This window comes from Lepisma saccharinum, assembly GCF_977018435.1.
Source record: "Lepisma saccharinum chromosome 12 unlocalized genomic scaffold, izLepSacc3.1 SUPER_12_unloc_1, whole genome shotgun sequence".
In the NCBI taxonomy this organism is placed as follows: Eukaryota; Metazoa; Arthropoda; class Insecta; order Zygentoma; family Lepismatidae; genus Lepisma; species Lepisma saccharinum.
The window spans coordinates 10,672,157-10,744,245 of NW_028142891.1; the positions used below are offsets into that span (position 1 = coordinate 10,672,157).

At 38.6% G+C, this 72,089-nt stretch overlaps 1 non-coding gene across 1 annotated transcript; it reads right to left on the minus strand.

The window, feature by feature from the left end:
- Positions 1-16,723: 16,723 nt before the first annotated feature.
- Positions 16,724-16,912, minus strand: LOC145982216 (U2 spliceosomal RNA). Its single transcript, XR_014441034.1, has one exon. It is a non-coding gene; the product is annotated as a U2 spliceosomal RNA (small nuclear RNA).
- Positions 16,913-72,089: the final 55,177 nt, after the last annotated feature.

The following is a 72,089-nucleotide window of genomic DNA, read 5'->3' on the forward strand; positions in this document are numbered from 1 at the left end:
TGAAGTTTGACATTTGTGTTTACATCATGTGATGTTTGGAGATCTTTCTCTGCCTACAGGCTAGTATTAACAGAAAAACTAAGGAAAGTTAGTTGTCTACTGTTACATAAATTATTGTACACAGCTTTGACCCAACATTTTCAGTGAAAGAGGAATACCTTTACATTTTGTGTAGCTTCTCATTTCGTACGATAAAGAGAGTATTCGTGCTTGCAGGTTTCTAAGAATTTACATATTGTAAAGATTTTTTTTGTCATATTTGCATGCATATTCTGGAAGTTTTTAGTGCATTAATCCTCAGTCTACGTAGAACACAACAGTTCTTTCATTATTGTCTGATTAATAAGCCATACATTTCTTATTTGTTATGTACATGGTTTATTATGGAAAGTAAGATGTAGATAACCTATCACTGAACACAGTTTTTTAATGTCGAGGTATGCAAATGTGAATGATGAATTGCACGTGATTGTCTTACGTATAGATAATACAAGTGCATGGTTTTTCTTAGAAATGTATTTAAGAAGTTAAAACTTTTCTCACAGACCAAAAATAAAGTGCATTGCCTTGCCTAACACTATGTGTTTGCCAGTTGATGGTAGCACTAGTTCATCTTCTTAGCAACAAACAATGAGTGAGACTGCTGCAGTGTAACATCGGACATGAAAATTGTTAATTAAAATTTCAGTAACCGCCAAACGTCTGAAATTCCTTAATTTGTTCTTTTTCACATTGGTACTTACATATTCTGCATTGCTAAGGATTCTTGAAGGTGGCATTTCATTTTATTCACGACAATAATTTCAATTTTCAACATATCGAGTAATTATTGTTCGTTTTTGGGTTGGTTTACACACAATATGGCGGGCAAATCTTGACTAGCGTTGTCTATGATCAATGGCTGTGCAGTGTTTCCAACCCTCTTAACTGAGAAATACCTGATTTTGTATTTTTTTCCGGGTTCGAAAACACCATGAACCATGCACGGATAGCCCCATGAACCATTCATAAATAGCCCCACGAACCATGCATTTCAAGGTTAGGTTAGGTTAGATAAGGCAAACATAGTAAAAATTGTTATTTAACTCTTTCGCTGTGGTCGTCGCATTTATGCACAGCACGCCAGGTGCCTTGCTCTGCGGAAGTCGCATTATTGCGAGTTCATACTTCCACTCGCTGCGGGTGTCACATTTCCGCAGTATGTCGCTTTTAGTAGCCTTCAGACATCTGTAGATACTATTTGGAACTATTTGAACTTGTAGTTTTGTTTATATCCGTATGATGTCGCTAATTACGCCTCCGCTTAGAATATGAGCGTTGAGTACTCTGACATGTCAGTTTCAAATGCATGTTCGAATGTAAACAACATGGCTTCGTCAAGTCGTCAACACTTGTCTGATAATGATGTTACTCAACTGTTGAATCAGAAGGTGAATTAAATTGTGACGATAATAGCGACAGTGTTTATGAGACTTCAATTGGTGACAGTGATTGTGTAGTGTCTGATGAAGAATTTGTACCGTCGTCCGTAACATCATGGAGCAGAGTGCAAAGCAGCATTGATATAGGTGCGGGAAGTTCGACACAGACAAGTGCTAAGTTACTTGGTGACAGTACAGTATATAGCACACCATTTTCTTGTTTTATCAAATATTTCCCCCGCTCATTATTTGAACACACAGCAGAACAAACTGAAGTTTGATACTACTTACGAATTTCCACCCCGCTCCACCACTCTGTGTCATCCCGTGTTTTGAGAAATACCATACCATCAGGGACTACAGAATGGTTTGCCAGTGCAAGGAATGACTTTTGTAATTTCTCTATAACATATTTTGCAATGTAATTTTTTTAAATTATTCTTTCTAAAAAATTTTTTCAAAATTTCAAAATATTTCAAAATTTTTCAAAATATCATACCACCATGGACTACAGAATAGTATTCCAGTGTAAGAATGAATTTTGTAAGTTCTGTCTCATATATAACGCAATGTAATTGTGAAAACTATTTGTTTATAAAAAAAATATTTTTTCAAATTTAATTACGCAGCCAGAGAATTCTGCAGCGAAAGAGTTAACATTAGAAAAATACAAATTCATTTCACAATTGCAAAACCACATGGTTGGAAACACTGACCGGTTGTTACATCATCAAACGCAGGCAACATTTGGTTCACGTAGTAGAAAGACATCAAGGAAACAGCTTTCGTGCATCGGAGAGACACTTATGTTGAAAAGTACATGATTTACCAGCAAAATAAATTAAGCAAAGGGAAAAAAAACACTTTCGAGACCTTTGTAAAGTATACAGAAACTCATTTCGGTAAGTACTTTCTACTGTAAAATTGAAGAAATACGTTTGACGGTTATGAAAATTTTACCAATTGTTCTGCTGGGAAAACATAAGTATATTTTATGTCCACATAGTATATGGATTTAGTCATAAAGCCAATTCATATTGCAAAAGAGCATGCAAAATTACAATATTTTATCCATCAGTGAAAAGTTGGGCCAAGTTCACTTTTTGGATCACAAGAAAAAACAAAAAAAAACAACATTGAAAGCATATTTCTAATAATTACAATGGACCTCGGGCCCCAAGTTCCTTTTGCTTTATTGCGATTTAATCATGCTATGAATGCAATATTAATGGTTCGATTTTGATTTACTCATGTTAACACATACTGTGGAGTTTAAGTGATTGCCTAAGATTCTGTTCAATAAATGCTTTCGTAGTTAGGTTTCACAGGCCAGTTGGTTCTCTTAGCAATAAAATAAAGTCCCTAAATGCATTCTACTAAGGTTCCAATTTACTTCTACATACATTTCCACTAGTCTACGATACTTAAAGTTGCTTGTCAATGGAAAATACATTATCCATAGCAAGTGCACGTGCTTGCGTAAGGTAATTTACAAGTTGTTTTATTCAACATAAATAACTTTTTTACAAAATCCAAACAGTGTTCATTACCTTAAGGAAGGTTCAAATTTTGTGTGACAATGATTGCCAAAATTCTACGATAATTTGTCTTCCTGCTACGAGAATTTGAAAAAAATCATAAAACAATCGGAACCATTACCATTTTACAAAACAAATAAAAATTTCACTTTTGTTAAAACAAATGGGGGCTGGATACATTAACACTTCACTTTTTTCCTCGTTGGCGATAATGGTAAAACATTGGTATAGCATAAAAATTAACTTTCCTTATACATATCGTTTGTAACATCATTTAAAATTAAATAGCTGTTCCTTAATGTCACATGCATTTGGATTGTAATACTTATAGCAGAGTATTTACTAGAATATATTACTCTGTGCTTATATTATCAAGTAACACAGCATCTTCAACGAAATTTCACCAAAAGAACTTCTATTAGGCAGATTAGATATACCATCTTTATTTACACTCAATTGCTTTATTTCAACAACTACCTTCAATTCTAATATTCTAATAATTTTACAAAGGCAATGCAAATCACCTGCATTACGATTTTTATGGGAGAGTTTCTAAAACAATAATGATTAGTTCCAATACGTCCTCTCACAAGTGCGATGTAAACAAACCTCGCAATCTCGAAGTATGACATACATCGATTATGTCAGGAAATATCACAACAATCGATAAAAATATTGATTCTTTCCATAGATATTGCTTAGTTTCACCATGTTTACCACTTTCCTTGTAGCCATGCACTGTAGACAATTAAAGATATAGTCGATTCTTAGTAGACGGTTTCATGAATCGCACTTTACTACATCTTTTACTACTAAAAACTACTACATCATTGTAGTCATTTTCGTGAATCGCCCTGCTGGGTTTGCGATACTACAGCATCGACTAAAGGCAGTTGTTTTCCAATAGAAAAATGGCGGAGAGTGATGTGAAGTATAGTAGAACGTCGATTATCCGAACGTCGGTCAACCGAACGACCGCTTAACCGAACTGTGTACTCGCTCGCACCTGTTACTCTCCCACCCTACCGTCCATCATCCCCCTCACTCCCAAACCAAGTTTCCCACAGTAGTCGCCACACTGAGCCACCGCTGGCGGAACATTGCTTCTAATGGGGCCTTCATAAGGCGCTGCTGACCGGCCAAGCCGCCAGTCGCTGTGTTTCAACAATCAACACACTTCTGTCGGTTTGGCACTGGCTGTAGAAGTAGCGGCAGTATCAAAGCTGTTCACAGCAACAGCTGCGCCAGCTTAGAGTTGAGGCGTGCCGCTCCGCGCAGTTTGAAGGACTGCGCGCCCCCAAGAAGAGCTTCTCACGGTGCAAACAGTAACCTTCTGTTCTCTGTTACGACCACTTGTGTGCTGCTGCGTGAAGAAGTGAACTTGACGATACAAAATGCTTAAACGTAAACGTGTTGTCCTTTCTATGAGGGACAAGTACGAGATTATTAAAAGGTTAGAAGAAGGTGAATCTGCAACCACTTTATCCAATGAGTACAAGGTGGGGAAGTCGACAATTACGGATATAAAAACCAAAAGACGAGCATAGCAAATTTTATAGCTATGCTTGATTCTACTGATGGATCAACAAGCCGTAAAACTATGAAACTGTACCACATACTATATATTCCTACTAAAGTTGCCTTTGTACGTTACTTTGTAATACTTAAAGAGATGCCTGTTTTTATGAATAAATTTACTGTACAGTACTTCTTTTTGGCAAATAAACATGTACAGTTCGATTATCCGAACAAACCAGTTTTCCGAACAAACCAGTTTTCCGAACACCCATGTCCCCCATTACTTCGGATAATCGACGCTCTACTGTACCTTAATTCGGTGTTCAGCTTCGAAGATGATAGGATCAACTTGGAAAGTGTCACCAGGCTGCTTCAACTGTGTGACCATGATAGAAGACAGGGAACAATCGGCTGCAGAAGGACTGGTTGATATAGCTACATCCAACTTAAATTCAGCGGAGGATATACACATGCTCTCAGTGGAAAAAGGTCAAGGTAAAAGGACTTTGGAGGAGAGTCATGAAGACAATCCCTTGGATAAAATATTCCGCTCCTCACAACCTGAACGTACTCTACTTTGTGGTACTCGCCGGATATACCGGGACCGTATGTGGTCTTATTAGAAGGCATACATCAAAATGTTGGCAAACTTTTGGGTGAAAGTCTTGGCAACAAGTTAAGAAAAGCAGACATACCGGTGCAATTAATGGAACAATGCAGGCAAAATAAAGTTAGAGTTACATTGAAAACAGCCGAGCAGGCAAATAACCTTGTTCGAAATCATACTTTTCTTGACTCCATAGCTGTTAAGGCAAAAATACCGCAAAGTCTAGTCCAAAGGGAGGGCTTAGTTTATGGGATAGAATTTGACGTTCTAGAACAAGATGTGTTAGACGGTATAGATCTCCCTTCAAAGTTATCAATGCTAAGAGAATTAAAGAAAAAATTGGAAAGATGATGGTATACCTCACTTAATAGACACTAGATTGATCTGTTTGACATTTCCTGAAAAAGTTATGATTAACAGTGAAATCTTTGAGGTTAAACCCCGAGTGAGAAGTGTTCTTCAATGTAGAAAATGTTTCCGATATGGTCATTCTAGCATTCAATGTCAGTCCCATCCCCTATGTAGTAATTGTGGGAAAGATCGACATGGTGAAGTCTGTCCTCACCCTCCTTCCTGTATTAATTGCAAGGGATGACATGCAGCAATCAATAGAAATTGTGAGATTTGGAACAGAAAGTTGCAAATACAAATTCAAATGGCAACCGAGAATATTGCATATCACGAAGCTAAAGAAAAAATCTTAGGTATCTATATACCCCCTTCCTTGAGGGAATCAATTTTAAATCCAACATATAACAAGAAAGCATTTCCTCCACTGCCCAACGGTAGAATTAACATGGAATCTAAATCTAGTGACAAAATTAATAGTGCATGGGAAAACCCTTTCCACACACTCCAACCATCCAAAACTTTGAATACTTGTGACCCTGTGGAATCACCCTGCATCACTCCAACAACAGGAAAAATAAGTTTGTCACTTCCTTCTTCCTCCAAGGGAAATAATTCTAGAATCAAACATCATCTCCTACCTCAGAAGCATCCAATCAAGTTGAGTACATCGATTGCAGAGCCCACGTCCATGGGTTCTTCGTCGACGGATGACGACATTACGCCTTCCCCTCCAATTGGGAAAAAAAATGCATTTCCCGTACATGCAGATATAGCACATGGAAGATGGTCCGCATATTCCAGAGTCTCTGCCTCAGGGACTGGCCCGGAAAATATGCCTGAGAAATTCCATCATCTTTATCAATCACTTTGAAAACTATTCCTGAACTTTGGACTTTTCTCCTCCATATTGTATTGAGACGATTGAAAAAGCAGATTGATGTCTCGTTGCCAACAATTTCACGACAGAATTGATGTCTGAGATTTGCTGATATTTGCCTTACCTAAAGTGACAAATGAACATTGCAAATTACCTAGAGAAATCGAGGACATGGTTCATGTGTGGGCGAGCCTCTGTGTTGGAGTGGTTAGTGTTAAGCGTTACGAAGAGAGGGAAGGAAGTTAGAAATATAGAAAATGATATGCACGTCCCCTTCCATCCATCGTCGCGATTATCCGAAATGGTAGTAACGCGAAGTAAAGGAAAGTGAAAGAAGTAGAGTAAGCTTTTCAATGGAAATGTCGTATGTTCTGTAGTCAACTAAATATCCGATCTATTTACATTGCACAAATCCAAAATATTAAACACATTTTTGGGTAAATCGGTTTTGTTGCATTCGATAAGGTCTGCCGTTCCCGACTGTACTGCAATGCCGGGCCGACAGGTGGTGAGGGTGTGGCAAGCCACGATGCGAACCCACACCTTCTACATCTCTTGTCCCCATGACCATAACACATAGTACCATTTAGTTTAACAGTACCCAACCTTGTCTGATGGATAAACCTCCAGTCAGCAAATCTTGTGTATTTCCCTTCTCTAACAAAATGGTTCGAGTATACTGAAGCTGATAAGACGTCCATGACCTTACCCTGATCAGGCTTCTTCACAAGTTTGGTAAGGTAAAAGTCTTGGACAGCTTTTCTCAAACATGGTTAGAGAGAACCTCGTGCGGACTCGTCTACAATAACTGGATTACCACTAGCAGAACTAACAATTTTAATTTCAAAGTGGTTCCTGTTTTCATTAAATCTCCATTCCAATAGGAAACGCTTCCTCGGTGTCATGGTGGATGTACGACACTGTGACCAAGTAGAAGCTGTGTTACCACTGTCCCTAGAGAAATACTCGTCCATTCTACCATTCAGATAGTCAGCCATATCTGAATTTGAGGGTTCCCGTCAAATCTTACGCCTAATGACACTCCTCAGTTCACAAAGAGCCACCGTCTGCACCCCAGCGTCGTTGGAGGTCATCAATCTAAAGACACGGACAATTGTAGTGATGTCGACTAAATCACACACAGGAAGTATACCTGCCCCACCCTTATCAGTTGATAAATAGACAATTTCCGGACTAGCTCGGACTGGAAGGTTTAACCATGTTTTTACCAGTCTCTTTAGATTTGCGTCAATTTTCCTAAAATATTTTTTGAAGATGTTAGTTCCCCGCAGCGAATGTTGAAATCTAGGAAGTATAAAGGCTCTGACAGTCTCTAACTTCTGCCAGGGAGCTAATATACTCGCGTCAATTTTATTTAAGTCTTCCATCGCCTGAGTTAAAGCTTCATCCGGGCTAGTGTTAACCTTAAATCCGGCTGGAATTCCAAGATAAGGGTAGATGTCACTCTCTCTTAAGGTCTTAAGCAGTTCACCACCAAGTTCAAAGGTTAAGTCCACAGCTTTGCAGTCGACATGGAGGCATGCACACTTCGCAGGTTTGAACTTCAGGCCAATATTTTCTGCTGAGCAATAGGCATCATTCAGTAATTCTTGAATTAATTTATTAGACCTTGCAACCAGGACCAGGTCATCACTACTACACTTTGATCTTAGCCAAAAGACCAAGAAGCGATGGGGTTTGGCAGGCAGGCAGGCAGGGCAGGCAGGGCAGGCAGGGCAGGCAGGTAATATGTCATAATCGATATGGGGTGTCATACTTATATTTGACTCCAATCTGTTATATTCCGTAGACAACGTCTTTAACAATTAACTTCATACACATAATAACAAGAACAAGCTTCGGCAACTGTCGCTCGAAGTTTAAAATATTGTGTTCCCAAGGTGAACAAAACAATTACAATCACCACATACATAACACAATCAAAAATTTACTCCAATCTCGGGAGTTTAATGCGGATATGACGAGGCCTCTCCGACCCCAGCTTGGTAATTAATGGATTTGTGTGTCCTCTTATTTTATTCCAAAAGGATAGTTTGGCTTGTCGTAGTGCTACATCAAGAAGCTCTAAATTCAGATCTTCATGTATCTGGATTATGCGAGTAAGAGGAGGATGCCTTCCAATTGCTCTGGCAGCTCGATTTTGGACTCTTTGCAGTTTAATTAAATGAGACTTCGCTGCATGCTGCCAGGCGAGACTGGCGTATAGTAATATCGGCCGCACCATCATTTTATATAAATGCAGGCGTGTCTCGAGTGTGAGTGCCATGGACCGGAACATTGGGTGTATATATATATCCTATCCTCTGTTTGGCCTTCTTAGTCTGGGCATTGATGTGTGGTCCGAAGGTAAGGCGTTTATCAATCAACACCCCCAAGTATCTAACTTGTTCAGCGCTGGGTACATCTCGCTGAAATAGTTGAAAGCTGGCCCCTTCTTTGGCATTGGATAGACTAAAAACGACTGAAGTACTCTTTTCTGGATTTATCTTGATTTTCCACCGTTGAGCCCAATGTTCAAAGATCGGCAGGAAAGTTTGCATCTGTTTCTGACACTGAAGCACACGTTTGTCGGTAGTGAATAGTGCAGTGTCGTCTGCGTATGTGGCAATTATCCCTTTATCTGGGGTGGGTACATCTGCAGTATACAAAGAGTAAAGTATCGGAGAAATCACCGATCCTTGAGGTACCCCAGCACGGACCAGTCTTGGTGTTGAAACTTCAGTTAGACAGAAAGCTGGCTATGAACTTTATATAGCTGAGTGGAAACCTCATTCGTCGCAGTTTATACAGGAGTCCAGCATGCCAAACTCGATTGAACGCCTTTTGTACATCGAGAAATAATCCTAATGCTCGGCGCTTCCAATCAAGACGAATCGCTACATAGTCAACGACGTGAACAAGTTGTTCGTTCGTCCCATGGGAACGGCAAAAACCAAACTGGTGATCTGGGAGCAGATGGTTAGCTTCTATGATCTCATGAAGTCGTCGTTGCATAACTCGTTCAAAAAGCTTGCTAAGATGAGAAAGCAAACTGATGGGACGATAATTGTTGGCATTTTGTGGATCCTTGCCAGGCTTTGGTAGTACGATGAGTTTCGCCAATTTCCACTGAAGTGGAAAGTAACCAAGCTTCAAGATGTTTGTAAATAACTTTGCCAAAAAGACGTAGCCCTTACGGGACAGATGCTTCAGTGCAGCTGGTGGTATCCCGTCTAAGCCGGCAGCAGAGTTGTTTTTCAATTTCCGCATTGCATTTGCCACCTCGCGAGGCGAGACAGGTGGAACATCCAACGACGGAGGCTGGCGTTGAAGACGTTGGAAAGCAGCATCGACGATCTGTTCTGTAACAGCGTCATGCAGATCATTGTTTGGTTGGAACTGATCGTAAAAATGATCGGCTAGAAGCTCAGCCTGCCTCTGGGGATCCATAATTGGGCCTGCAGGGCTATTAATGGCCGTCATAGTAGGCTGTTGATGTTGATTTAAGTTACGAGCAATCTTCCAAAATGTAGGATGAAGCTCTGTCAGTTGGCCAAGTTTGCGATCCCATTGGTGGATTCGTTCACGGTGTAAGTATTGATGAAGATGACGCTGAAGGAGCATCCAGTCTCCCCGGTGGATGGGCGATCTGGAGCGATGCCATCGTCGGCGCGCCCAATGCACAAGTCGTGTTAATATGTACAAAACTGGAGTAGCCTGAGTAGAGAGTGGATCTCTGGTGAATGTCGTGGATTGGCGCCAGGAATCTGCGATGACGTTGGTGAAGATAGTAACATCCCTGTCGATGTCTGCAGATGATGACAACGGAATAGTTAGGTCAACGGAATTGTGGACACGAGCGGTAAAGAGAGTCCAATCAGTAATAGCTTCTCGTAAGGTGCGGAACTGATGTTGATATAAACCGTATCCGATGGAAGCAGCGACAGGGAGATGATCGGAATCGAGGTCCCAAGTTACAAATGGCATAGAGCTGAGGCCGACATCTTTGGTCAGGATGACATCTAGCACATCGGGGCGACTTCCATTGCGTGGATAATGCGTCGGTTCGTGAGGAGCAGAGATGGAAAAAGCCAGCTGATCCATTATACCAGCCAAAGCGTTTCCGGCTGTGTTGGAGGTGATAGAATGCCAGTCACCGTGTTTGGCGTTCAAATCGCCCACCAGTACAATTCTATCGCCAAGTGTTTCTAGTACAAGGAAATCGTTGGTGGCCAGAACTTCTTGTGGAGGCTTATATGCTGAAATGACAACTAGGTCGTCATTTGGTGCATGGAGCTTCACCGCCAAGGATTCCAACTAAGCTAAAGGTGGAACTGGTATCTTGATAGCAGTGAGGCCACATTTAACAAGTATTAGCAGACCTCCCTTGCAATGACCAATACGATCTTCTCGGAATATTTTGTAATTGGTTTTTTTTTTTTCCCCGGTCATCCGTTTAGAGGGTTATGTCCCTCTCTTCGGTACGTGCTAAATACTTTTAAATATATAATAATAGTAATAGATAGATAGGCTAAGTGCACTTTTTTCTATTTTTGGGATTATGAAATGAACATTAACCTAGTCTTGAAATGACCTTGGATTTTTATTGCTATATTATATAACACCCTACTTTCATTCTTATGTTAGTAAATAAATACCCTTTTTTGTAGTTTGATTATTAGTTGCAATATGAAGGGTATAAATGTGGTCGTAATTGTGGTGGATGATGAATGTTGTATAGTTCATAATCAGGATGTCTGGGCCCGATGGTCAGAGTATACAGAGTTAAAAGATGGAATGGAGTATACAATCTGTATGGGTAACAGTCGTGTATTGCATCTTCACGGATTGTGTGAACCAACGGTGGGTGTTCTTTGTCCATCCTGTTATTTATATATTCTTTTCGCAATGCCTCTAGGTGAAGTGTTATATGTGGAAAACTTATTCGTGCGTATAAGAGTCGAGTTGGACTTGGTAGTTTGATTCTGTATGCCAGTCGACATGCATGTCTCTCTATGATTTGTAGTCGTTCATAGAACGAGTCCCCTGCTGAGAACCATGCTGTATGTCCATACGTAAGTACGGGCCGAAGAAAGGCCATATAGGTATTTAGGAGGATGTTTGCTCGAAGTCCCCAATTCGTGCCGACAAGTCTCTTCATCAGCTGTAGTCTGTTTTTGGCTTTCTTTTTGATGTTCTGCAAGTGTGGTGTCCATGTTAGTTTTGTGTCAAATATGACACCAAGATATTTGACGCTGTTAGTAGGAATTATGCGTGTGCCACGGATCTTAAGATCTAACATACTTGGATTTCTTTGTACCCTTGAACGACATCCAGTAGGAAGAAATATTATGGCTTGAGTTTTTGCACTATTGATGGTGAGTCTCCAAGTGTCGCACCATCGTTGAAATACATTAATAGCTGGTTGCATAATGCGATTTATTGCTTGAATTGTAGAACCACAAGCCAGTAGAGCTGTATCATCTGCGTATTGGTATGTTGACACCTGAGAGAATGTTGGCATATCTGCGACATAAAGTAAGTAGAGCAATGGAGATAATACCGATCCTTGCGGTACTCCGGCGTTCAGGAAGATAGGGTGAGACAGATTGTTATTTATTGTTACATATGCCAATACATATAAGAAAGTTGAAAATTAATCGAATGTAACAGAAAGGAAGGCGAAACTTATGCAGTTTATATATGAGGCCGGTGTGCCACACTTTATCGAATGCCTTTTCAAGATCGAATAGTATTAAACAAGAGGGTTTAGATGTATTGTACTGGTTGTAGATTCGATTTGAGAGTCTTAGTAGGTTATCCAAGATGCTAAAGTGTGGCCTAAATCCGGCTTGGTGTATCGGGAGATAATTATTTGACAATAAGTGAGAATGTAATCGGCGGACTAAAATTTTTTCAAGGATTTTGCTGAGTGTTGACGTTAGTTGTATAGGTCTATAGCATTTTGGGTCTGTACGATCTTTATCAGGCTTCGGAAACATGAGTACCTTCGACACTTTCCATTCGACAGGGTAATATCCAGTGCGAAGGATTAAGTTGTATATCACTGCATGAAATGACAACATTGCTAGTGGAGCTTTCTTTATCAAGACATATGTGATGGAATCAAACCCTGGGGCAGTGTTTCTTTTGTTGCGGACTGCGTTTGTTATATCATCTGTGGTGATTAAAGTAGTAAGAGGGTGATTTGCGTTGATAGTATGATGAGGACTGGGTTGCAGTTGTCTATTTTCAGGATGTACCTTCCTTGTTATTTGAGATTCTAATCTGCTATTAGGGGCAAGCGGAAGCGGAGGAGTAAATGTGTCTTGGAGAATCTGTGCAAATTCATTTGCCTTTTCGTAATCATTTGTAAGAGCTTGTTGTTGTGAAAGAAGAGGATACGTAGTACTTGTATGTTTTCCTGTAAGCATATGAAATCGTTTCCAGAATTTACTAGGATGGCTTTCAGCATCAAGGTGATTGCAAGTGTCGATCCACTGACGCTGTTTGTGTGCCTTTATCTAGTTATGGACAGTTCTTATCCATTGGCGGTGAACTCTCAGACATTCAGGATTCCTTGTTTGTACGTATTCCCGATAGGCACGACGTGATGCAGTCACTAGATGAAGGTATTTAGGTGGTAATTTAGGTTTAAAACTGTTCACAGTTATCTGTGGTATATGTGTGCTTGCTGCTTGTTTGACTTCTGAGGTGATGTTTTCTACAGCTTTATCTAATTCGTCAGAGTTCGTTGGAGGGGTGAGATTTTGAAAGATAGTGGAGAGATCTTCTCGATAACCTTCCCAATTTGCTCTGTTATAATCGTAGATCCGCTTTGGAGGAACCTGTTTGTGTTGAGTATAGTGGTGCACTGGCAGAGTTATTTTAATTGGTGCATGATCACTTCCTATCGGTGCAAGGACTTCTATGTTAATTTTGTCAGCTAAGGAAGGTGACACAAAAACTACATCGGGGGTTGTGTTACTCTCTGGACGAGTTGCAGATGGTAAATCTTGAAATATACCTGTAGTATCATTATCGATGGTAGTATGGAAAGCTGTTCGTTCTGCATTTGTTCGACTATGTATATTAATATCAGCTAGTATGAAGTAATGACGGTATGTAGAAGCGATATAAAGAAAGAAGTCTGTAGGTAGAGGGCTAGTAGGTCGTATATATACAGTAGCCAATGTCACATTTATGCTTTTGAGATAAAGTGTGGCAATAGAATATTCTTGGTATGGAAATTGAGGTGGTAATATATTTGTTCTATAGGGAAATTTTGGCTTGATCCCTAGGGCTACTCCACCACATAATCGTTGCGCCGTTGTAGGACCAGGTGTATGTAGCAAGGAATACCTGGGTATGTAAAGGGGTGTGGCTTTGGGGATACGGGTTTCATTCAGTGCAAAGAAATGAATGGCTTCTTCCAGGAGAAGTTCCTGGAATATAGCTTTATGTTTCGGTAGAGAACGGATGTTCATAAATAGGAAATTATATTGTATATAGCCCGCCATAATTATATAAATAACAGTTAGGTTTCTAAACTTCAGTTTCCAGTGGTACAATTTGAAAATGTACATGTGGACCAGAATATGTAGCGAACAGGTGGACACGAAAAAGAGTCTTAGCTGTCTGTACTATCTGTTGTAATATATGTTGGCGTAGAAATGGGTGGATATTTTGTAGGGTTAATGTTTGAAATCTAAGTAGATCTTCAACAGTCACTGGTTGTTTCAGAGAGTTCTGTGGTGGAGTTGTAGAGTCCATAGTTCTTAATGGTACAGTTAGGTCAGGGCGTGAGGCTTCGGGGTTTGGGCGTGCAGCACAGCGGTAACTATATGAGGGATGAGCCTGTTTGCACGTGTTACACTTGGGTGGTGCATTTAGATTCGTGCAATCTTTAGTTGCGTGTTGGCCAGAGCAATAGCCACAGATAGGTGTTTCGGGGCAATTTGCCGTAGTGTGGGAGTTGTATTTCTGGCAGCGTTCGCATCGTAATGGAAGGGGTGCTTTTGAATGTGAAGGTTCAACCCTGTGTCTTTGGCGATATATATAAGCCCCTTCATGAAGTAAGCGATCGATCGTGTTGGAACAATCTGTTATGACTCGCATCAGGAAAGTTGGACCATTATTGTTCTGTATTCGAACGCATTTTATGACTTCATGGCCTTCCAAACGCATTTCTTCTAATACTTCTTGATCAGCGAGTTCTGGATCTACGCCTCTGATAACCACTGACATGTGTGGTGGTTTGTTTGGAGGTGGTGGTTGTTTGGTGGTTTTGGGTGTCAGTTGGGAAAGAGCAGCCTGTGGTCCAAAAATTTCAAACGAAACTTTGTTTCTCAGAGTGGAGAGAAATTGTGGATCTTTTGATTTTATAATGATGCCATTTCTGGTGAATATAATTTGTTCTACTTGTGCTCGGGGGAGGTATTTTTGCAGCTGTTGAAGAACTGGCTTAGAAGTTCTATACTTGGGGTCTTAGTGTTGCAGTAGGAAGTTGTAGACAGTGGAATTTACTTCAGTGCGACCATCGGTTTGTGCAGTATCTCTGGAATTGAATTTTGATATGCATGCTTGTTCTTGATATTTTTGTTTCTTTTGTAGTTGAAGAGGAGATCGAGAGCGATCCCTGGATGTTTTTGAATCGGCTGAATTGCTTCTTGAGTTGCCTCGGTCTTGTTTTTGGATTATCCTGTCTCTAGAGTTTGCACCCCCAACTTGTTGGGGGAGCCCTTTATGCATGGTGAGCGAAGGGAGGCAACCTAGTAATCCTTTTCAAAGACGAAACAATTAGGAGACAGAGTTATTTCAGGTGTTGCAAAAATAAGCAAAGTACAAGGTGCTGCAAACGATAATTGTAGCACAGTTTGCTTCAAAATAAAGAGAGTACAAGTGCTGCAAACGTGGATTGTAGCACAGTTTGCTTCTAAATAAGCAGAGTACAAGTGCTGCAAACGAGGATTGTAGCACAGTTCGCTTCTAATTAAGCAGAGCACAAAGTGCTGCAAACGAGAATTGTAGCACAGTTTGCTTCTAAATAAGCAGAGGTGCTGCAAACGTGAATTGTAGCACAGTTTGCTTCTAAATAAGCAGAGTTTGCAAACGTGATTAGCAAACAGTTGCTCCAAAGTAAGCAGTAATGGTTGTATGTCCCTTCACAGCAAGGCGTTCTGCCGAAGGCAAGTCGAACACACCAAACCACTGTATAGGATTCAGTTTCCTACAGCCGTCCATTCCAAACGTGCTAAAACCAAACCCACAGTTAATGTGTCAAGGGGGACCAACCGAGAGAGATGTGGGTTTGGTGCAAAAAGTGTGAAAATGTACCTGAACAACAGCTTACCTGGCTGTGGGAGTCACAGTTCCGTTGACCCTGCAGATTTATCACACGATTTCTGATCACAAGTGAACATGTATTTAAATGCAGTCCAGAAAGACACATGTAATTGATGTCTCAGATTTGCCGATATGCACCACAATTTGTCAGGGTAAGAAACGGAAGTGATCTGGAGTGACACTTTTTGAGGCCCAGGTACTTATACCAATCGCTAGAAAACAGCTGCCGTTTCTGCTGCTCTGAGAAATTCCCTCGCACAGCGTGGATTTTCCCTCACTGGTGCACGATCGTAGAGTCGTCACTGGTTTACCGCCATTGGATGCCCAAGCTGCTAATATTTCTGGATCGTAGTAAATACAATTAAATGCGCCCATCGGTGAATGTTTCGCAGTGTACAACGTTCCCACTAAAAAGCAACGCATGTGGGTGTATGCAATACCTTTGAATATAAGTGTGTGTATTGCAGAAATAGAAAAGAGGCCACATGAGGGGGAAAAAGTGTAAAATTGTAGAAGTGCATACATTTCGCGAAACGATTTTTTTCCAATTTGACACCCAAAATGTGGCAGTTGCACACACCGCGAATGCCTCGGTGCGGGTTTAAACGAACGGGAGACAAGCTGTGATGCTGTATTGAGCCTTGCAAAAGGTTGTGGAGAAAAGTTATATGAACGAAAGATAAGCAGACAGAGGGCTATTTGAGTGGTGTGCATGTGTAAATCGCCTTATCTAAAGTGACAAATGAACATTGCAAATTACCTAGAGAAATCGAGGACATGGTTCATGTGTGGGCGAGCCTCTGTGTTGGAGTGGTTAGTGTTAAGCGTTACGAAGAGAGGGAAGGAAGTTAGAAATATAGAAAATGATATGCACGTCCCCTTCCATCCATCGTCGCGATTATCCGAATTGGTAGTAATGTGACGTAAAGGAAAGTGAAAGAGGTAGAGTAAGCTTTTCAATGGAAATGTCGTATGTTCTGTAGTCAACTAAATATCCGATCTATTTACATTGCACAAATCCAAAATATTAAACACATTTTTGGGTAAATCGGTTTTGTTGCATTCGATAAGGTCTGCCGTTCCCGACTGTACTGCAATGCCGGGCCAACAGGTGGTGAGGGTGTGGCAAGCCACGACCGCCTCACCTGTTTCCAAAAATCAGTTTAATATACTGGACCTGCAATGCAGGTCGTATCAGATATTAAGCTGATAAGAACAGATAAAAAACTTTATTTCAGAGAATGCTGAACGATGTTCAGAGTATACAGCTCACTTGTATTAAAATGAGATTACAATTTGCACAGACTTAGCTGGCAGCAAAGACATAATAATAGAACAGAGTTATAAATTCCAACCCAAATCAGGTCTTGTAGAATACAATTCAATTTAATAATATTAAAAGATCAAATTCAAATTCATTGACTACATAATCAATTCAGAACATTTCCAATATAACCAATATGTGTGTCACCAAATAGTCATAAATCCATTTGAGTTTATGCATCAGACGCATAAATTGTTCAAATTTAACATATGAGCATTAACCCCTCTACAACTAGGGGTTAACTTTGCCAAAATGTAAAGATGATAACGTATCCTATACTAAATAATCTCAAAGGTCACAGCAAATAAAATGAACAAGTGAGAGTTCACAAATGGACGAGATATTCAAAAACACTAAAAAACAGGTTAAAAACAATAAGATTTAGCATTTGCATAAGTCCACTGCATTACGTGTATTGTTGCGGGACCATATACAGAACAAGTTAGCCGTTTAATAACCATAAGAATCATGTGTCATGTGAAAATATTTCTAAAATTAATTGCTCGAGAATATTAAATAGCATATAATAACAATAATAACTCTACTGAGTTTGACATAATATAGTTACAGATCCATCAGTAAATGACTTTCATCCATCCTGTGATCATATATAAATCGTTGACCAATTGTCATATTATAGTGAGCCATCAGAGTTTATAACATGCATTGTAGACAATAGTCCAAAATCAACGGTGGGTATTACAAAATACTTTAAAAGTGCAAGAAGAGCATATTTAAACAATATAAGATCCAATAATTGTATGGTTCCTTGTCTTGCATACAATAATATAACAGGGCCATTTACAGTATAATATTCAGTCATGCCATGTACATATAATGGTATACAAACATTAAAATGTAATTAAATTATTTAGAAAGAATTATATAAGAAGTTGTAGGTCCACTGCATTTAAACTACAATAATAGTACGTCCATTAATCAGAAAGGCAGTTTACAATGTTAAAATATAGTAAATTTGCATTTATTTGCCTATAATTCATTAATAACCTAATAAATGAGCAAGTGAGAATTCACAAATAGACGGAATATTCAAAAACACTGAAATATAATTAAAAAACAATAAGATTTAGCAGTAGCATAAAATTTGAACAATATATAATCCAATAATAGAATGGATATAGCAGGACCATTTACAAAATAATATTCAATCATGCCATGAACGTATAATGATGTACAAATGTTAAATTATGATTAAAATTATATAAGAAAATGTAGGTTCACTGTATTGAAATACAATAATCGTACATCCTTTAATCAGAAAGGCCGTTTACAATGTTAAAATATAACTACTTTGCATTTATTTGCATATAATTCATTAATAACCGATTGGCCAAGACAATACAAAAGATTAACTTGGTATTCTACAGAGCCAGTCTGATATTGCAGCTTCCCGGTAACATGCTCGATAAGAAATAGGTCATATCAGATTTAAAACTGATAAGTCAGACCAATACTACTTGCACAGAAAAAAAAACCACCAGTTAATGAAATCATAAGTAGTTATACTTCTAGTATTCAACAGAAAGGGAGGTAGAATCTTAGGACTGTCTAGCTCCTGTTATGTGCTCAATCCCTGGACCATTTAATAGTGTCACTCACAATAAGTCTCTTCATTAGACCTGAGTATCGATCACTAATTCCCAATGCTCTGATGATACTATCGTTGGCCGGGTCCCATGATCCAAGAGCTCCAACGACTAGAGCATGTGACCCGCCAACCTTTCGCAATAAGTTGGTCAGCAAGCGGTTCGTATTTTACCTGTTTAAGCATTCGAACCGCTTCAAGAGATTCCTTCCTGTTGTCAAATGGCACTGCTACATCTACAATGTGACACGTCTTTTTCACATTAGAATATGCAACTATGTCAGGCCTAAGTGTGCTATTGCACCCCTCAACTCTTTTATTAATATTAATGATCGAGAATTTGGGTGCAATCGCTTTAGCTATACGCTCTTGAATAGCATTGTGACGTAACTGCCAAGCAGCAGAATGCAGTCTGCAATGATTAACCACATGAGGTAAAGTTTCAACAGCATACCCACATCTCCTACACCTTTTATCGCCATGTCCGTATCTAGTAGTACCATTTAATTTTACGGTTCCTAGACGAGCTTGATGAATAAATCTCCAGTCTGCAAAGCGAGTATATTTACCATCCCTAACAAAGTGATTGGAGAAGTAGGAGGCTGAAGAGATATCCATTACTTTTCCTTGGTCGGGTTTCTTCTTGAGTTTAACCAAGTAGAACTCTTGAGCAGCCTCTCTGAGCATTGATTGTAGATAGCCACGTGAAGATTCATCAACAATTATTTTGTTCCGCTAGAGGGACAAATAAATCTAATCTCAAGGGAATTTCTATTGTTGTTGAACGACCATTCAAAGTTGAATTGTTTCTTCAGTAACATAGTTGACTTTCTACAATAGGACCAGGTGGAGGAAGTATCGCCACCATCTCTGGAAAAATCTTCCTCATTCCTGCCGTTCAGGTAATCAGTCAACTCAGACCATGAGGGATCCTTTCTAATTTTCCTTCTTACCACACTCTTCAATTTGCCCAATGCCACTCTTTGGACATTCACATCAGGAGTTGTCAACAATCTATATGCACGGACAATGCCCGAAATATCAACCAGTTCACTCAAGGGCAGAATGCCAGCACCACCCTTATCAGTGGACATAAATACAATTTCAGGACTAGCCCGAACAGGCAAGTTAAGCCACTTCTTGACCAGTCACTTCAAAGCTGAATCAATCTCTCTGAAGTTCTTCTTCATTATATGTGATCCCCTAAGAAAATGCTGGAAGCGAGGCAAAATAAAGGACCTTACTGCATCAAGTTTTTGCCACGGGGCAAGAAGACTAATGTCAATTTTCTGTAAGTCTTCCGTGGCTTTCATTAGGGTTTCATCCGGGCTTGAATTCGATTTGAAACCTACCGGGATTCCTAAGTAGCAGTATATTTCACCCTCATTCAGCACCCTCATAGGGTTACCTACAAGGAGAAAAGTAGAACCCTCTACTCTTCTTTTACCTTTACAGTTGACATGTAATGTTGCGCACTTTGGAGGTTTAAATTTCAGACCGATAGAATCGGCTGCTTTATGAGCTACGGTTAGCAATTCCTGCATCATTGCAGATGATTTGGCAATGATGACTAGGTCGTCGGCATATGCCAGACATGAAGATGAATCACCAAGTAGTTTATAGCCATGAGAGGCACTAACAGAAGTTAACTGACTAATAATAGACTCCATTGCAATATTAAAGAGGACAGGGCTAAGAGGACAGCCCTGCTTAACTCCAGCAGAGATTGGAATGTCCTTAGTATACCCAGTACTACTTCTAATTCGAGTAGTAGAATTAGAATACATATCCTTAATGATAGTTAAGATACGATCAGGAAAACCAAATTTACGAAGGGTATCTAGGATGTGCTTATGTGGGACTGAGTTAAAGGCATTCGCCAAGTCGAGCCAAGCCACTACCACCTCTTTGTCATTTCTCCGTGCGTCATTGATAGCTGCCTGTATAATGAAGTTATGCTCGACACATCCTTCATAAGGCCTAAACCCTTTCTGAACATCTGAGAGGATTTCATTCCTTTCACAAAATTGAGAGAAATTTAGAAATGAAATGACACCTGCAATGTTAGAAATGACACCTGCATAAAGTTTCGAGATGGTGTTGCCAAGTGTGATAGGACGCCAATTATCTAAGATCTGCTTATCATCCTTTTTGTAAACTAATACGGTGTTTGATTTCTTCCAGCTGGCAGGAACACGATTCGCATTCAGACATCTATTAAAGATGTATGTCAATACAATACAACCCGGATCATGTTTCTTCAAAGCAGCATAAGAAACCCCATCAGGCCCAGGGCTGGTATTTGCGGTTTTACAAAGTCTTTTTCTAACTTCATCGCAAGTAATTGGTCTGAGAGATATGTCATTGTTATCGTCACCCACTTCCTCACCCTCGTCAGACGGCTCATTAACCATCTTACTTTTGAATAAATCTTCAAAGTGCTCTTGAATTTTGTCAGTATCCACCTCACAAAATGGTGAGGATTGGTCTAAAATCGATCTCATCGCTTTTTCTTATTAGATCTGTATAATTTTTGGATCTTTGAGGCTTCTTGGGCATCAAAATTGAAGCCTTGGGCATTGACTCTATTCCTTCTAAAATTGGGTCTCCGTCCGGCTAAGCTTCCTCTCTGATCCACATTATTTGTATGAAATGGTCCATTAATCTTGAAAGAGTTATTTTTATTGCTGGCAGCCCAATTAGTTCTGGAGTTTTTGTCCTGCGTGAATGTTTTTAATCATCTCTTCAACCACAAGTTCGAATTCCAAGAAATCTTCAGCTTGTTGAAATAGCTCCAGCCAGTGGTTCTGAAACTCTGTGAGTTTAGCCTCATTCAAAATTCCAATATTTCGCAGGACTTGATTGTTTAAGTTTAGCTCCCTCATAGGGTCAATATCATCTATCACAATAAATCGTTCGTTATTAATGGTGATTATATTCTCGTCATCATGAAGTTGAGAAGTCTGGAAAATGTCACTGTGATCGTTAATATTGTCCGTCGCCAGCACATTATTAGCATGTTGCAAAATGTAACCCTCCGCTACACTATCATCATTCACCTCGGTACGCTCATTGTGGACCGAGTCATTACGTAAGGCCTGCTTTGTCACAGTGAATTGCGTTGTTTCAATCAATTCAGACATCTCGAGACCAGATGTTCGGGCAGCAGGATCTCCAGGAGAAGACACATTAGCTAATTGGCCAGAACAAACACCGCCAATAGGAGAGCCAAATGTTTCACTTAATAGAAGGTAGCCATCCAACTGGTCATCACAATTATACTGGGCTTCTGGAATGGTCATCAATTTACCAAAATCGAAAGGACGACTCTACAATGCAATATCTCTATTATTACCATCAATCCCAATGGATTGTGCTGTGGTAGGGGTAGAGGTAGCAACACTTAAATTAACCTGAGACACCTTGTCTAGCATTTGGATATCAGACGAAATGTCATCATCGTCGTTAACAGTTAAGATCTCATCCTTATCCTCAAACAGCAAGCTACCATTGACCATCCCCACGTAGCTTTTGTTGCCAGTTATGCTTAAAGCGGAATCATCATTAATAGTCAAATTATTCTGGGCTAACAAAATTTCGACTGCATCTAGGGAGCTTGTATAGTGGCTGGGGTATTATTACTGTTACACTCATTGCTCGGGCTCTTACAATCCTTAAAATGTGACTTTCCTTGCTTTAATAATTCAAATAACATGCCACATTTTGAACACTTGAAAGTCAGCGGAGTACCTTTATAGTATTTTTTTTGACATGTTTATACAAGTCATTATGGGTTTTGTATTCACCAAAAGTCCCCATTTTGGCTGAGCCACTTGCAATGTTTGTGAAACATTTGGTACATTTGAATGATGGGGGAGAGGAATTTGAAGAATGACACGATCCTCTTCCATTGTTAACCTGGCACGAACTGGCATATATAATAAGGTGACAAGTGAGAATAATATAGCCCTTAATTATTAATGTTAACAATACCCGCTAGAAATGGACTCCTCATCGCCAATCCGGCCTGGTCCGCCACTAGGTCCTGCTGCAAACTCCGAGATAATAGTGGCCAGCTCTCTTGCAGGAAGTAGTCCCCTCTATCTTGATTGCAGTTGGTACTCCACTGGAACCTTCTATACCCTCAGAAGAACAGGGGCAGGTTCCCTGCTGGAAGTGGTCCTCTCTGGTATGCCACTGGACCCCACAGCAAACCCCAAAAGAACAGGGGCTGGCTCCCTGCAGGAAGTTGTACTCTTTCGTCCTTGGCTGGTACGTTACTGGAACCCACAGCAATCTTCAGAGGAAGAGGGGCAGGCTTCCTGCTGGAAGTGGACTTTTCTACCTTGACTGGTACGCCACTGGAACCCTCTGCAACCTCCAATACTGCAACAAGAAAAGCTATGAGTTCGGACAATCAAGGAAAGATATTAGAGACCGTTCAGCCAATAAAGGCCCGTCTCATTAACAATCGTGTAGTTCTTCTTTTTTTTTTTTAAAAAAAAAAAAGAACATTCCTTCAAAACAGTAGCATGCCATTCTACAACAATTAAGCTGATAAGAACAGATTAAAAACTTTTATTTCAAGAAAATGTTCCTTTTTAGGTTACAGTACATTAGAGATATGAAATAACAAGTTGCACATCATTGATGGCCGTTCTAGCAAAAACATAGGTAAGACAAACAATAAATTTTAGCCAGTTACAGTTGGCAGATGACATTAGAAGACCCATCAAAAATACTCCAATAGCATATGACCAGATTAAATCAATTGGCAATATAATATCAAAAGCCATAGTCTCAAATTTAAATATAAAAAATGTAATGTATGTACAAAACAGAAAATTCACAGAACACATAATAACAAATTCAGAACATAATAGTAGGTTCAGCGGAGCCAAACCGAGTTCCAGTTTCTTTAGGTCACGTTTAACAATTTGTTGACCTAATTTCCTTGTCATGACATCGCCCTGGTATTGCCAGGAGAACAAATTAGCAACTTTATTGCAAAATTATTCATTTTATATTACAGTTCATTTGGGAATGGAATTAGCAGTATCACATATTAGGTGGCCATTCTAAAATAAGCAATAAATTTTAACCAGCTTCATTTAGGCAGATCACACTCACAAGATTAAAAGGATCATTATAGGGCCCATCAATATTATTCCAATTTAATAGTAATTTGACCAACTTAAGTCAACTGACCAACTTAAGTCTTGAGTAGAATGATTCCACTGCCTTCACAGTATGATACATAGTAAGATTCATTCTCAAAGTAGATATTAAAGACTAAATGACGATATACAACTCATCTAATTATAAAAGAGCATATAGCAACTATACATACAAATTCAGAGTTCCATATCTGGAATAGTATAAACCTACCGCCTTAACAGTGTAACAATGTTAATACATTATAAAATTCATTATACAGTAGTCGTTAAGGACTGAGTGACAATATAAAACACCTCTCACTACAGAAAGACAAGTGAAAGCAAAGACAGCTGGATATATTCAGTCAAGATGAAAATAAGTTTCAACTAAAACATACAACGGACAATAATACAAGAGATTAATAAAACATTGCAACATCAAAGTGAGCCCTCACCTTGATTGCTATATCAAATACAACTATTAAAATCCAATTGGCTAAGTCACTTACTTTGTTAAAAAGCAACATAACAACTCATAGAGCCAGCTAATATTGTCGCTTCCCGGTAACATGCTCTATGAAGATGTCTCTTGACCATTTGATTACATCACTACCAATTAATTTTTTCATCAGATTTGAATAACTTCTGTTGATACGCAGAGAGTTAAGAACAGAGTCATTAGCTGGGTCCCAGGACCCCAGTGCGCCCACCACAATTGCATCAACCGTAGATTGGATACCTTTATCTGAGAGTGATTTAGCAAGTGCCTCATATTTAAGTACTTTTAACATCCTGGCAATTTCAAAAGACTCCTTTCTGTTGTCGAAAGGCACCACAATGTCCAAAATATGACACTTTTTCCCATCATTACTTCTAACCACAATGTCCGGCCGAAGGTTGAACCCTGTGCCAGCTACCACTTTGTTGACATTGATATTTTGGTATTTCTTTGCAAGGGCACCCACAATACGGTTTTGAACAGCGTTATGCCTTTGCTGCCACGCTGCAGAGTGAGGTTTGCAGTGATTTAACACATGAGGCAGGGTCTCACTCACAAAACCACACTTCCTGCAGCGTGTGTTTCCATTTCCATAACGCTTAGTGGCATTTAACTTTACGGTACCCAACCTAGCTTGATGAATAAAACGCCAGTCTGCAAATCTAGTATACTTCCCCTCCCTAAAGAAGTGATTAGAGTGGTAGGAAGAGGAGGAAATTTCAAACACCTTTCCCTGGTCAGGTTTCCTTGTCAATCTTTTAAGGTAAAACTCCTGGATATTCTGTCGCAAGAGGCCTTGTAGAAGGTTTCTGGCAGAGCCGTCAATAATTAATGGGCATCCGTTAGATGGTCTAATGATTCTTAACTCAAACGAGTCCCTGTATTCATTAAACTTCCACTCAAAATTGATAATGCAACCGATGATTTCCTACAGGCTGACCACAAGGAGGCTGTGTCACCTCCATCCCTAGAAAACTCTTCATCATTCCTACCATTCAAAAAATCGACAAAATCCTCATTAGTTGGGAGTCTTCGAATTTTATGTTTAATTACACTTCGGAGCTCGTTCTTAGCAATTACCCTAATGTTCTCATCATTTGAGGTGAGAAGTCGGAAGGAACGGGTAACACAAGTAACATCGATCAAATTTGAAATGGGTAGTATGCCCGCACCTCCTTTGTCAGTGGAAATATATACAACTTCTGCACTAGCTCTATCAGGAAGATTGAGCCATTTTTTTCACTTTCTTTTTTACCAAATTGTTCAACTCATTGATGTTTTTCTTCAATATACGAGTGCCTCTTACGATGTGGTTTATTTTAGTAAGGACGAAGGTTTTAACAGCCTGAATTTTCTGCCAGGGTGCAAGAAAACTAACATCAATATTCTCAATGTCCTTGGCCATATCCTTAAATAGATCGTCCGGGCTAGAATTAATTCTAAAACCTACTGGGAGGCCCAAGTATGAGTATATGTCTCCTTCTTGAAGAGTGGAGATTGGGTCAAATCCCAGTTTAAAGGTAGTGCCCAATACTCTGCGGTTATTTTTACAGTTGATATGAAGAGACACACATTTACTAGGTTTAAACTTGAGTCCCATTGGGACTGCTGTTGAACTTGCTAGGTCTAGCAAATCTTGCATATGTTCGACTGAATTAGCAAGTACAACAAGGTCGTCCGCATAAGCCAAATATGAGGTTTTAGTGTCAAACAAATTGTAGCCATGTGAGTCAGAAAGCTCCTCCAGCGGTCTAATGATAAATTCCATAGCAAGGTTGAAGAGGATTGGACTCAAGGGACAGCCCTGTTTTACTCCTGCCTGAATACGTATTCCCTCAGAATACCCGGAACTACGCCTTATCTTCGTATAGGAGTCCATATATAAATCCTTAACAATGTTTTGTATTTTGGATGGAAAGCCAAATTTCTTGAGGCTGGCTATCAAAAGGTCATGGGGGATGGAATTAAAGGCATTGGCCAGATCCAACCAGACAACAATGACTTCTTTCCCATTCCTTCTGGCATCATTGATGGTGGCTTGAATTACATAATTATGTTCAACACAACCCTCGAATGGTCGAAAACCTTTCTGTAAACTAGACAAGATGTCATAACGATTACAAAATTGATTGATTCTATCCACCAATATTCCAGAATAAAGTTTGGCTGTTGTATTACATAGCGAGATTGGACGCCAGTTGTCAATTTCATCAAGTTTACCCTTCTTGTGAACCAGCACTGTGTGTGATTGCTTCCATGAATTGGGTACTTTATCGCTGGAAAGACATCTGTTAAATATATACGTCAAAAGTATACATCTAGGATCCATACGTTTGAGCGTGGCATAAGAGATTTAATCTGGGCCCGGACTCGTGTTTACCGTCTTCGCGAGTCTCCTCTGGGTCTCCTCTATTGTTATAGCTCTTGCAAACATGTCGTCTGCCATACTTGGCTGAGCAGACAGCCCGTTCAAAGTTTCCTCTTCTATAGTTTTGTTCTCAAATAATTTGCTGAAGTGCGGCGTTATTAATTCCTCAGGAATTTGACAATACGGGGATGATTCCTTAAGGATTTCCTTTACTGCTTTTTCCATGTTGGCACGAAACAGTTTTCGAATTCTTGAAGCTTCTTTAGGATTAAAATCTTGGACCCTTCTTCTATTAGAGGCTTGGGTTTGAAGTCTATTAGACGGTGGTCTAGGGCGATTATTAATATTCATACTATTTTGGTTGTTAGCTCTAGGTTTAAGTTTCATGTTTAAAATATATTCGTCAACCACTACTTCAAATTCACAAAATTCTCAAGCATTCTGTAAACGATTCAGCCAACGTTCTTGGAAAGAAGTTAATTTAATCTGATCATGGGCTGATTCGTTAGGAGTCTGACTTATACCTGATGCTATTGATCCCAATGTTTCATCCAGGACTCTAAAGTCGTCCCCGTTGATCCAAACAACCTCTTCATTTCTGGCAGGAAGTTCCATATTCTCATTCTCATTTTTAGCATTTTCAGCACACTTGTGTACATCAACTAAGTTATGAGTATGTTGTGAAGTGTTAGCCACATCGTCAAAATTGACACCATTAATGTCATCAATAACTATATATTCTACGTTATTTATAATGATGAAATTGTCTTCAGACCTCGTATTAATGTTCAAGTAATGTTCATTCCTAGGCTGTACATTCACTTCAGTAGTGACATCCTTAAAAACATCACTAGCCGCGCTCGTTGTTCGAGAGGGCTCCACAGCATAGATTCATTTAAAACTTGGGACTGGGCATCTTCAGTTAGCATCAGGCTATCATTTATTTCCCCCCTACAGGTTACATCACGGTCGTTATTGATTACATAACCATCATGGCCTGCTTGGACAGCCAGCTTCCTTGATGCGTCTTGGAGGGCAGACGAAACAACAATCTCTTCCATAATCACAACCTTAGGGTGGTCAGCCACAGCTAATGGGCACGGTTCAACCTCATCACCAATGGGTTCCAAAGAGTCAAGGTAATCACGAATGCTTACTTCTCTAATGATCTCCACACCAGATTGGGGGTCATTCACACTCTCACCAGCAGCATCTGTTGGCACTTTTCTTCCCTTTTGAGTGTCTACTGGTCTGCTCCATAAGTTAAGATCAGCATTAGTGATTTCAGGAGATGGAAGAAACACTGCAGAGCCAATGGACTCACTCAACACTCTGACCTGGGATTCACTAGACGTCTTGTTACCATAAGCTACAGGATCGGAAGTTACCTGGATATCTTCTATCCTGTCAGTCTGGGTTCGCAGTGTTACAACTTCACACGTATTCACAGTCACTGGATCCGTTGAAAATTTATTATTCCGTATATTGAGTCCAGGTGCAAAACAAGCAGCTTCAGGTAAAGGGAACACATTCGAATCAATAGACTCGCTCAACACTTTGAACTGGGGTTCCTCAGACATTGGGACTTCGGCCCACCCATAAGCATCTGCTGGTCTACTCCATAAATTAAATTCTGCATTAGTGGCTTCCAGCCTACTCGGCTGGTTCTGAAGAGGGGTGGACGAAACAATCTCATTCTCCGCGACTACAGCTAAAGGACCATCACCACCGGAGTACAAGTCAACACCCTCCACGGAACACAAGGCACCATTATCATCTTCAAATAGTAGGCTACAGTTTATTACACCCATAAAACTTCTGTTACCCATAGATGGCTCAGGATTTCGTTCACCTTTAGTTAAATTAATCTTCACTTTATTTCCAGACTCCCCACTGGATGACGGCTCATTGTCAACTTGTAATTTCTGAGGCAGTTTGCATGTGCCGTCGCACTCCTTATAATGATTATTAGCCTGCTTTAAAAAATCGAAAGTTTTTTGGCATTTCGAACACTGGAAGGCCATTGATACACCTGGGTGACATTTTTTAATATGTTTGTATAGGTCAGTGCGTGACTTGTATTCGCCAAACGTAGTCCTTCTTGCCCCTGAACTACACTTTGATCTTAGCCAAAAGGCCGAGAAACGATGGGGTTAGTTTTTTTTTTTTTTTCCTAGTGTTAACCCGTTGAGAGGGTTATGCCCTCACTTCGGTAAGTGATTTCATTTTAAGTTATGTGTCCTTCATCATTTTGGATGGTCTAAGTGCTTTTTTTTATATTGCAGAATATTTTTTCTTATTAAGATTGGTGATTCGTATGTGTTATCTTACTTTTGGGCATGGTTGAGAATATTGTAAATATGGATTTCGATATTTGGAGTCGGAGTATTGTTGGTACTGCTTAGGCTGTAGTGGTGGGATAAATATGGTGTGATAACTGCGATGGATGATATATATCGTACTCGTGTTTCTGTGGGTCTAGATCATCTAGATAACATGAATACATGGTGAGCAGGTGTTGTAATGGCGTATAAATATGTGTAGGTGCTGCATCATGTCAGATATCAAGATGAATGGTATTCCAGAATACTGGGTTTTCGGATATCATGGCTTTGGTTATGTATCGTTGGCGAAGGCTCTCGACGTGATACAAAATGGTCGGGAAGGAAATTCTGTCATACAGTAGTGCTGTGGGATAAGGTAATTTAATCCGGAAAGCCAATCTAAATGCGTGCCGTTCAAAGATTTCCAGTTGGTCGTAGAAGGAGGCAGAAGCGCCAATCCAAGCAATATGCCTGTGAGTGATGGCTGGGCGCAAGAACATTTTGTAGGTGGTTAGGACTGTTGTCGGGTGTAATCCCCAAGATGTACCCACCAGTCTCCAAAATAGGTTTAGGCGGTTCTTTACCTTCTTATTTATCCTTTCTAAGTGTGGACGCCAGGTCAGTTTTTCATCTATGGTAACCCCAAGGTATGTTACGTGATTTGAAGGTAAGATGCGTCTCCCCTCTATTTTAATCTCCAAGAGTTTGGGGTTTCGGTGTATTTTGGAGTGACAGTGGGGAGGTAGGAAAACTACTGCCTGAGTTTTTGAAGAGTTTATTGATAGTTTCCATTGGTTGCACCAGCGAATAAAGGAGTCTACGGCCTTTTGGAGTGTTTTGTTAATGGATTGAACTGTTTCCCAAGAGTTAGGAAAGCAGTGTCATCTGCAAATTGGAATACGTGCGTGCTGGTATCCATGGTCGGCATATCTGTCACTTACATTAAATATAACAGCGGTGACAAAACAGACCCCTGCGGGACTTCTGTGTGCAAGAAGATGGGATAGGATGTTGCCGAGTTCAGAGAGATGTATGCCATGCGGCCTGCCAGGAACGAATGGATAAGGCGAATGTAGCATTGAGGAAGTTGGAATTTGTGGAGTTTATATATTAATCCTGAATGCCATACTTTGCCAAATGCCTTTTTGAGATCGAATAAAAGAAGACACGATGGCAAGGACTTGTTATAGTGGTTTGTTATAGTTGTTATCAATCTCAGAAGTTGGTCGTTGAGGCTGATGGATGGTCGGAAGCCTGCTTGATGTGCAGGTAGGAGCTTCTTGGATGAAAGGTGTTGGTGCAATCTGCGTACAAGTACTTTTTCAAAGATTTTGCTGAGGGTCGATGTGAGCTGTATTGGTCTGTAAGAGGATACTTTGTGAACAGGTTTCCCGGGTTTGGCGAACAGCAGCACTTTGGAAACTTTCCATTCTGTCGGGAAGTAGCCTGTTCGTAGTATATAGGTATATATGGTGGCTAGGATTAGCCGAAAGGTTCTTGGAGCCTCTCTGACGAGTCGGTAGGTTACCGAGTCGAAGCCTGGAGCAGTGTTTCTTTTCCGAGATATGGTGCATGCGATGTCTTTTGGTGTTATAGGTGAGGTTAGAGGTTCGTTTTCATCCATACTATGGTCATTGTTAGGTTTGAGAGCTCGGTTATGTGGGTTTGAGACACGTTGTACTGTACGTGATTGGGTTGTTTTGTGTAATGTTTCAGTTTGTGGTGTGAAGATACCTTGGAAGTGGTGTGCAAAGGCGTTTGCTTTCTCTTGGTCGTCGTCTACGGATATCCCATCGACTATAATGGGATATGTAGTTCTTGACCTTTTCCCTGTGAGTTTGTTAAATTGCTGCCAGTATTTGGATGGATGGGATGTATCAGCCAATGTATTGCACTTTTTTATCCAATTCCTTCTTTTATATGCAATGATATAGTTTTGTACCGTGTGGAGGAGTTGTCTATGATGCCGTAACGCTTCAGGATTTCTTGTTACAACATACTCTCGGAAGGCACGCCTGGAGGCTGAAATCAGTTTTAGATAGTTCGGCGGTAATTTTGGTTTATATAGATTGATGGTTTGAAGTGGGATGGCACTTTTCGCAGCTTCAGTTAAGGCAGAAGTGAGTAATGGGACTACATCATCCAGATCCCTATCGTTTGTTGGCGTATCTGCGTTTTGCACGGAGTTTTCGATTGTATTACGATATTTTTCTCAGTCTGCTTGATCGTAGGAGTACCTTGTTATGAGAAAGGGTTTGTGAGGAGTTGGTGCAGGTGCATCAACTGTAAAGAGTATAGGTGCGTGATGGCTACCAATGGGTTCAAGTACATCCACGTTCTTATTTGTAAGGAGGGAAATCGATGTAAGTACAACATCTGGAGAAGTACTGCTGATTGGTCTAGATGGTTTCGGAAGTTGGTGGAAATGGCAATTTTGGCAGTTGACTATAGTTTGGTGAAATTGTCGCTTTTCGGCTTGTGGTCGACTATGGAGATTTATGTCGGCCATGATTATGTAATGCTTGTAACTGTTTTCTATGTAATTTATAAAGTTGTATGGTATAGGATGTCCAGCCCGAACATAGATAGTTGCTAGGGTAATGCTTCTGTGCCTCAGATATATTGTTGCTATGCTGTATTCTGGCAGGTTGAAATGCGGTGGTTATGTGTGTTCTCTATGTGGATATGATTTTCAAAAGCCAATTGCAGTCCCTCCATTTGCACGTTGAGCTTCCGTTGGCCCATCATGTCGAGTCATTTTATATCCGCTGATCTTGGGTTTGAATTTTGGCGTTAGGAATGTTTCGTTGAGGGCAAAAGCTGATATATTCTTTTCCTGCAAGACAGTCTCAAATAAGCTTTTGTGTTTTGTTAATGAGCGAATATTTAAGAAGAGAAAAGAATAACCCATGATTGTTATGAAGAGTCTGAAAACTGTTTTAGGATGTACTTGTGTTTTCAAGAGGGTTGATATTGAAATGGACATGTGGTCCCGTATACGTAGCGTGTAACTGCAGTTTGAAAAGTGTTTTTGCAGCGAGTATGACTTGGTCCAGAATATGTGTGCGTAGAAATGGCTGGATGTTTTGAGTTGTAATAGTAAAGAATCGTAGCAGATCTTCCACAGTGATTGGGTCCATTAGTGAATTTGCCGGTTTGGTTGAGCTATCTATATTTCGGATGGGAACAACGAGCTCAGGGTGATTTGGTTCTGGGTTAGGTCTGGCTTGGCATTTATAGCTGTAAGTAGGATGTCCTTCAGAGCATGTGTTGCATTTAGGCAGGTTCTGGATGTTTGTACAAGTGTTGGTAGAATGTGGCCCAGAACAGTATTCACAGATGGCTGAATTTGGACAGTTGGTTGTAGTGTGCTGATTGTATGTTTGACAACGTTCACAACGCACTAGCAGTGGTGTTGACGTCCTGGAAGGTTCGACTCTGTGCTTTCGACAATATATATAGGCTCCATTGTGCAATAGTTCGTCCACGGTATCGTTATCTACTGTCAGTATTCGAACCATATAGGTTGGTCCGTTGTCATTTCGAATTCTCATGCACTTGTGGATGGTGTGACCTTCTGTCTGAATTTCTTCAGCGATTTCTGTGTCGGTGTTTTCAGGGGGAACACCCCAAATCACCACTGATAGCATTGGTGCTCGTTTAGGCAGAGGAGGTGGCTTTGGACGTGTAGAGGTTAGTGGCTTCATATTGGCATTTGTACCAAAAATTTGGTAGGAGGCCTTGTCTCTGATAATGGTGGAGAAATGTGGGTCAGTAGATTTTATAAGTATTCCGTTCCTGGTGAAGACTATTTCATTAACTGAAGCTCTTGGCACATATTTTAGGATTTGACTTAGGATATGTTTTGGCATCTTGTGTTTGGTGTCGTAGTTTGAAAGAAGGAAATTGTACAGCACTGGTGTCTGTGTGTTTACTTTGGTCTTGTTCTGTCTGGAGTCTGGTCGCTCTGGAAGTTTCTGCATTTTGTTGGCAAGTGGTGACCTAGATCGATCGCGGGAATCCATGGAAGAGCTTCGGGAATTTGGGTTTTCAAGCTTGTTCCAGCCTCTGGCTCTGACATCTCTAGGGACAGTACCCTCAACTTGTTGGGGGAGCCCTTTATGCATCGCTTCCCTTGCACTACTTTGCTATCGGCGAGTGAGTGTGGAAGCTGCACTTTGCACGTGGAGGAGAGTCAGAGTCAAAGTCTCGGAACAGACACTTGCCAAACAAGATTTTGGAACCAAACAGCCAATGAGAAACGAGGACAGAAACCAGAGCCAACGAAAGAAAGAAAGGATTGGTATCTCTAACTACTGTGCCCTGGAGGATTATTTACTGGTGACCAGAGCTTCACCAGTGAATGTTTGGGGCTACAACCTAGTTGCGGCCACCTGAAAAGTGTCGTTCGAGCCAGATATCCCTTCGCAGCAAGGCGTTCAACAAAGTACCTCGGAAACACCAAACCACTGTATAGACTGCAATTACCTCCAGTCATCCGTTCCATACGTACTGAAATTGCAGTCACAGAGAATGTTCCAAGGGGGTTTTCTCTCGACGCACTGACGTGGGGGGGGGGGAGGGTTTCGGTGCAAAAAGTGTGAAAATGTACCTGAACAACAGCTTACCTGGCCGTGGGAGTCACAGTTCCGTTGACCCTGCAGACTTATCACACGATTTCTGATCACAAGTGAACATGTATTTAAACGCAGTCCAGAAAGACACATTTAATTGATGTCTCAGATTTGCCGATATGTCCACCTTAACATCCTAACTGATTTCATTGGTAAAATAGGCAATGGAATTCCTCATTCAAAGGAATGTTAATAGCTTTTCTGCTCGAAAACTGGATATTGCAAAAATTGTTGAGGAATGCCATCCCTTACTCCTTTGTTTACAAGAAACAAAGGGCACAAGATATGAAAAATATATCAAACATTATCAGTAGTGTAATTGGGTTGTTTCAACGCAACACTTGGTACGAGTGTTTTTTAGCCTCTTTTTTTATCAATTGAATATCACTTTTTGACATATATTGACAATTTTTTGTCGATGTTTTAGCGCTTAGCGATGTTTTAGCAAAATTTCCCTTTTTTCCCACCTCACACTTGGTACGAATGCCACGATCTTAACCTATTCTTTTTTATTACGTGCTAAACTACACGAGAGCCTGTACTAGTAGTACAATAAAACCGTTTGAGAAACCTTAAGTGAGGATTTAAAAAAAAACTCAAAAACTCACTTTCTCTCCACGTTCTGCGACTCATTTATTGCGCTGACGATGTTTCGCAGCGAAGAAAACAGCACCAAAACATAAAAAACTCACTTCAATTCACTGAAGTGAGCCACAGTATTGCAAAACCTACGAAAATTGTCAATATATGTCAATATATAACACTTCGTTCCTACCGTTCTTGAGATAAATGTTCTTGATCTTGCAGTCGTCGAATTCGCAAACAGATTTTTCCTAAGTCTTACCGTTTCCAAGATAATCCCACTTCCGGTCGCCATTTTGGATTTCCGAGCATAGGTTTTATTCATATTTTTCTCACGTATAGGTGTACATGATGAATCCGCAAACAGATTTTTCCTAAGTCTTACCGTTTCCAAGATAATCCCACTTCCGGTCGCCATTTTGGATTTCCGAGCATAGGTTCTATTCACATTTTACTCACATATAGGCGTACGTAATGAATCCGCAAACAGATTTTTGCTAAGTCTTACCGTTTCCAAGATAACCCCACTTCCGGTCGCCATTTTGGATTTCCGAACATAGGTTCTATTCATATTTTTTCTCACGCATAGGCGTACGTGATGAATCCGCAAACAGATTTTTCCTAAGTCTTACCGTTTCCAAGATAACCCCACTTCCGGTCGCCATTTTGGATTTCCGAGCATAGATTCTATTCATACTTTTTCTCACGTATAGGTGTACGTGATGAATCCACAAACAGATTTTTCCCAAGTCTTACCGTTTCCTAGATAATCCCACTTCCGGTCGCCATTTTGGATTTCCGACCATAGGTTCTATTCATACTTTTTCTCACGTATAGGCGTACGTGATGAATCCGCAAACAGATTTTTCCTAAGTCTCACCGTTTCCAAGATAACCCCCAGTAGTGCAGGTGCCCCGGTTGAGAAACATCATTTGGGGTTCAAAAATACCTCAAAAACTCACTTTCTCTCCACGTTCCGCGCCTCATTTATTGCGCTGACGATGTTTCGCAGCGAAGAAAACAGCACCAAAACATCAAAAGCTCATTTTACTCATTTGGGGTTCACCAAAACCTAAAAAAAAAACTCATTTTCTCTCCACGTTCAGCGCCTCATTTATTGCGCTGACGATGTTTCACAGCGATGAAAACAGCATAAAAAAACCCTCAAAAAACTCACTTTCTCTCCACGTTCCGCGCCTTATTTCTTGCGCTGACACAGCGTGATGAGTAAATGTACTCTTTCATCCTTGAAGGATGAATGCACCTTATCGTAATTTTCCAAGTCCCGGTCAAATATTTATATATCGTGACCTTTGTAAACCTCTCTGTCGCACACACACATATGCGCGCGTGCCTGTATTGTGATGCAAGCAAACAAACAAAAAATAATATATATATATTTTTTTTTAGGATTCCTGGCCCCTAAAACCCCGCCAGGAGTGCGTGGTGCCCAACCAAAAAAAAAGAGGTTCTAACGGCTGTGGTTAGATAACCACACCTCTGTAGAGTTTCACGTGTTGTTAAGTTAGGTTAAGTTGTCTAATGTCTATGTCTATGTGTAATGTCTATGTCCATACCTCTGTAGAGTTTTAGGTATTTTTTTTTTCTCAAAGGTCCTATGGGACACCTCTGTTTGTCAAAAATTCGAGATATTTGCAATTTAACGCAGGACTTGGAAAAAAATTTCGGAAAATTTTTGGTTCCATGACGACCTATGTTTATTTTGGTATGGGAGGACAGAGGACACCGAGACTCGACCGACGCACTAAACCCGACTTTTCTACGACTATTCGTTCAAAAGTTACGAGTGATCAAAAGTTTTGGAGGAGGGTGGGCTAACTTCTTAACCCTTCACCCCAGGACCACAAAAACTTGGTATACGTATTCTACACCTCCAAAATCGACAGGGGGCATCTAACGATGCCGTATGGGGGTGTTTTTCGATATATTTTTTCGATAACTCTTACCATTTTCGAGATATTTGCAATTTAAGATTTTTTTAACGCTGGACTTAGAAAATTTTCGGAATATTTTTTTTTGTTCCATGACGACCTATGTTTATTTTGGTATGGGAGGACGGAGGACACCGAGACTCGACCGACACACTAAACCCGACCTCTCTACGCGTACTCTACGTCACCAAAAAAAGGTTAAAGGTTCCAAATGACAATAGTTAGAGTTTCTCCAATCTAGTAAAGTGGATTGGTTAAAATATCCAAGGCGTATTTTTGCATTTTTTTTCAAATATGAACACGTTAAAACTGAACTGAAAATAACATACCTGAAAATTCTATTCACAGTAGATTGAATTCTTGAGTTTTTGTATTCGCTCTCAAGAAATTCTATATAAATAACATGCCTGAAATTCTATTCACAGTAGATTGAATTTTTGAGTTTTGTAATCACTCCAAGAAATTCTATATAAAATAACATACCTGAAAATTTGTATCGCTATATACTAGACTTTTTGATTTCTGTGATTTTGGAGAAAGCAATGGCATCCACCACCAGTTTCAATCATAAAAATGATAAAACTGAATGTGTTACTTGCGAAAAATTAATATCTAAAACTAATATTAGCAAACACAGGGCAAGATGTAGCGAAACAGCTTCGAGAATTAATCGTTCGTTACCTTCTAAGCCTTGTGCTCGATGCGGAAAGATGATCAGCATTGCACATTTAAGTAAACACCTCAAAATTTGCAAACCATCGATCGAACAAGGAACATTGAAAAGGAAAATCGATAATGCAGATACGGAAGCTTCCACTTCCAAACTAAGTAAATTATCCAATGAACGCAAACCAATTAGATCTGCATTCAACGACCAACTCCAGGATTTATCATTTAAGTCAGAACCAGGCCGTGACATTCTAAGTTTCTTGGATGAAACAAAAACATCTGTACTAAATATTTTGAAAGATAAACTTGAAAACAACTCTATAAAAGTATACGTTGTTCTGTTTTCTGAATACGAGAAAGTTGATGGCACAACGAGTATTTTTTATCATCGTACAAAAAACCAGACACTTTATTTTGCTGACGTCGAAAATTTAGACAACTTCTATTATAAAGTTACCAACGAGCTGGTTAAGAAACACGACGATTTCGAGGCTAAAGGGTCGGGATGGTCTCCGTGTGGAAGTCCTCACACGTTAACCGTTTACGTGAACCGATTCTCGCCTCTTCGCGCTTCCAGCTACGTTCCTCTTCCACCGAACATTCAACACAAGAGGGCTGTGTTAAATATACAGAACAGCGATAAAAAGTGTTTCCTTTGGTGTATATTGGCTGCACTGCATCCTGTTCATTGGTCAAATCATCCAGAACAGGTTTCTAATTACAAACAATACGAGACCGACTTTCAAAGTGTAATGTCTGACATCGAATACCCGGTGACATTGTCGGATATAACAAAGTTCGAAAATCGTGCAGGAAAACGCATCGCTATTAATGTATATTCCTTCACGTCAGATAAATATCTCGTGCATCCCGTCAGGATAAGCGATATCGACGATGACGATGCTCGTGTGATTAATCTTCTTCTAATTTCAAACGAGGATGTCTATCATTACACGCTAATTCGTTCACTATCACGCTTGGTCAGAAGTCAATCAACCAAGCATGCAAACAACATCGAAGTTTGCCCGAGATGCCTAACCACGTTCGACGATCGTGACCGACGTGATCATCACAATCTTCATAGTCGTCAAATTGCTATCGATAAACTTGCCGAACATAAAATATATTGCGGTGACAACAGACCGGCTAGAATGTTGATGCCCGAAACGAACGAAGTCGAAGAATTCAAAATGCACAAGGCATTGTTAGAACATCCCGCAATCATCGTCGCAGATTTCGAGGCGTTCCTCAAACCACTCTCCTACTGCGAACCGGATCCTGAAATTTCCTCCACAACGCCGTACCAGCTTCATCAACCTAATAGTTTCGGCTATGTTGTTGTGCGACGTGATAAAATAAATGAAGCATATATATACCGCGGGCCAAATGTAATCGAACACTTCCTGGAAAAAATGGTGGAGGAGGTTGAGGTAATTGGTAGCGTACTGCTTACATCAAAACCGATGGCACCTTTAACTGAAAATGAACTTCAAAATTACAATTCCACTGAGGTGTGTCCGGTATGTGATCAAAGTTTCACTGATGAGAACAAAAAAATATTCCAACACGATCATTTCAGCGGAAACTACGTAGGTGGAATTTGCAACACGTGCAATCTTAAAATCCAGAAACCTAAATTCATCCCCATATTCTTTCACAACGGAAGCGGATATGATTTTCACCACCTGGTGAGACATCTTGGCTACGATCCGAAACGTATAGGTGTCTTGGCCGAGAATGAAGAACGCTACATTAGTCTCAGCAAGCAAGTGTCGATTCCGGGAACGAAAAATACAATCGAGATGCGCTTCCTGGATTCGTATAGATTTCTCTCTGCAAGTCTGGATGCTTTAGCGAACAAACTCACCGACGATCAATTTAAAATAACTAGAGCTAGTTTTCCCAACGTAGACATAGAACTCGTTAGACGTAAAGGGATTTATCCTTACGAATATGTTACTGATAATTCTAAATTTAACGACGACGCTCTTCCACTTCCAAGAGAATTTTACAGCAGACTCGGAGAGAAAGGAATCACGGACGAAGAATACCAACACGCGCAACTCATGTGGGAGAAATTAGAATGTAGGACACTCGGAGACTACCACGACGCATACTTAAAATTAGACGTGACGATACTCGCGGATGTTTTTCAAGCGTTCAGGAAAACGGCAACGAATATTTATAAATTAGATCCAGCGTATTTCTACAGTCTACCGGGATTAGCGTGGTCGGCAATGTTATTCCAGACAAAGGTCAAGCTGGAACTGATATCGGACGTTGACATGTTGCTATTTATCGAAAGAGGGATACGAGGTGGAATGGTGCAATGCGTACAGAGACATGCAAAAGCTAATAACGTACACATGAAAGAAGATTACGATTCAAATCGAGCATCGAATTACATCTTCTACGCCGACGTTAATAATCTCTACGGACATGCCATGGTTCAGAAACTTCCTTACGGGGGATTCGAATGGTTAGATCCCACTTCGATAGACATTATTCATTTCGACGATAGCGAGTGTGGTTTCTTCGCAGAGGTAGATCTCCAATTCTCCGACCACCTGCACGACACGTTTTCGGATTTGCCTCCGACTCCCGAAATCAAATGTCCACCCGACTCGGTTCAAGACAAGCTTTTGTTAACATTGGACCCTAAACAGAGATGCGTCGTCCACTACAAGAATCTCCGGTTTTTGATTGGGAAGGGTGTTCAGATAGTAAATGTTAGAAGAATACTAAAGTTTAAACATTCCACTTGGTTAAGACCTTACATAGAAACTAACACACAACATAGAACAGCTGCCACTTCCGATTTAGACAAGGACTTCTTTAAATTAATGAACAATGCGGTGTACGGAAAGACCATGGAGAATGTTAGAAAGCACGTAGACGTGAAATTAATTTCCGATAAGAATAAATGTCGGAAGTGGATAGCCGATCCTAGATTCAAGTCGAGAAAAATTTACAACGAGAATTTGGCACTTTTCAATCTAGATATAAAATTGATGAAATTCAGAAAACCAATTTACGTTGGCGCAACGGTTCTCGACTTGTCGAAACTTTACATGTTCGAATTTCATTACGACGTGATGAAACCCTTCTTCAATGATAAGATGTCACTTTTGTACACGGACACCGACAGCTTCATTTACAGCATACAAACACCTAACCTATACGAAGACATAAAAAATCCTTCCATGCTTGAGTATTTCGATACTTCTGCGTATCCTCAACCCAACAGATTTGGGATTCCATCTCGTAACAAAAAAGTCCTAGGTAAACTGAAAGATGAATGTAACGGTGATATTATTGTCGAGTTCGCGGTTTTGCGTTCGAAGATGTATGCCATGAGAACAGAGAGTAGCGTCACGAAGAAAGCAAAAGATGTGGGCAAAAATACGGTGGAGAACAAACTCACCTTCCACGATTACATCGATTGCCTTTACTCACAATCGACGATACTAAGTATAGAACAAAGAATCCAAAGTGTAGACCACGTGATTACAACAAACGAAGTTAGGAAAGTAGCATTAGATCCGCATGACGATAAAAGATGTATTTTGTCTTGTGGAATCCACACGTTGCCTTGGGGACACTATTGTTTAGAAATTAGTAAAAATTGTAGGCAATGCAAATGAAAAAAAATAAACAACGTTCTCACAACGTTGCAACGTTTAGAAAGTCGTTGATTTTGTTCTGTATTTTCCGTCGTTGGGTTTCCTCGTCATGTCGATCGTCGCGAATCCTAAATCGTCACTGTTCCAGCAAGAAGAGCAGCGTTCCGAAAATTGATTGATCAACAGGCCGTTGAGTTTAGATAACATGGAAGGTAGAAATTCATGATCTGCCTTGCGGTGTACAGTCTCCATTGTTTGCTTTCGGAAACCAAAGAGATTCATTGTCCTTGCTAGTTATTTATTGTTTATGTGATAATTTGAGACAGTTAAAGTTTTTTCTTATTTTAGTTATAGTTATTTAAGTTTATTCTTTTTTCATTTGCATTGCCTACAATTTTTACTAATTTCTAAACAATAGTGTCCCCAAGGCAACGTGTGGATTCCACAAGACAAAATACATCTTTTATCGTCATGCGGATCTAATGCTACTTTCCTAACTTCGTTTGTTGTAATCACGTGGTCTACACTTTGGATTCTTTGTTCTATACTTAGTATCGTCGATTGTGAGTAAAGGCAATCGATGTAATCGTGGAAGGTGAGTTTGTTCTCCACCGTATTTTTGCCCACATCTTTTGCTTTCTTCGTGACGCTACTCTCTGTTCTCATGGCATACATCTTCGAACGCAAAACCGCGAACTCGACAATAATATCACCGTTACATTCATCTTTCAGTTTACCTAGGACTTTTTTGTTACGAGATGGAATCCCAAATCTGTTGGGTTGAGGATACGCAGAAGTATCGAAATACTCAAGCATGGAAGGATTTTTTATGTCTTCGTATAGGTTAGGTGTTTGTATGCTGTAAATGAAGCTGTCGGTGTCCGTGTACAAAAGTGACATCTTATCATTGAAGAAGGGTTTCATCACGTCGTAATGAAATTCGAACATGTAAAGTTTCGACAAGTCGAGAACCGTTGCGCCAACGTAAATTGGTTTTCTGAATTTCATCAATTTTATATCTAGATTGAAAAGTGCCAAATTCTCGTTGTAAATTTTTCTCGACTTGAATCTAGGATCGGCTATCCACTTCCGACATTTATTCTTATCGGAAATTAATTTCACGTCTACGTGCTTTCTAACATTCTCCATGGTCTTTCCGTACACCGCATTGTTCATTAATTTAAAGAAGTCCTTGTCTAAATCGGAAGTGGCAGCTGTTCTATGTTGTGTGTTAGTTTCTATGTAAGGTCTTAACCAAGTGGAATGTTTAAACTTTAGTATTCTTCTAACATTTACTATCTGAACACCCTTCCCAATCAAAAACCGGAGATTCTTGTAGTGGACGACGCATCTCTGTTTAGGGTCCAATGTTAACAAAAGCTTGTCTTGAACCGAGTCGGGTGGACATTTGATTTCGGGAGTCGGAGGCAAATCCGAAAACGTGTCGTGCAGGTGGTCGGAGAATTGGAGATCTACCTCTGCGAAGAAACCACACTCGCTATCGTCGAAATGAATAATGTCTATCGAAGTGGGATCTAACCATTCGAATCCCCCGTAAGGAAGTTTCTGAACCATGGCATGTCCGTAGAGATTATTAACGTCGGCGTAGAAGATGTAATTCGATGCTCGATTTGAATCGTAATCTTCTTTCATGTGTACGTTATTAGCTTTTGCATGTCTCTGTACGCATTGCACCATTCCACCTCGTATCCCTCTTTCGATAAATAGCAACATGTCAACGTCCGATATCAGTTCCAGCTTGACCTTTGTCTGGAATAACATTGCCGACCACGCTAATCCCGGTAGACTGTAGAAATACGCTGGATCTAATTTATAAATATTCGTTGCCGTTTTCCTGAACGCTTGAAAAACATCCGCGAGTATCGTCACGTCTAATTTTAAGTATGCGTCGTGGTAGTCTCCGAGTGTCCTACATTCTAATTTCTCCCACATGAGTTGCGCGTGTTGGTATTCTTCGTCCGTGATTCCTTTCTCTCCGAGTCTGCTGTAAAATTCTCTTGGAAGTGGAAGAGCGTCGTCGTTAAATTTAGAATTATCAGTAACATATTCGTAAGGATAAATCCCTTTACGTCTAACGAGTTCTATGTCTACGTTGGGAAAACTAGCTCTAGTTATTTTAAATTGATCGTCGGTGAGTTTGTTCGCTAAAGCATCCAGACTTGCAGAGAGAAATCTATACGAATCCAGGAAGCGCATCTCGATTGTATTTTTCGTTCCCGGAATCGACACTTGCTTGCTGAGACTAATGTAGCGTTCTTCATTCTCGGCCAAGACACCTATACGTTTCGGATCGTAGCCAAGATGTCTCACCAGGTGGTGAAAATCATATCCGCTTCCGTTGTGAAAGAATATGGGGATGAATTTAGGTTTCTGGATTTTAAGATTGCACGTGTTGCAAATTCCACCTACGTAGTTTCCGCTGAAATGATCGTGTTGGAATATTTTTTTGTTCTCATCAGTGAAACTTTGATCACATACCGGACACACCTCAGTGGAATTGTAATTTTGAAGTTCATTTTCAGTTAAAGGTGCCATCGGTTTTGATGTAAGCAGTACGCTACCAATTACCTCAACCTCCTCCACCATTTTTTCCAGGAAGTGTTCGATTACATTTGGCCCGCGGTATATATATGCTTCATTTATTTTATCACGTCGCACAACAACATAGCCGAAACTATTAGGTTGATGAAGCTGGTACGGCGTTGTGGAGGAAATTTCAGGATCCGGTTCGCAGTAGGAGAGTGGTTTGAGGAACGCCTCGAAATCTGCGACGATGATTGCGGGATGTTCTAACAATGCCTTGTGCATTTTGAATTCTTCGACTTCGTTCGTTTCGGGCATCAACATTCTAGCCGGTCTGTTGTCACCGCAATATATTTTATGTTCGGCAAGTTTATCGATAGCAATTTGACGACTATGAAGATTGTGATGATCACGTCGGTCACGATCGTCGAACGTGGTTAGGCATCTCGGGCAAACTTCGATGTTGTTTGCATGCTTGGTTGATTGACTTCTGACCAAGCGTGATAGTGAACGAATTAGCGTGTAATGATAGACATCCTCGTTTGAAATTAGAAGAAGATTAATCACACGAGCATCGTCATCGTCGATATCGCTTATCCTGACGGGATGCACGAGATATTTATCTGACGTGAAGGAATATACATTAATAGCGATGCGTTTTCCTGCACGATTTTCGAACTTTGTTATATCCGACAATGTCACCGGGTATTCGATGTCAGACATTACACTTTGAAAGTCGGTCTCGTATTGTTTGTAATTAGAAACCTGTTCTGGATGATTTGACCAATGAACAGGATGCAGTGCAGCCAATATACACCAAAGGAAACACTTTTTATCGCTGTTCTGTATATTTAACACAGCCCTCTTGTGTTGAATGTTCGGTGGAAGAGGAACGTAGCTGAAAGCGCGAAGAGGCGAGAATCGGTTCACGTAAACGGTTAACGTGTGAGGACTTCCACACGGAGACCATCCCGACCCTTTAGCCTCGAAATCGTCGTGTTTCTTAACCAGCTCGTTGGTAACTTTATAATAGAAGTTGTCTAAATTTTCGACGTCAGCAAAATAAAGTGTCTGGTTTTTTGTACGATGATAAAAAATACTCGTTGTGCCATCAACTTTCTCGTATTCAGAAAACAGAACAACGTATACTTTTATAGAGTTGTTTTCAAGTTTATCTTTCAAAATATTTAGTACAGATGTTTTTGTTTCATCCAAGAAACTTAGAATGTCACGGCCTGGTTCTGACTTAAATGATAAATCCTGGAGTTGGTCGTTGAATGCAGATCTAATTGGTTTGCGTTCATTGGATAATTTACTTAGTTTGGAAGTGGAAGCTTCCGTATCTGCATTATCGATTTTCCTTTTCAATGTTCCTTGTTCGATCGATGGTTTGCAAATTTTGAGGTGTTTACTTAAATGTGCAATGCTGATCATCTTTCCGCATCGAGCACAAGGCTTAGAAGGTAACGAACGATTAATTCTCGAAGCTGTTTCGCTACATCTTGCCCTGTGTTTGCTAATATTAGTTTTAGATATTAATTTTTCGCAAGTAACACATTCAGTTTTATCATTTTTATGATTGAAACTGGTGGTGGATGCCATTGCTTTCTCCAAAATCACAGAAATCAAAAAGTCTAGTATATAGCGATACAAATTTTCAGGTATGTTATTTTATATAGAATTTCTTGGAGTGATTACAAAACTCAAAAATTCAATCTACTGTGAATAGAATTTCAGGCATGTTATTTATATAGAATTTCTTGAGAGCGAATACAAAAACTCAAGAATTCAATCTACTGTGAATAGAATTTTCAGGTGTTATTTTCAGTTCAGTTTTAACGTGTTCATATTTGAAAAAAAATGCAAGAATACGCCTTGGATATTTTAACCAATCCACTTTACTAGATTGGAGAAACTCTAACTATTGTCATTTGGAACCTTTAACCTTTTTTGGTGACGTAGAGTACGCGTAGAGAGGTCGGGTTTAGTGTGTCGGTCGAGTCTCGGTGTCCTCTGTCCTCCCATACCAAAATAAACATAGGTCGTCATGGAACAAAAAAAAAATATTCCGAAAATTTTCTAAGTCCAGCGTTAAAAAAATCTTAAATTGCAAATATCTCGAAAATGGTAAGAGTTATCAAAAAAATATATCGAAAAACACCCCCATACGGCATCGTTAGATGCCCCCTGTCGATTTTGGAGGTGTAGAATACGTATACCAAGTTTTGGTGGTCCTGGGGTGAAGGGTTAAGAAGTTAGCCCACCCTCCTCCAAAACTTTTGATCACTCGTAACTTTTGAACGAATAGTCGTAGAAACGTCGGGTTTAGTGCGTCGGTCGAGTCTCGGTGTCCTCTGTCCTCCCATACCAAAATAAACATAGGTCGTCATGGAACCAAAAATTTTCCGAAATTTTTTTTCCAAAGTCCTGCGTTAAATTGCAAATATCTCGAATTTTTGACAAACAGAGGTGTCCCATAGGACCTTTGAGAAAAAAAAATACCTAAAACTCTACAGAGGTATGGACATAGACATTACACATAGACATAGACATTAGACAACTTAACCTAACTTAACAAAACGTGAAACTCTACAGAGGTGTGGTTATCTAACCACAGCCGTTAGAACCTCTTTTTTTTTTTTGGTTGGGCACCACGCACTCCTGGCGGGGTTTTAGGGGCCAGGAATCCTAAAAAAAAAAGATATATATTATTTTTTGTTTGTTTGCTTGCATCACAATACAGGCATGCGCGCATATGTGTGTGTGCGACAGAGAGGTTTACAAAGGTCACGATATATAAACATTTGACCGGGACTTGGAAAATTACGATAAGGTGCATTCATCCTTCAAGGATGAAAGAGTACATTTACTCATCACGCTGTGTCAGCGCAAGAAATAAGGCGCGGAACGTGGAGAGAAAGTGAGTTTTTTGAGGGTTTTTTTATGCTGTTTTCATCGCTGTGAAACATCGTCAGCGCAATAAATGAGGCGCTGAACGTGGAGAGAAAATGAGTTTTTTTTTAGGTTTTGGTGAACCCCAAATGAGTAAAATGAGCTTTTGATGTTTTGGTGCTGTTTTCTTCGCTGCGAAACATCGTCAGCGCAATAAATGAGGCGCGGAACGTGGAGAGAAAGTGAGTTTTTGAGGTATTTTTGAACCCCAAATGATGTTTCTCAACCGGGGCACCTGCACTACTGGGGGTTATCTTGGAAACGGTGAGACTTAGGAAAAATCTGTTTGCGGATTCATCACGTACGCCTATACGTGAGAAAAAGTATGAATAGAACCTATGGTCGGAAATCCAAAATGGCGACCGGAAGTGGGATTATCTAGGAAACGGTAAGACTTGGGAAAAATCTGTTTGCGGATTCATCACGTACACCTATACGTGAGAAAAAGTATGAATAGAATCTATGCTCGGAAATCCAAAATGGCGACCGGAAGTGGGGTTATCTTGGAAACGGTAAGACTTAGGAAAAATCTGTTTGCGGATTCATCACGTACGCCTATACGTGAGAAAAAATATGAATAGAACCTATGTTCGGAAATCCAAAATGGCGACCGGAAGTGGGGTTATCTTGGAAACGGTAAGACTTAGCAAAAATCTGTTTGCGGATTCATTACGTACGCCTATATGTGAGTAAAATGTGAATGGAACCTATGCTCGGAAATCCAAAATGGCGACCGGAAGTGGGATTATCTTGGAAACGGTAAGACTTAGGAAAAATCTGTTTGCGGATTCATCATGTACACCTATACGTGAGAAAAATATGAATAAAACCTATGCTCGGAAATCCAAAATGGCGACCGGAAGTGGGATTATCTTGGAAACGGTAAGACTTAGGAAAAATCTGTTTGCGAATTCGACGACTGCAAGATCAAGAACATTTATCTCAAGAACGGTAGGAACGAAGTGTTATATACTGACATATATTGACAATTTTCGTAGGTTTTGCAATACTGTGGCTCACTTCAGTGAATTGAAGTGAGTTTTTTATGTTTTGGTGCTGTTTTCTTCGCTGCGAAACATCGTCAGCGCAATAAATGAGTCGCAGAACATGGAGAGAAAGTGAGTTTTTGAGTTTTTTTTTAAATCCTCACTTAAGGTTTCTCAAACGGTTTTATTGTACTACTAGTAGAGGCTCTCGTGTAGTTTAGCACGTAATAAAAAAGAATAGGTTAAGATCGTGGCATTCGTACCAAGTGTGAGGTGGGAAAAAAGGGAAATTTTGCTAAAACATCGCTAAGCGCTAAAACATCGACAAAAAATTGTCAATATATGTCAAAAAGTGATATTCAATTGATAAAAAAAGAGGCTAAAAAAACACTCGTACCAAGTGTTGCGTTGAAACAACCCAATTACACTACTATTATCATACCGTCAGAACACCTTTTGACGATAATGCACGGGGTGTGAGTATACATGTGCATGAAAGTATATCATTTTATTTTGTGTACTCAATATTTCTCATTTCTCTTTACTCAAAAAGTTCCATGTTGAAATCATAGCAGTGCGCATTCAGATCCACACTCTAACTCTTAGCATTATCAATTACTATGTACCTTCCCATTCCTCTTCACAATGCATAAAAGTGTGTGATCTTCCAAGACATAATTCATCATATACCGGGACCCTACCTAGTATGTATGGGTGATTTTAATGGACATCACCCCATGTGGGGGCATCCTAGGACCGACCATCTGGGGAACACATTAGTGGACTGGATCGACTTAAATCTCTTCATTCTATTGAATGATGGAACCAACACCCATTTTCCTCGTTCCAGAAACACCCCATTGGCCATTGATCTAACCATAGTTTCTAATAATAAATTTTGCCAATTTACATGGTGGGTGGATGATGACATGAGGGGAAGTGATCGTTCTCCCATCCATGTGCAGGGATGTTTTCTGACCTCTAATTCAATTCCACAGTTTGTTCCAATCATTAAACGTTCGAAAACCTATACTATTGACTGGTCTCTGTTTTTGAAGGTTTTTGAATCTATGTTAATACAAGATCAACTGAAACACGTTCACCCCATGTTCTATTTTCAATTTTTACAGTATCTTGCCTTCACACTGGTACTCGAACTCAGGGACAGCAGCAGTCTAGATTTCCTCACCTTCATTGGTGGACTACTGATTGCGCACATGCTAAAAACAATAGAAAACTTGCAGAACTTACCTATGGTCGACAACCCACTCTCCATAATAAAATTGAGTGGAAACGCCGCCAAGCTTTAGCAAAAAAAAATCTTCAAAAACACAAAAAATAAGACCTGGATAAGGTACTGTAATTCCCTTTATCCCACTGAACCTTTATCCCTCATTTGCAAAAAAAAAATAATTATCTAAGACACCCCACCATTTGTAGACACAAAACTTTAGATTCCAAAACGATTTCTTCTCGATGATTGCCCCTCCTACTGTAAACCTTGTTTATGAATCACCTGTCGTCCCTGATTTCTCCTTTACCAATGACTTTCCACACGTGACAGTGACTGAACTAACAAATATCTTACAACACATAAACAATACGGCCCCTGGTTTAGATGGTATTCCCTATCAAGCTCTAAAATATTTACCTACCAGAGGATATCATATCTTAGCACATATATATAATGATCCCTGTAGCTTGGAAAAAAACATCTGCTGATCCCAATTTTAAAACCAAAGAAATCCCCATCTGATATCATACAGACCCATTGTCCTCATCTCTGTGTTGGAGAAACTATTCGAACATACACTACAAAAAAGACTCATGTGGGCCCTGGAAAAACAAAACTATTTTCCACCAACACAATTAGGATTCACACTGAGACACAGCAGTCAGGATGCTATTGCTATCCTTACTGCTGCTACTCAAAATAATTTAGTTATGAATTCCTTTTGCTATTGTCTCTTTCTAGATGTTGAAAAAGCATATGATTCAGTACTCCTCCTACCACTTTGTCATTTGATCGATCAATTACCTGTCGCCCCTGTCATTTCCAAATTAATTTGGCACCTTTATGCTGAACGCCAACTTTATGTCTGGTTGTCTCACTTGTCTCCAAGGACCTCGATTTAACACAATATACCTCCCTCAAGTCTCCTCTTCCTTTAAATATATACACTCGTTCCCTTCATCAAGAACCCTTAGCGGGATTTAAATTAATTCATGCCGATGATTTTTGTTTTTATAAACATTGTCCAGTAGCTACTTCAGGAATCCTCGACACTAATCAACAAATCACACTACTAAAGGCATTGTTTTATTCTGTTGAACTTACGTTCAACCCAATAAAATCAAACGTCATGATCTATAATTCAAGAAGCTCCAATGCTTTTCCTAACAATGTAGATCATATATCTAATATACCGGTTTTACCAACATGCGAATATTTGGGCATTCATTTTGATTGCAAAACTACTTGGACCACTCATATAAACTATCTCCTCAATAAGGGAAAAGCATTATTAAATATACTTCGTGGATTGACTACCACTCATTGGGAGGATATCCCAATACTCTGTTACTTTTTTTATCGAAATTGTTTTAGATCACTGTTTGATTATGCTTCCTTTAGTTATGGAGGAGCTTCCCCACATCACTAAATAAAATTAATGTACTTCAACGAAAAGCATTACGAATTAGTTCGGGCTTAATGCAATCCAGTCCCAATGTCAGTGTTTACATGTAAAATGCAGAAGTCGATTTATTCCATCGTAGACAACAATTAACTTATAAATTTCTTATTCAAACTTGGGAGAACCATCATCACCCTCTCAATCTTCTTGCAACCCAAAAACAGTGGGTAGATGCAAATGTCATTGACCCACCCAACCCCAAATTTTATTTTATGTACACTTCGCAACATCTTATTTGACCACCCTGAAAAATTTCAAAGTCCGGAATTCGTAAATCTGGCAGCATTGCGCTTCGGAGCCAACTAAAAGTAGCTAACTTTGCAACATTTCTTCTTTCTAAATGGAATCGCTCTTGTGTTTGTTTTTCTTTTCATTCTTTCATATTCTATGAAGTTAAGATACCCTAAAGCAGTAGTAAAATACATGAGTAGACAAAAAACTTAAGTAGAAATACAAATGGTGAAAATATTTCAAGATTCTTCGCTCTGAAATTGAAAATAGGGAAATTTATGTGTATTTTGAAACACTGAACAGGTTTTCATCCACCTGGAAAGAATTGCCGTCACATTTGAATGCAAAGAGGCAAATTTCTGATGATTTATACTAAATCTTTAGTAAAGACACCTTGCACAACACCAAACGATTCTGCAAAGTGTGTCTTTTCCTTGGTTCTTGGCGAAAAATGGTTTGAAACTCCGGCACAAGGTTGCTTCAACCGAGATCAACGTGCTTTACTGGGTTTTCCGTTAGTAATCTCCTGGAGTAGTTGGTTAGCACATTTTTTTTTTTACTGTTTTCATCAAGATCGAAACATCGTAGGTTCAAATCCCAGTCCCACCCTTTCCTTATTATTTTTCCCATTTTTTTTACCGAGTACGAAGTGTTGTAATAACGTAATATAAGATTATATGATATTACTATAAATATTTATGCGATGCATGCTCAGTGGCGGCGATTGAGCTCCGAAACTGATGAGATAAGGTGCTAAAACTGGTGGGGGCAAGGACAGTTTACTTTCTTCGCTTGGTAGATAAGGTTTAGCATAGTGCGGGGGCAACTGCCCCTCCACACCTCCCTAATCGTCGCCACTGTGCATGCCTCAAGTAATGCTTCTACTAATGTTCTTAATCTTTCAGTGATCGGCAGGATTTCAGGAAAAACTTTTTCTTTCATTCAGCTGTCATAAGTTGTTAACACATATTAAGAACTGACGTCATTAACATCTGTTGTTGACAGGATGTTGTAATCAATGGGTTCCGGGCTCGACACCCGGTGGAGTCACATTACACATTCCAGTTTATAATGTAGGTTGAGTCCCAATAAGTTTGTATGTGCATAAAGTAGTTTTAATAAAACAAGACAAATATATATAAGAATAGAATGTTGTTTGCTTGCGCTCTTCAATTTGTTTTCCATGATACAACCACAAATTTTATGCTATTTTTTGCGTTTGAAACTACCCACCTCAGAATTAACATCACATGTTTCTTCTCATTCCATGCTGCATCTTGCTTACTACGATTAAAATGTCTTCAGGAAATGCTGGAAGTAAATTGCATAGATATAAATGGAAATTTCTCAGAAATGTAGATAAGTATTCTCGTCCAAGGCCGTATACTTTCTGAAAAAGTCTCCGCAAAGAAGCAAGAAGTTTGAATCAACGACCTTTGATTCCACAAACAAACACGATCCTCCTACAGCATGCCGACATGCTCACGTTATTTTAAGTACTCTGTTCGAGAGATGAATACATAGACATTTCTGTAGAGGTGTATTGTAAAGTGGAAAATTGTAGGTGGGGGAACGGAAGATTTTGCATTGTTTTAACTTCACACATGGGTTTGAGTCCACCTGGGTTCAGTCTCTGGGTATTCGGCCTGTGTATATGGCAACACACCAACGTGAGGAAATTAGGAAGTTACGAGTGAGGAGCGTAACCTGGTCATAAAAATCTCCTATGACTGCTGAGGGTTCGACCCTACGTCACGTCATTACCTTTTGAAGAACTCCACACCACTAGGTAGGATTGTGGGAGGGAGACCGGCAGTTGGGAGATAGGCCAAGGCCCTTCGAGGGATGTCGCGCCATGGGTTATTATATATAGCTATACTTCGAGGAAGGTTCTTTTAGCTCAGTTCGATTTTCTCTGACTCAATACTCGTCAGAAATTCAATCAAATTCAGTTGATTGGCAATATTTTAGGCAAGAAACTTGTTATATAATTTAGCTATGCGTCATAAGTTGTGTTAACGCACATTATGAGTCAATAATAATAAGTTAAGAAATTGAAAAGACGTTTCTGGACTGAAGGTAAGTAGAGGTTGTTTTCTTGTAACGTCGTTGCTGTGTCCAACTCGGTCTTGTGATTAAAAAAAAAAAACTCATATGTATGTTCACTTTCTTCTTACATCAGTTTTTCTTTCGCGAAAACATTGTTCCATACTTTCCAGTTGTTAACATATATTTCTATGAAGTGTTGCATATATTTCTAGTCTGCTTTCCACAAGCTACACAACTTCTTACTCTCTTTCTCTCTCTGCCAGAGATGCAATGTAACATAATTTAACAAGGCAATTGCACAGACGATAAACGGATAAAGTTGGTAGGAGAAGCAGGTAAGGGAGGCTCAATTTTAGCTCCAAATCAGTGGTTTCGTTACAGGAAAATACCCAACAAAGCAAGGAAATAACTAATGAATGATTGTGCTTTACGATCTTCATGGTTAAAATTTGTGAACGAAACTCTTTCGATCTAAATCTTTAAAAGAAAACCATTTTCCAGATGGAATAGGTGTATGCATGAATAGCAAACAAAAAGTAAGATATTGTATTAGCTGTGGAGTTCACTCTGTTGTAGCTTTGTGGCATTTCCAGTTCCACTTGTGTCTGTGATAAGGATTCGACCCTCACTTCATCTGGATATTTTCATTTATATTAAGGCCTATAAGACATATGAAAGGTTCCGAAATATTTCTTACATGGGTGTATTTTTTTAAATTTGTTAGTACTGAAAAGGAATGTTTGGGAAAATTGAACATTTATTTAATATCTTGTCCAGTAGCCTCTTGCATCTATGACATGTCACAGGTGACGAGGAATGGATTGCACAAGATGTTGAATATACCTGTGTGAAATGCACACGTCAGTCCAGGCATTGTTGACGTGGTCAAATAGTTATTCACTTCTTCGAGGTGGTGGATCAGGCCAGTTTTCTTTCAAACACCGAACGACTTCAGCCCACATATTTTCAATGGGGTTGATATCACATCTCATGGTTGGCCTGTCAATTAGATTTATGTCGTTTCGTTCAGAAAACCAACGTTGAACAATGGCTGAATCATGGATGGGGGAGTGGTCTTGCTGGAAGTCAATAGTTACTTCGGGATACAAAGCTCGCATGCCAGGAATCATAACATGCTCCAAAATGTGCACATACTGTATCCCGTTGAGACGTCCTATGCGGTGTAGGTCACCACCGCCACCAAGAGATATCCAACCCCAGACAGGCATGCTCACGTGACGTGAGTTAACAACAAAACAGGGATCAAATCGTTGTCCTTGACGCCGGTAGACCAGAACCAGACCATCATTTGCAGTAGAAAATACTTTCTCGTCTGAGAAGATTACTCTATTCCAAACTCAATCAATACAGCTAAACGAGGTGACAATCCAGCTCCCTCGATTAAACCGATCACCTTTTCTCTTGTGGATTTGTCGTAGAGCTCCAGTCTTCTCGAGGTTGAAAAAGAAATGTTGCATGCCTCTGTTTAGAGTGTAGTTCAAGGGAAATAAGGTCCTCTATTGGTATAGTTAATCATGTTATGTTGAAGTTGGTTCAAAGACAACATCCAATAACATTCAACCATGAAAAGTTTCGTACGATTTCATACCAGAAATAGATGTCAAGAATAATAAAATAAATTAACCATTATTTAAAATTACATTAGTTTAAATTAAAGAACAAATAAAGAATAATTATGACAAATGTGCTACAATGAGTAGTTCTCTTTACGTCCATGTGTAAAAGTATTTGGTATTACTAAACACGCACACACGCTCAGAACATCTGAAGCGTAGTGGTAACGTGTCAGACGATCATACCTCTTCTTACGTTCATCTTTTCTCTTTGAGGTGTTGGTTCAATCGCGGCTCAGCTTCCACTTTTTTTTATGTGATACCTAATGTAAATTTCTTGTCACAAATTTTTCGTCCACAACAAACAAGAAAAGCAATAATTAAACGATCTTTTCCCCAAGACAATGATTGAAACATCATATTTATTCAGATAAAAATCTATTCCACTCACAAAATTCCTTCCTTCGGTGCAACATCACCAAAACATTCATGTTTCAATGTTCATGTTGGAAATTGAACGATAAACAGTTTTGGGGACACACTGCTTTATATGCAACCTCATGTTATTATAGAAATATGCATAAGAAGTCGAATGAAAGTATTCGTAAGGATTACTCTTGAAACTCTAGAGTTGTAATCTTGTGATTTGTTTTTCACAGAGTAATCTGTTATAATCAAGGTTAAATTATTTCAAAGTTCTTGTATTCAGTAAATATCATACTTCTGTGTTCACTTCTACAGAAAAGAAATGGAGCGGCTGGGATTTGAACCTGTGATCTTTCATTTTAGATTAAAAAAAAAAAAATACGCCTCTTACCAACTGTTCTGCAAGGAAATGGACGAAAAGTTTCCTAACACGATTGTGGCAACAACCACCTGCCAGTGCTCCAAACATTTATTTGCCACAGATTGTGGATAAGTTGCTCTCAGAGGATTTACCGGGATATCAACCAGGTTATTTCCGGATAGGCTTCCAAGGTTTCGAGAGCTCTTATCTTCAGAGATGAAGTGATGTCTGATAATGTGCTTGTTCCTGATAAGCGTGGTCGTAACTTCGATTGCTCATGCTGCAGAATTTTATTTTCAGCATCGGACGTAAAATATATATATACTCTTCTTGGATGATCTCTCTGTGTATTTCACGAGGTGGAAGTAATGATGAAGCGTTTAGCATTTCCGGAAACAATTTCAATGGCATTACGCAATCACGTGCCACGTGGAATGGCAGAATCAAGTAACGTATAGGAAAGTCTGAGTGTGGTTGTTTTGAATATTGCGAATTTGGTGGAAAGTTCCTTAGATATACTTTCTGTTGAAATAACACAAATATTTTGTTGAAATTAGAGAAGTATTTTGGATATAAAGCAGTGGCGAATTAATGATCATTCTCAAGTATTGCATTTTGCAGATGTCACGCAATATATAAATTTTTATTAGTAGATTTTTATCGCATCGGCCTCGGTTGCAATAGCCATTTACTTACTTCAATTGGGGATTTATTATTAGTTTTAGATGCATTGGAATTTGGAAGTGAGGGGAATAAGAACAGTCATTACATAACATAACCAATCTTAGCGAATTGAACACATTAAACTCTCTTGTTAGTTACAAAAATTCACTACATCAATGTAGTGGATTATTTCCTACTATAATTGTGTGTATTTGTGTGTTAGTATTTCGAAATAATTAATGTTTTAGGTGTGCAGTGAAGAGCATTCACAATACTTATCTTAAATTTCATTACTTGATTGATGATTTGGTTTAATTTACTTCGCCTTTGTGACAATTTTGGTTAATCACGAAGATGAGAATGGGAGGTATGATGAAATTTATGAAGGAACACTTACAAAGAACACCCATAATTGACCAGAATTCGAACCCAGGATTAAATCCCATTACCTACAGCATCCTGAATGCATATATATATATATATATATATATATATATATATATATATGATATGTAAATTAGTCATAAGGTGTGTTAACTCAGCTTATGAAGAATAGCTAAAATAAAAAACGTTTTAACCTTAAATCCTGTCAAGCAACTGAATAAGCATTAACCTTCTTAGGGAAAAAATGTGCAGAAGAGACATCCCTCGAAGTGTGCATCACATATATTTAGTGTTGAAATATCAACTGTCTCTGTTCAGCTAAGAACAACAACAACAAAAGAAAAAAAAAGAGGGTGGGATTTGAACCCGCGACCTTTCAAGAAGAATAAGAATACCAGCATCGAACCAACTGCTCTACATTAACTTACTGACAACATACCCTTAAAAACACGTTGACGTTTATGATAAAATCGACTTTCCTGTGTTCCAGCACATTTTCTCCACAAGTCGTAAAAGAAATGATTTTTTGAGAACTGTTTGATATTGTAAATAAAATGTCGCATAAACTCCTCAGAAATTTGCCTCTTTCTACTCAAACTTGATGGCGATTTTCTCCAGGTGGAGGAAATCCGTGTTCAGTGTTTCAAACCTATGTGATTTCAAGTCGAGCATGCAAAATTGTTACAATTCAGCAAGATTCTTATTCTTATTTATATTTACTCTTTCTGTTTGATTGTGTATTATATTAGCGATTTATAGTTTATAAATTCATGGAATGTGCTAAATTGGAAACCTTTCACCACCGCGTTTTTCATCTAATTGAAAGACCGACTCAAAGTTGGATACTCTCAGCTGGCACTGAAGTGCAATGTTGCTAAGTTTACGAATTCAGGACTTCGAATTATTTTGGGGTGGTCAATTAACATGTTGCGAAGAGTATTGCTATGATTTAGATATTGATGCATATCAACAGTCTTTTACTTTTCAATCACCTCCCATATATCAATTACATCCTCCTCTTACTTCTCAACATTCCATTAAATTTCTGGATACTGGGCATTATGCCCAATACAGAGAAATTTGGCCTGTTTCCATTTTTATTTATACTGATGGTTCCAAACATCAGACTCTGTTGGCTGTGCAATTTATATACCTGAACTCAATTACCAGGCTCTTATTCGTTTACCTCCTGATACATCTATTTTCTCTGCCAAATGTTTTGCAATTTATCGTGCCTTAAGCTATTCGATGTTACATAATCACAACAACATTTTGATTTTGATGCACTCAGTGTATTGCAATCTCTAACAACAACCTATCCCCAATTATGCAGACAATCCATACTCATTGTTTTGATTTTACAACTTCTCCAACAGGCACAACCAAATACATCAAGTACATCTCACATATGTAAAGGCACATCACATCAATCAAGGAAATACTCTGGTTGATCGATATGCTAAACAGGCCAGAAATTTGGAACATATTCATTTCACAAGATTACCATACACAGATTTATTACCTCAAGTCAAAAAAAATACAGGAGGATTGGTCAGTTTGGGGCACAGATCAATTGACAATTATAGGACATACCTATCGTTCGATTGTAGATCACCAATCTATCCACCCCTGGTTTCAGGCATATTCACTTCCTCATTCGATAATCGTATTTATCACCAGATTACGTACTGGACATGTAAGAACACCTGCTCATCTAGGACAAATAGGAGTCACCCGACAGATTACTTGTTCCTGCGGTCATGATAATCTGGATGCCCAACATCTATTTTTAGAATGCTCAGAATTCAGATTACAACGGGATATCTTGTATAATGGTATTATTCGTCGAAAGATTCCATTGCCTATTTCACTTCATTACCTATTAACCAATTTATCCTTGCCTCTCACATGGATGCTGTAGGGTTATGCATGAAAATGTCACCTCATCATATAAACGATAAACTTTGTGCGTTACAGTCAACTTCATTCAATTAGGTCGTGTGTAGCGAGTGCTTGTACTGTGTTTTGTTTCAACTTGAAGAGATTTGCATAGTACAAGGAACAGGACTGATGACCAAGGTCGACAGTTCAGTTGACAGGGTCACTTAAAGGAATGGAATGGAATGTCGAGGACCTGCAAATGCTAGAAGTATTGGAAGATTGGATTCCTGTAAATTGTGTAGTGATGGAAAGTAGCAATCCATTTGAACTTTAGGTTAGGTTTTTTTTTGGACTTTCAGAAGAGATTTCGCCTAAGGAAGCAGGTGGTACTGGCCTTGTTGGAAAGAATTGAAGACCAACTTAGTTTTCCTAATAGAAGGAACCGGTGTGTTTTCCGTTGAATCGTCTGTTAATAACATTGCAATTCTTTGCAACTGGTACATTTCAAGGTGGTGTTAGCAATATGGCTGGCATAGATAGGTCGACTGTGTGTCACATCGTCCAGAAAAAATGTCGTACAATTGCAGCACTTTCTAATGACTACATTAAGCTACCCAGTACTGCTGCAGAAAGGCAAGGAATAATGTCAAAGTTTTATGACATTGTTGGTTTTCCAGGAGTTGTAGGTACAGTCATGTTCAAAAAATCTGTCGCATGGATTTTTTCTAAGTCCAACGTCTTACGAAATTATGTTGGTAGCTCTGAAACAAGGAAGTGTTGTGAAATATACGATCCTCCAATCAGAGTGAAGTTCGATTCGGATGAGCAGGAGGCGTGACTCACGGTCTTGTCCACAGGAAGTTCAACCAATGCAGCATTTCCAAATATGAGATAACGTCCCCATTGGTTAAATATTGTTTCAATAATGCGAATCGGCAGAAAGATTGCGCAAAAGTTTACTTTGTCGTTTTAATGCCTTTAATCGTTTCAAATTAGTATTACATTGTTCCAATTATAGTTCATGAGCTTAATATAATGTATTCATGTATGTGTTTGACAATCATATATCACTCATTATTCTAATGAATAATTTTCACATTGTTTTCACTACGTGAGATGACATTTCATTTACATTTACGATAAAATAGTGGTTTGGGTGTAATAACAGTTTTCATTAATTAATTTAGAGATGCATTTTTATTTGTTGAGTTAATGATTAGGTTAATTCGTTATTTCTCGCGAAAAGAGGGAACCACAGCTGAAGAAAATACACAACTTGTATTATTGAGGTCAACATCACTTTTTGCACACATAGGCTAATCACGTCTCGGGATACATTTAAATTGGAATCTGAAACATTATGCGACCTGACTGGAACTCGGAAAAGGGCACACTGATTACAAGACGTCGATACATTACCACTTGGTCTGGCGAACGCCAATAATAATGAGGGGTTGTGGGAGTGGGAGAGGGGTGACGGAAAGTAGAAAATAAATAGTATTTTTGGGGGTATTTAATGTTATATTTATACACACACAAACCTAAGAAAATATTTATTTTGATACATGTGTGTGGGGGGGGAGGGGGAAAAGAGAGGGACAGAAAGATATTGGGAGAGATGGGACAAAGAGGTGATTGTGAAAATGTTTTATTTGACGTTCAGTAATAAAAACAATCAAATCAATGATGATTATCTTATAAATACCATCTTTAATGTAAATTTGTTTTAAAAATGGGGGCGGGGAGCTGTTTGTTTTACGTTCAGTGCAGGATAACAAGTGGAGACACATAGTGGTTCGTATCTCACTTTGAACTGTAGGTCCAGGCCCCATTAGCCTATTTGTGTATAACGTGGATTTAGAATTCAGTAGAAAATAACGTCCATCTAGTATTTTGGATTTTAGATGCGTTGAGACCACTAAAAATTCTAATTCTTATAATAAGAAACCTGTCCTCATATTACCATTCTGAAAGAGAGAGAGTTAATTGTATAGTCTTTCGTTGTTAGTTTCAAAGAAGACTAATTCAAATAGTAACAATGGGAACGAATAAAGCTTACGAAAAGTTTTTGCCACCGTGGGGATTTGAACCTACGACCATTAGAGTGACAACCCAGTGCGATAACCACTATCCCACGAGTTCGTTCCTTCTTACGGCATGATTATGAGTTAAGACCAATTCGTTCAATATGCATTAGAAATATAATCCCCACCCGCCTCTTTATAAACAACACACCCAAACGCTCCTTTGTAGCAAATGAAATAAAGGTGGTATGAATGTCATAAAACATTTAAGCAAAATCTACTATATTTACGACGCAATCCTTTTACATGGAGAGGCTACGGCTTCGAGAATTGATTTTGTGGTTTGACTGTAATTGTAGGATATCCCATAGGTATCGATAAGCCAAGGCTCTAGTGTGCACTAGATTGGTTCATTTGTAGTGACGTGCTCAGGAATTTGTAAAGAGGTATGTGAATATAAAAATGTGTTAATGCTTATTTTTTAAACAGTGAACTCATAATTTAATACCTCTCTGTCCATCTCATTATCCTACTTAGGAACTAATTAGTATTGCAGGAGTCATACTGAAAAGAAATCTTACGTGACAATGACGAGAAATTATATTTACGGAAGGAATAGTTTTCATATTTTGAAACCTCGAAGGGCCATGGGCTATCTCCCGACTGCCAGTCTCCCTTCCACAATCCTACCTAGAGTTATCTTCAACTAGCAACGAGGTGACGTTGGTCAGCACGTCGAACCCTCAGCCGTTATAGAAGATATCTGAAACCAGGTTACACCAGTCACTCGTAGATCCCCAATTTCCTCACGATGGTGGGTTGCCACCGGTCCTATACAGATAACAGGCCGAGAACCCAGGACGACTCGAATCCATGCCGTCCCGCTGCAGTCGGAGTCCAAAGCACAGAGTCTTAGACCGCACCGTTACGGAGGAGGAGAGTTTTCATATTTTGTTTCTTATAAATGTCGACAATACATTAAATATATTATGCACCAAAAATTAGTGTAAAAAAATAGCCGGTTCTATAAGAGATTCGAACCTTCGACCTTCACTCAACTAGGCCGCTATTTTTAACAATTTCCCATTTTCTCACTCAATAACCTTCGTTGAACGTTGTCTTAAGAGTCGTTAGCAATCTTGTAAACCTTATTAACCTATCTGCTGTCTATCACAAATGTATTTTACAGCCTGGAGTAGATTTTGATGTCTGCAATTTAGAACTTGGCTTTCGTGGTAAGTAATTCTCTACCGTCTACTATAATAAATAAATCAAAGTCTACATATCTCATATTTTGTAAATGCGAAATGTCATTGTTAAATGTTACAAACTATTTCTTATTCCACCGTTAGTTCCAGATTTAGCCACAGCATTCTGGAAACCAGCGTGAAACGTGTTTCCCACACTTCCAAGGTCAGGTGAACCCTTATCAGTTGTATTGGATGCCTGTGAACATGTCACTTCATACGTCATGGTACTGTGGTGGATTTCTTCCCCTTCCCCTTTTACCTTGAACGGAAGTAATCCCCGACTGGGCACGACGAATCAATCACAGAAAAGCAGACTGTCTAGTAAATCGCATGCCATGTATTATTTCGAGCTCCTAGGTTTTGGAAAGTGAAATAAAAGAAAGTATGTAACATTAATTCATAATGGTAGACTTCTTTGGGTATTATTTCATGACTCTTTTCTACTTACTCCAATGAAACTTTTGTCTACTGTTTTCAGTAGATCAATAGGTGTTTTGAAACATCTACTGTGTTCAGATTTTCAAAAAGATATAAATACAAAAAATAATAAGGGGTATGAAATTAATATTTACAGCAAAAATATTAACTTAACATATTATACACTATACTGAATAAATTAATTTCACTTGCAGTTTCTCTACTGTACTGGTTTCAGTAGATCAATAGGTGTTTTGAAACATCTATGTTAAGATTTTTTAAATTTGAATTACAATTTGTGTGCCTGAAAACTTAGGGTATTTTACACCCGTCACGCTATACGGGGTCCAGCCCCTTATCATGACAAAAATAAAAGCGTGTCTGAAAACTAAAATAAATCCTTACCTGAGTTAAAAGCTGAGCCTGTAAAGCGACAGACAGTCAGCACAAACAAGGACAACACACACGCAGTCCTACAAAGATTATACTAACAGTAAGTCCAGTCACCAGAGCCTCGTTAGTCTGCAAAATGCAGTTCAGGGTGTACTATATGGAAGTGAGGTTGGTTTAAATTTTAAATAGATATAAAAACAAATTGTTAGTGAGGAGGAATAAGAAGTTATATTTACAGCTAACATGCTGAGCTAAACACCCTACAAGGGTGTAAGGGATGGCCTTCCACGAAGTATGTACACCCAATTGTTGCTTCCACGTAGTACACCCTGGACTTCAGTTTGCAGACGAACGAGGTTCTGGCGACTGGCCCCATGGCCAGTATAATTTTATGTGTTGTCCTGTGTTTGGTCCTTGAGGGTGCTGAGTGTCCCTTTACAGCCTCAGATTTTAACCGAATTCAGAATATTTTACTATGTTAGTTACAACACGACGTTACAGTTATGTTATTTTAGTTCTGGTAAGGGGCTGGACCCCGTATAAAGTGACAGGTGCAAAATAGCCTAAGTGCTGACGCACACAAAATTTTGAATTCAAATTCAAACACACTACATGCAATATTACATGTAGTACTGAAGAGAATATTTCACTTGTAGTTCCTCAACTGTAATTACATATTAGGCTTACTGAAAGTGTTCAGTAGGAAATCATTGATTTTGAGTAGATTTCCGAGAGACACAGTAGAGTACTACAATTGATAACAGTAGATTCTGTCTACTGTAAGCAGTAGAAATTACGTAGGTTTATAACGACGATGAGAATGAAACAGAGGTAAAAACAATGATAATGAAATGCAGAAGCGACCTGGAGCAAACAGGAACGTAGAATGTCTGGCAGCGAGACGCAAGAGTTGATCAAGCGATTGTAGCGTCAAATTTAGCTTAGAGATCATATTTGATATTTCTAGATGAGCTCAACATACAAGTTACATACAATGAGAGAATTGAATTGAGTTTACATCTCACGTGATATGAGTCGAAACTATTGTTGCACATTGAACTGTTAAGTGAATCAATATTCAATTCGATTAACTAGTGAATGGTGATGTGCTGAGATTTTGTAACGAGATGTGCCAAATGGCTGACAGTAGAAAAACTTATGGACACATTGATTTAATATATTTGAACAATCTTATAACGTGCGATTTTGCATGAAATTTTATTACTTGAATCTACATCACTTCATTGCAAAGGCTACAAGGCATTTTATGGGTTGTAAAATTCTGTGTTCGATTCACGGTTCGGTTAACTCTGCGATTTTTATTTCTTATTAAACCGAAAAATTATTTATTGCATTTTACTTATTACGAAAATTCGTATATTATTTGCTTTGCGAAATGTAGAGAATATATTGTTTTTCATGATTTTTACAAGAATACAACTATGCATGGTGAACAAAAAATAATGTAAAATAAATACTATTCACAAGAGGATGTCAATAGTATTTATTTGTTTTGTTTCTTGATAATTTTCCCTAAAATAAAAATGTATAACTTTCGCTGTACATGACATTTCGTCGAATATGACACATGGATCATTTTATGCAAATCCTAGTAAAATAATGAGAAATTCAAAAACATATTCTGAAAAATTCTTTTCAAAAATAACATTGAAAAATCATTAGAAAGGAGTGTTATTTTTTTTAAAAAATATATATATAACATTTTTATTTCTTTAAATTATTACTTAAATACAATACTTAGTTGCTATATATAATAACAATAGGGGTAATCGAACAGAAGTCAAACCTATAATCTTCGGCGTGTAATACTGATAGCCTATCACCGAACCAATTTACCATTATAAAAAAATCGAAGTTTTTTTCTCGGAAATTACTGGCTAGTGCACGCTGGAACCTTGCCCTACGAATATCTACCCTACCACTACAAGAAGCCACGTCACAACCTCAATTTTCGAACCTGTAGCCTCTCCATGTAAAAGGATTGCGTCGTAAATATAGTAGATTTTGCTTAAATGTTTTATGACATTCATACCACCTTTATTTCATTTGCTACAAAGGAGCGTTTGGGTGTGTTGTTTATAAAGAGGCGGGTGGGGATTATATTTTCTAATGCATATTGAACGAATTGGTCTTAACTCATAATCATGCCGTAAGAAGGAACGAACTCGTGGGATAGTGGTTATCGCACTGGGTTGTCACTCTAATGGTCGTAGGTTCAAATCCCCACGGTGGCAAAAACTTTTCGTAAGCTTTATTCGTTCCCATTGTTACTATTTGAATTAGTCTTCTTTGAAACTAACAACGAAAGACTATACAATTAACTCTCTCTCTTTCAGAATGGTAATATGAGGACAGGTTTCTTATTATAAGAATTAGAATTTTTAGTGGTCTCAACGCATCTAAAATCCAAAATACTAGATGGACGTTATTTTCTACTGAATTCTAAATCCACGTTATACACAAATAGGCTAATGGGGCCTGGACCTACAGTTCAAAGTGAGATACGAACCACTATGTGTCTCCACTTGTTATCCTGCACTGAACGTAAAACAAACAGCTCCCCGCCCCCATTTTTAAAACAAATTTACATTAAAGATGGTATTTATAAGATAATCATCATTGATTTGATTGTTTTTATTACTGAACGTCAAATAAAACATTTTCACAATCACCTCTTTGTCCCATCTCTCCCAATATCTTTCTGTCCCTCTCTTTTCCCCCTCCCCCCCACACACATGTATCAAAATAAATATTTTCTTAGGTTTGTGTGTGTATAAATATAACATTAAATACCCCCAAAAATACTATTTATTTTCTACTTTCCGTCACCCCTCTCCCACTCCCACAACCCCTCATTATTATTGGCGTTCGCCAGACCAAGTGGTAATGTATCGACGTCTTGTAATCAGTGTGCCCTTTTCCGAGTTCCAGTCAGGTCGCATAATGTTTCAGATTCCAATTTAAATGTATCCCGAGACGTGATTAGCCTATGTGTGCAAAAAGTGATGTTGACCTCAATAATACAAGTTGTGTATTTTCTTCAGCTGTGGTTCCCTCTTTTCGCGAGAAATAACGAATTAACCTAATCATTAACTCAACAAATAAAAATGCATCTCTAAATTAATTAATGAAAACTGTTATTACACCCAAACCACTATTTTATCGTAAATGTAAATGAAATGTCATCTCACGTAGTGAAAACAATGTGAAAATTATTCATTAGAATAATGAGTGATATATGATTGTCAAACACATACATGAATACATTATATTAAGCTCATGAACTATAATTGGAACAATGTAATACTAATTTGAAACGATTAAAGGCATTAAAACGACAAAGTAAACTTTTGCGCAATCTTTCTGCCGATTCGCATTATTGAAACAATATTTAACCAATGGGGACGTTATCTCATATTTGGAAATGCTGCATTGGTTGAACTTCCTGTGGACAAGACCGTGAGTCACGCCTCCTGCTCATCCGAATCGAACTTCACTCTGATTGGAGGATCGTATATTTCACAACACTTCCTTGTTTCAGAGCTACCAACATAATTTCGTAAGACGTTGGACTTAGAAAAAATCCATGCGACAGATTTTTTGAACATGACTGTACCATCGATTGTACACATGTAGCTATACAATCTCCGGGAGGTGAAAATGGGGAACTCTTCAGGAATAGGAAAGGGTATTTCTCAATCAATGTACAGACCATCAGTGACGCAGATCTGAAAATTAGAAATTTTGTAGCACAGTGGTTTGGGTCAGCTCACGACAGTAGGATATTTCACAATTCTTCTGCACGTGCACAATTTGAATCGAGGCGTATTCCTGAGGGGTTTCTTTTAGGGGATGCTGGTTACCCATGCAAACCATATCTGCTGACACCGGTACCACATCCACAAAATGCAGCTGACACTAGGTACAACTTAGCTCATGTGAAGACATGCAACACAGTGGAGAGGCAATATGGAGTTTGGAAACGACGAGTTCCAATTTTAAAATATGGAATGAGAGTTTACGTCCATAATGTTCTCCCAATTATTGTTGCCACTGCTGTGTTACATAACATAGCATTGGATGCTGCAGTGCCATCGCTAAAATTACATCCAATTACTTTAGTACCAAATAATCGAGGAAATGATGTAGTTCTCCTAAACACTTATCTTCACAATATGCTTCGCTTGTAGGACGTGCTGATAAGGTTTGCAGAGCTGTACGCTACGAAAGACACGCAATGAGGAAACGTGCCCTAAACAGGCTAAAGACTATGCTGCCAAAAAAGTGAAAAATATATAGACGTTGGTATATACACAAACTGCAAGCAATGTTTCGTTATTGGAAAACATATTCGATCTATTACAAAGGAGAAATACACATCTGCATAATGAAGCAAATAAATTAAAGATTACAAACAACCTCTTTCAACCGCTTTAACCAAATAAAAAATTTCAAAATCTAGAACGTAACCTAACCGACAGTACTACAAGATAAGTCATCAATATCTTGAAAATGTGTTCAACTAGTGCGAAGTACGTAGTGAGCCTAACTGATTTGTTAAGTACATTTTATGTAAGTCGGATTTATAATTATTAACAATTTCATTTAACACAGACCGATGTGAATTGTGATTTGTATGTTCACATTATTGTGAAAAACGTTGTCGGAAATGGGCATTTCGAAGATCGTGTACTAACTTTCACGCTATTCGAAATGAAATTCACTTAGTACATCTTCAATTCGAGTTACATAGCGTTGTATGCACGATGGTAAATATTGCATAAGTGAATATTACACCCATCATTAAAATGTTTGCAACTTTGTTCAATTTTGGTATTTCATAAATATATTGTGAATAATTTTGTACCCTTGTACTCAATATAAACCAATGGATGTTACATTATTTCTTTGTAGTACATTTCTGTCAAAAAAAGCAAGATCTAAGATTAGTGTAATGCAAGTTACTTCGTTAATGTACAAATGTGCGTCGCATATCAGCCTTGGAGTATATTTTCCGGTTATACAACTCAGACACACATGGGAATGGAAATGGAAAATCTGCGGACAAAGTCCTTTAACGAATAATAATTCGTACACTTGCACGGTCAATCATTGTGAGTTCATGTAACTTTTCTCCTTTATTGTTTAATTAAACTAAGATATTTTCATCGATATTCTCAAAGCGTTTCATTTACCGTGTGATCAAAGATCTATTTCTATAGGCTTGAATTAGTAGGTTAAGACATTTAAGTTTGATGTTCCTAGCACTCATCAAGTATTTCGAGTAGGTTAACTTAGTTAAATTAGTACTGTACACTTTGACTCATCTTCTGCACGCGTTTGTATGTAAAGTTCTTAATATGAAAAAATACTTTTTAGAACTATGACAACGATAACTTGCAGCCAAATTTGAACCAGAGAAATTAAAAATATCTGCAAATTACAAACTGGAATTGTGTTTTTAAAGTCTGAAACTACTATCTTACAAACTATTTCATCATTCTTCCTCCACATAAAACTTTTCAAAAAATTTTTGCATGTGGAACTTTGATCCTTACGTAAATTATTGTACAGTAAATAAATATATGAAGAAGGTTGGGAATTCTTTCGAATCTAGAGTAAGTATCAAATGCAGAGTAAAATTTTATCTAGATTGAATATTGCTTCTTTCATTTGATAACTTCAAAAATAAAGTTACATTATGGTGAATGGTAAAGATTGGATTTTAAGTATATCAGTATAATTTTAATATTTTCTGATGTTATGTAAAATTTGAAATGTTCCTGGAAATGATTGCAACGTTCTGAATGAATATGAAGGAACTATTTAGTCAGAAAACTAAATATTAGGCATTTGTACTTCGTTGTGTTAAATGTTGTAAATAGATTATACCGGACTACTATCGGATTAGAAATTACGGATATTCAAGTTTGGACTCCAATTAAAAGTTAATCAGTAGAACCACATAAAAACGAGTTACATCAAAATTCAGCTTATTCAATTCTGTGTCAATCTATAGTTACCTATTTATTTTTTATTATGCCTCCTATTTTTATTATCGTGAGAACAAGATAGGATTATTTTTTAGTTTGGCAAACTATCGCTCTCTTTGAGATTCTATAAATAAAGATCGGGTGTTTTTTTTATTTATAGATTATATATTATATAATTTATTTATTTATTATCCAAACACTAATATCCATAATTTATAATCCGATAGTACTCCTGTGACGTTCTGTGAGCCATTAGTACTTCGGAGGCCTCTGTCGATTTCCTTGGCGTAGTGCTTCGACGCCAGGGATCCCGGATTCGAATCCAATCGGGCAAGATATTGATTTGTCCCTAATGGGAGAATTGAGAATTTAGTAAATGTGATAGTATATGTGAAAACAAATATTGATTGATTGATTTGCTTCATTTTACTTCGCTTCTTGTGCCACTTTTGGCTAATTTGCGAAGATAGGGATGAGTGATGAAATGATGAATGAACACTCACACTCACATCCATGCCCAAGCCAGGATTCGAACCCAAATCTCTGGCGTTGAAGTGCGATGTGCTAACCACTACGCCAAGGAGGCCGGCTTGTGGAAACAAAGAAAGAGATCCTCTTATGGGTTTTCCTTTCATATTTAAAGAAAGACAGAAAGGCAAAAATAAACCAAATCTGTCAATCAATTCCTTCTTTGTAACTCTTTCACTATGCAATTCTTCTTTAGCATGCAACGTTTCTTATTAAAATCATAATACGATTTATGAAATGATGAAATCTGAAATTCTAATTAGAACACTGACAACCTTCTTTGTAATATATCGATCATGTTTCAGAAAAATGAATTTTTACAATACTTTTGCACGTGCAATTTTCCCCTCTTTTAAAAGTAGCGTGTTTTAATTATGTTACTAATCATTAAAGGAATACATCAATACCATCCCGAAGTATGATAATTAATATTTACCCCTCAAAGTAATGGAACACTTTCCCTCTCTGAAACTCGCATAGAAATGATAGCGGCCGTTTGCTTCTGCCAAGCCCCGAACGAACATAACCGAAGGGGCACCGAGCATAACCGATCCTCCCACATGACGTCACGCGTTCGTGCATGATCGGCAATTTTCGGATGGCGCTACCTTATAGTATATTAAGTTACCTTGTTTCCAACCCACTAAAGATTTTCAAGTTTCTCACCTTGGGTAAGAAGGGTTGCCATAACAGTTTTTCCTTTCTATTTACATTGTACATTGTAACGACCCCAGATTGTCACAAGTAAAGACGGATCCACCTCTAAGTTTGTTAGCTTCTAGGATCAACTTTTGTAACTGTTTAATGTAAATATTGTTAGTTCAAGATTGTAACGAACTCTGATGTCACAAGTAAAGACGGATCCACCTCTACGTATAATCAACTTTTGTAACTATTTAATAGGGTGGAGTGAAAATTTTTTTCTTGAATTTCGAAATGCCTGTAGTCAGAAAAGTTGCATTTTGGTAACAGTCAAATAAAAAAAGTCAGCTCTCTAGGTCAATTTCTTCTGGTGCCCCAAGGCCTCCTAAGTTTTCATATTTCCACTTATTTTAGCATATTGAAAGATACATGGAGATTATTTTTGTTTTTGTTTTTCGAAATGCCTGTAGTCAAGAAAGTTGAATTTTGGTATCAGATAGTCAAAAAAAAAAAAAAAAAAAAATCAGCTCTCTAGGTCAATTTCTTCTGGTGCCCCAAGGCCTCCGTAGTTTTCATATTTCCACTTATTTTAGCGTATTGAAAGATACATGTAGAATTCTGGATGTGATGAAATTATATCTTCATATCCGCCTTTAAAAGCAAAATGAGAAAAACTCAGGAACCTCATGTTTCAGAAATTAGTGAAAGTGTTTCTCACCAAGTGGTAGGAATTTTGATGAAAGCTTCATTGCCATCAGTATCACATCAGCAAGTCGTTGCAAAAGTGAAAAAACTTCACGAACACTATCGAAACCTCTTAAAGCCCTTTAAGCGTAGACAAAATGAAGAAAACTACAAGAAAAAAATTGCATTGTATTGCTCACATGCTAACTCTACATTATTTGATATATCTTGTTGCAAGTGTAAACACTTTTCAACCTGTGTTTGTTCTAGAGAGAAGAAAGAAAATTTCTTTTGGGTCAAAGGACAACGAGAAAAATGTTCATTGGAAAAACTGATTTAAAAAAATCCAAAGAATTGCAGAAGAAGCAAGGAAGAAAAGCTATGGAAGAAGCAAGACTTCAGAAACATTTGTCAAGCTGTAGTGTTAATGCTGCTACTAGTAGTCCTCAATCAAGTCCTTCAAGTGAACTGGAGGAAGAAGGTTGAGATACTGACAGCGACACGAGTAAAGTACTTAAAACCTAATCGGAAATGCCGTCCACTTCAGCGAATTCCTCATTAATCTCAAACGAAACTCAAATGTGGTTGCCTCTTAAGAATTTTGCTAGAGAGTGTGACAGGCATCGCATATCTGACAGAAGTGCAGCTAAAATTGCTAGTGCAGTTTTTCAAGATGTTGGTGTTATTAGTGATGCAGATGTTTCTAAAGTGATAGATGGGAGCAAGGTTAGAAGGGAAAGAAGTAAAGTCAGGAAAACAGCTGCTGATAATTTGGATACTCTGACTGGATTGTATTTTGATGGCAGGAAGGACCAGAGAAGAATTAAAGAGAAGAGAGGAGTGAAGAATTATGGTCGCGTCGTAACAGAAGAGCATGTGACTTTAGTCCAGGAGCCAAATTCCAAGTACATAGGACACATCACTGTATCACTATAAAAAATGATATCTTGAGCTTCTGTGCTAGGAAGGAAATAATTATGGACGATCTTTTAGCAGTTGGATGTGATGATACAAATGTGAATACAGGAAACAAAGGAGGAGTTATTGTTTTACTCAAAAAATAACTTGGTAGACCCCTAGAGTGACTTATATGTTTGCAGCATATAAATGAACTCCCACTGCACCATCTCTTTCAGAAAATTGATGGAGTCACAACTGGTCCAAAAGCTTTTTCTGGGGAAATAGGAAAAGCTCTACAAACTTGCGAAAAACAACCTCTTGTGCAATTCAATCCAATACATGTTTCTTCTTCTTGTCAGCTTGTTGGGAATGTTGACTTTGAAGACTTAAGTACTGATCAGAGGTATCTCTATAATTTGTGTATTAGTGTAACAAATGGACACTGCAGTGATGAATTAGGGAATCGCAAACCAGGCCCATTAAACCATTCTAGGTGGCTAACAACAGCTGCAACGCTGCTAAGGTTGTATGTATCGACTGATAAACCCTCAAATAATTTGACAACTCTTGTGACCTTTGTGGTGCAAACATATGGATTTATCTTTTCAACTATCAAGTCAAGAGCATTGATGAAAACATTTCACACTAAGAAAGAATATAAGTTGTAAAAGTAATTAGTATTACAATATTAAGCTATATGTAAATGTAAAAGTTTAACTATGTTACATATTTTGGGTACTAATGGGTACTTGGGTAGTTTATTTTATGTATTTCGGTAGCACAACTTTATGGTTGTATTCAAATATCTATTTTTGCACTTGTTTACTTGGGAAACAGGGTATTCTGAGTTTCAGTTCAGGAAAATAAATAAAAAGTTATAATTTTCGTGAGTAAATGCTGATTTTCAATATGAAATCTTCAGTGACCCTGGGGCACCACTAAAAATCATTTTTTTTCTGAAATAGTTAGGGTTAATTAACTGTATAATAACACAGCTTTTCCCACTACAGGCATCTTCATTTTTTTTTAAAAAAAATTGCCCTATATTTTCACTCCACCTTACTATTTAATGTTAATATATGTAGTTCAATACTTTCCCGCTCGCTTATTTTGCAAGTTCTACATGTGACCGCCAAACTTTAACTGCAGATACGTGAGTATGAGGCCTAAATTCGAAATATGAAAGAAATTGGGGAAGGGGCTGGTATTGTAAAATCATACCATTTTTTTGTAATGTAATTTTTTAAATGTATTTCTTAAGTTTCATTTTTGTGCTACAATTCAATTTATATTGAATTATTATTATACAGAATTATTATTATACATGTTTGATCTTCCTCGTGGAATTTTAGTGGTGGTGGTAACTATTTCAAAATTGAAACATTTTAGTTACATCTGTGCATAAAGTTTATTTTATATCTTGTTTGTTCTCTGTATGGTGCACCTTATATTCTATACTAAATTATTTATTCTGACATTACACACTTTAGCAAGGTTATCAGTATTGATGGTGGTAGTAACTACATTGAGACACATACTTTAATATTTTGAGGATTTAAAAAATTAAAAGGGTTTTGCAGAACTCTTGAATTTTATCATGTTGTGACTACATTAAATTGAAATTATAACACCATTAAGCCTTGTTACCATGATATGAAAAACTCAATATGCTGACCAAGGCAGTAATTACTACCTTGGTCAGCATATTGAGTTTTTCATAAATTCCATCTGGAATTTCATTGGTGGTAGTAACTATTTTAAAACTTAGATTTTAATTTCATTGTGTGTGTATATGTCCCACATAACTCGCTTTTTTCATATTTTTCCAAAAAAAATTTGGCTTAAATATGGTGAATGGAATTTTATTTTTACTACTAACTAGGTCACCATAAAATAATTCTCACAGGCAGTTTTGCTCACCATGTTCTACCAAAACCAGTTTAACTTGACACACTAGAGAAGTGATTACATACAATAATACTCTTTGTAGTGAATAACACAGCTCTCTGTTCAACATGATTTTATCAATGCATATCTACAACCCCCTAGGTTCATGCACTACTCAACCCATATTTGTATTGATGCGTGGAAGTTGG